The sequence below is a fragment of the Eubalaena glacialis genome, chromosome 11, assembly GCF_028564815.1.
Source record: "Eubalaena glacialis isolate mEubGla1 chromosome 11, mEubGla1.1.hap2.+ XY, whole genome shotgun sequence".
NCBI lineage: Eukaryota > Metazoa > Chordata > Mammalia > Artiodactyla > Balaenidae > Eubalaena > Eubalaena glacialis.
The window spans coordinates 66,970,341-67,035,448 of NC_083726.1; the positions used below are offsets into that span (position 1 = coordinate 66,970,341).

The 65,108-nt window shown below is 51.6% G+C and overlaps 1 protein-coding gene across 1 annotated transcript; it reads left to right on the top strand.

Annotated features, from left to right (window-relative positions):
* Window positions 1-14,616: 14,616 nt before the first annotated feature.
* VDR (vitamin D receptor) lies at window positions 14,617-46,074 on the top strand. The gene is made up of 8 exons (XM_061206442.1): window positions 14,617-14,764; window positions 25,223-25,353; window positions 32,444-32,628; window positions 32,831-32,951; window positions 35,415-35,586; window positions 41,157-41,308; window positions 41,490-41,606; window positions 42,869-46,074. Exons 1-8 carry the CDS (start codon window positions 14,619-14,621, stop codon window positions 43,126-43,128), a joined length of 1,284 nt encoding a protein of 427 aa, XP_061062425.1. The 5' UTR covers window positions 14,617-14,618; the 3' UTR covers window positions 43,129-46,074.
* The last annotated feature ends 19,034 nt before the right edge of the window (window positions 46,075-65,108 follow it).

A 65,108-nucleotide genomic window follows, 5' to 3' on the forward strand; every position in this document is an offset into this window, starting at 1 on the left:
GGCCGGGCTGGGAGGGAGCAAGGCTGTGACTGTCCAGTTGTCCATTTCCCCCACTGTGCTCTGAGCCCTTGAGAACAGGTCTGAACCCCATCTCTGAGGTGTCACCACTCCACACAATACCTAACTCATCATAGATATACTCAGTAGATGTTTATTGGGGTGTTTTTTAGGTAGACCGGGTCCCCCAAGCTAGAAAGGAGCGTTGGAGGGCAATCGCTTCGTGTGACTAAAACATCCTTAAAAATCTGGCCTGCAGCTCAGATGAATTGAACCAACTGTGCATAATAACAAGTGCTAACACTGAGCAGGTGCCACGCGCCAGGCCCTGTGCTGAGCACTTTACATACGTTATCTCAGTTAATCCTCACAGATGAAGGAGGTGGGTATTGTTATTTTTCTCATTTGACAGGCCAGGGAACGGAAGCGTAGAGAGCTCAGGTCATTGGCTCTGGTCACACCACTGGCAGGGAGGGAAGGCAGGGTTGGCACCCTGGCAGACTGCCTCCAGAGCCTCTTCTCTCAAGTGTCTCCCTCATCACAGAGCTCGGCTGAAGCTGGGGGCTGGTTCCGGGAACTAGGGCCAGGTAGGGAACAGTGAGTGCAAACCCTGGTGGGATGGCACAAGCCTGGTCTAGAGGGACAGCCCCGCCTCAGGCCAGCAGGGTGGCCACTGGAACTGCAGCACAGTGTGGCCAGATTATACAATATTTTTAATAGGAAGCGGGACGTCCAGGTTTTTTCCAAAAGTCAAATCTCTCTATTTTTTGGAAACATTGACAGCCAATTAAAAAAGGTATAATCACTGGTGGTGATGGGTAGGGGGGTGACAAACAGAACTCATTCATGGTCAGGTTTAGCCTGCAGGCCTCCTGTGTGTCCTCTGGTAGTTTCTTTCCTTTAAGAGATGACTGTTACCTGGAGGGGGACCAGGAAAGCCCTAGTGTATATAGAATTCCTTACTGAAGGCATGAATGATTCCTCTCCATGGGTACCCCTCCCATCGTGTGATAATACTTTACAGTGCAGAGTGTTTCTTCCTGGAGAGTTATAATGAAATCTTTCAGTCTGATGATAAAAAATAAATCCTCCCCTTTCCTCCTTATCTTTCTCTCTCCCTCCCTCCTTCCTTCCTCCTTCCTTCCTTCCTTCCCCCTTCCTCCTCTACTGTGTCTTCCCAGTCAGATATTTCCCTATAGATATTAGAAGGAAGGTTCGATGTAGAAAAATCAAAAGGAAACTAACAGTCAAAGAAAGGGTCTCTAGCCCCCGCCCCCCCAAAAAAGTGGCATTTTTGGATTGGGCTCGGTAGGCAATGAATGACGCTTATCAGGCCGGGTCTGAAACCCTCACTGCACTGTGGGCTCTCCCGGGCTGCGAGGACCTCATGCTGTCAGAGAGGGGATCACGCTGCATGTTATACTTCAGAATGTTTTCTCACAGCTTTCCCCTTTATGCCTGAGTATAGGCCTCCTCCCCCTCTTAAATACCTGGGAAAATAATTGTAAACTAATAACTAACATTGGTATGCAGTATAACAATTTTATAACACACTTCTTTTTAATCTCAGCTGATACAACATTCCTGTGAGATAGGCAAATGGGTATAGAATCCCCTTTCGGAGGCTTGGTAAAGTAGCAGTGTTGAATTCTTTTCCTTCCATTCCATAAGAGAGCCGTAGCCAGGGAGGATTGAAACCTGGTGTGCGGGGAGTCCCTGGCTCCCCCAGGCCTTCCCATACCTGCCGCCCTCACTCCTCACCAGGTGGGGGGCGGGGGGGAACAGCTGGTAGTCCGGAGCCCCTGACTGAGGTCTCTACCTCCCTGAAACTCCCGCTCCAGGGTGAGTGCGGTGTGGGGCACGGGGAAGGCCCTAAACCAAAGGGTGGCCCGTGGCCAGCCTCCTCTCCACGCCCACCCCGACTGCCTGTCACCCTGAGCTATAATTCCCCAAGCTGGGCAGAAAATAGCTCACTCAAGAGAATTATTTTTGTCTCTGTTAAACTTCAATCCTGGACTACTGAAAAGCCTGGCTGCAGAAGTGTGTTTCAGGACAGGGGGAGTACTGGGAAAAGTGATGAGTCGGGGAGCAAAGGGGAAGCGGTGGGTGGAGGGGTACCACCTCTTCCCCCAGGGGCTGCGATGGCCACAAGCACTGGCCTTCTTCCCCAGAATGCTGTTCATCAGGCTGCCTGACCAGCGGCCACTCCAGCTGACCGCGTGCAGCCTGCCCAGCCAGCTGGAGTGCAGTTCACTCACAGCTCCTTCGATTGAGTGCAGGCCCTGAGCTGGTCCATCAGATTCCTTCTCCGGGGATGTTTGCCTCTGCCCGAAGGAGTGTTGAGTGAAGGGAGTGGGAATTCTGGTACCTGGTGTGGTGGTCCAGGTGGGCAGCTGGGGGGCTGCAGACAGCCAAGGAGGGAAAGAAGTTGTTGCTCTGGAGTACAGGCCTCCTCCCCCTCTTAAACACCTGGGAAAATAATTGTAAACTAGTAACTAACATTGGTATGGAGTATAGCAATTTTATAACATGCTTTTTTTTTTAATCTCAGCGGATACGGCAATCCCATGAGAGGATTGTTGGAGACCTGGGCTCAGCTTCTCCTGTACCCTGAGGCAGCATTGAACGCCACTCTGTGTAGCGAATCTGTTCCATCTTTGCCCCTGGGTACCAAAGAAAAACAAGGAAGAGGAAGATAGCCAATGGGTAGGGTTGGGGGAGGGGGTTTTAGTTTGGAGAGGGTTCATGGGTTAGGACAAAGGCCACTATTTCCTACCACTTTGTGGCCCCAGGGAAGAATCCTCCAGCGGTTTGGCCTGAAACATTGAAACAAGAGGGTTATCTTCAATGATAGCTCTAAGGGGAAGGCTGTACTTCTGTCATGTCATCGGTCAACAGTGAACGTGGACATCTGGACCCAGGGTAGGGGCTGGTGTGTGCCCACACATGCAGGGGACTTCCCACACATGTCAATGGCGCAAGTTGTTTGTGACCATCGTGTGTGTGTGGCTGGTGCCCTTAGAGGGATTCCTGGCAACAGGGAAGTGACCTTGTTGACTGAGAGAGAGGAGTGAGCCACGCGCGCTGGTGGACGCAAATGTGGGGACCGGTGGGTTCTGTGGTAAGGCAGCTCTCTCTGTGCCCGGCAACCGCATCTGGCCACCCTGGACAGATTGATGCGTCAAATAAGGATTGACTGGTGATGTGCCACTGAATTGTTCACAACTTCCATCTGCCCTTGTTGAACCTTTTGTTCTTTCTTTGGGTTTTCTCTCACAAAAAGTATGTTTTCCTGTTTAGCTGGCCAGGATTTTCCAGAATTCTTTCCTCTACTTCTCCATTCCAGCTCAGTTACTGATGGAATAATCCCAGGGTAAAGCATCCCCCCTCAAAGGAGAACAAGGGGTGTGCACCAGGGTGGTAGAAGAGGCCCACTGCCTTTCTGACCTGGGGGGCCCTTTCTCCTTGAGCAGTCGGGAAGGAGGCCCATTTTTACTTCCTTCACAAAGCTCAAGGTCAATTCCGGTTGGAATGGGAAGCTGAATGGAGTCTGAAAGTCTTTGGTTGCAAAATATCATTGCAGTAATTTAAAATTCCTGGTATTCAAGACTCAGTGTGTTTACGAGAAGTACACTCGGTAGAGGAAAGAATGGAATTTACTTCCGACTGAAATGAGTGTGGTCAGTTGGTTTATTTCTTTCTTATGTCCCCTCTCTCTCTCCAGCCATATGGAGCTAGTTTCTCCGCCTCTAAAATGCTCTTTCCCTTTTGCCTTTGCTCCTCTTTCCATAGCCTTTGCTCACATGGTATCACCTGCCCAGACCCCTCTTTACCCTTCTCACCACTGCCATGTTAAACTATGGTCCTTTCTGTCTCAGTTGAGAGGCAGAGAAGTGACGTCCTCTAAAGAGCCTCTCTCCCTCTCCAAGACCAGGCCAGGTGCTCTCCCACATGCTCCCGTCACACCTGTGCCTACCTGTATTGCAGTGCGGATCTGAGTTGGAGATTCCTGTTTGTCTCCCTCAGTAGACTGTAAGCTTCATGAGGGCCGGGTCTCTGGGCAGCTCACCATGGTGTCTCTGAGTCCTAGTATACAGCATGCCACATAGTCAGTGCTTAAAACCAGGCAGGGGCCACCATCATAGATAAGGCATCAGAGGCCAGAACCAATACCCAGCACAGTGTGAGGCCAAGAAGAAACACTGTGGCCTCCTTGGCCCTCCAGTATGGTCCCCAAGAAGAAATCTACGCAGCACAGCAGGATGGCTGGAATTCTGACCAAACAGAAGCTCTGGAAAAGCCCTATTGGGGAAATCATTCTACACAGGAACTGAGGAGCAGCTTGGGGGTGTCTGCTGCTGCCCTCTAAAGTAAATGGGAACCTCCCCACTTGGCCTCTTCCTGAGAAGCCTCATGAATACGTGAGAAGTGTTCACCTCTTCACTAATAATGCAGAAGAGAGACAGGATGCCTTTGGGTAAATCAGCCCCTTATGGGACTGGAGCTGTCTGGTAGAGAGTTACCCCAGCCCAACCCATCTCAGAGGACCCTGGGATCCCTCATGGATTCTGACACAGGCCTCAGAATCTATCCTTGGTTAAGCGAATGGCTTTCCAGGGCTGCCAAGAGCTGGCGGCAGCCCACTGAGCCAGAGCCAGCCCAGTGCTTAGGTTAGGGGCCACGACAGGGCCACCCTGCTGCCAGGGTGGCTGCAGCCCTTACTGCCCCGCCCCCGGCTCCGACCCCCTGGTCTCTGCCAGCCTTTCCCATCACTCTGCCTTCCGCTGCCTGCTGTGGTGGCCGTGAGTGGGGCGAGGAAGTGCCGCTGCCCTGATAACCAACAGGGGGCGCCCCCGGGCTGCTGAGCAGGGACCCACTAAGGGGAGAACAGATGCCCGATAAGCCCTGGATGCCGGAGGAGGTAGGAAAGAGACTCACGGGGTGAGAGAGGGAAAGGACGCGCTATGAGCAGAAGCAGTGAGCAATCGGTGGCACCTTGGGGGCCACGGCCTCATCTTCCTTGTGGAGGAAAAGTCCAGATGTGTAGCTCAGCTTCTCTGCTTGTCAGGGAGAGATTAGAACAATCCATTCTCCCCACCCCGAGCAGCCAGATTTTTAGGAGTCACAGCCAATGGGTGGGGTAGTCCGTTTTTTCCCAGTTCAGCAGATATGTGGCTCTCTGGGCAATGTTTGTTTGGGGTGGAGCCTCTGGGATGGAGAACAGGCTTCCTGGCCTCCACGGCACCTCTCTGGGCCCTGAACTCTCCGCAATTGTACTAACAACAGTAACCGCGCTAATAACGAGAGCAAACATATAAAGCTCCAGTGTGCCGGGCCCTGTGCTGAGTGCTGCGCAGAGATCTTGGTCCCCGTGACCGCCTGTGACCTAGGCACTATCATGTCCCTATTTGTAGATGAGGACACAGGGACGGGTTCTGGGGGAAGCTGGACAGTAGTCAGGTAGCCAAGGGTGTCAGGCTGGCCAAGGTGACTGTGGAGGTGAGCAAGGGATCTGATGCCAAAGATCCCGAGTATCTCGCTTGGAGCTGGCAGGACCTGGGACTTGGGTACTACCTTTCCCACAGTCCAGGAAGAGTCTGAGGGATTCAGAGATTGCATTGATCCCAGAAGGAAAATGAGGAAGAGAAGGCTGGCCAGGGTGGTGGGCTGGAGGGGGTGGACCCCAAAACTGTTTGCCCCGGCGGGGGTGAACTTGGGCCTACATGAACTTGGGCTGGGGACCAGCAGTCAGAAAGATGCTTAAGCTGGGTAGAGGGTCATGAGGCACTAAAAACTGGCCTTGGAAATCGCTTGGGAATAAGAAGCAGCTCTCTCCTGTTGCCCTGGGGCCTTTTTTTTTTTTTTAGAAAATCAAGGAAAATCCCATTTAGCCATCAGTTGCACCAGCAATCCCAGGGGTTCAGGTGTCCCCAGAGGAGGGCTAGATCTGCTCTCCCTGTATTCTTGGTGCTCTCCCTTTGGGCTGCCTCAGTTTCAACTCCTTGGTCTCCAAGTCACTGGACAAAGAGCCTCCTTGTCCCATCAACTTCCACCTGTGGCAGATGCCCCAGGGAAGTACTCCCACCCTAGTATCCCAGGAAAGCCACCCAGAGGAGCGAGATACAGCCAGGCCAGGTGTATCCTGCCTCCCTCTAAAATAGTCCCTGACTGTCTTGAGTCCTCATCCATTTCTTCAGGCCAGAGAAGCCGGATGTGGGAGCTGAGTTGGTCAGGCAGGTGCGAGCGGGTACCCCTCACCCGCCACTTAGTCTTTCTGTATTGCTTGTAAGGACGGAGTCAGTGGTGGGTGGTCTCACTGCAGTCTGCCTCAGGGCCTCCTCGTGGCCGCTCCACAACTCCCCTCCTCTGAAGAATGAAATTCATGCCCCTTCCGTGGCCTGTTTCTCTCCCCCGTCACTCTGTTCCCCTGGGAAGCTGCTCAGGCTGGTGATGAGGGGTCTTGGGACCTGGCCAGGGTGGGGCTGGAGAAGCATCCTCCCTCCTTGTGTGGCCTTTGACAACTCGCTTGCCCTCTGGTGGCCTCAGTTTCTTCTGCTGTAAAACGAGAGAGATCGGGCTGCAGCTATGAATGGGCTGGTTCCCTATGCTTCACCGGCCACTGTCGCTGCCCACGCTTTCCGGCAGGGACAGGGCATGGCCTGCCTGTTACCTGGAGAACAGTAATCAACCCAGAAATCTTGTTGACAAAGCTGAGGGCTGCGTTTCCACTGGAAAAAGGCAGCTTGCAGGAATAATTGTTGTTGATAAGAAGTGGAAATATATCTAAGTAAGCTACGTATCTCCTGTCCCACTGCCTAGAGCTCCGTGGGTTCCTGCCTCTGGGTTCTGCTCAGCTCCAAGAAGCTACCAGTGCTCCCAAGAGTGACAGGACCATCTGCTAAGAAAGAGCCTTGATGAATGGCCAGTAGAGTGGGAGTCTGTAGCATGGCTTCTCTGGAGTGACCTGCTAACCCGTGACACCGTGTGGGGTGTCAGTTCATGACCTTTACCAGGTTCTCAAAGGCGAGGTATATTCCCCAAACAGTTAATTAAGAAGCGCCTTCAGGGGTAAAGTTATTCCTGAAACTGCTGGATCATCAGCCACTTAATTTCCCATCCTTCAATCAGTCGTTAAACAGTTTGGTCCACCTCAGGCGTGTTCTTAGAGCTGAAGTGCTGGGGGCCAGCCTCCCCTGGAAACGACTGAGCCTAAGACAGAGGCGGCAGGCTGGCTTGGCAGAACTTATGCAGCTACTCACATTCTTCCACAGCGCCCTTTTCTTGGGCTGGAAACTTCTCTCCAGGTGAAGCCAAGGAGGCAGATGCTGTCTGCACTCACCACCTTATTCACTGCCCTTGTGGGAATCATGATCGTACCTGGGATGTTTATGAGGTCTAAATCAAAATTAAATGTAGCCAGGCTAGCTTCCTGTGCTTCTCCCCTGAAACCTCACTCGCATCACAAACTTTGTAGATTTTTTCTATCTTTTCATGACAATTTCCCAGCAGATGAGGAATGTGTGTGGTAGTACCACATGGTGGCCCTACCAATCCCTCCTCTAGAGACACTGTGGGAATGGCCTAGTAGATTCATCTTAGATGGCTGTGGAGAGCTGGTCTAGGACCAGTGGTTGAAAACTGTAGGGGCTATTTCATCTGTGCATAATGAAGAACTTTCTAAGCATAGAGCCATCCGAAGAGTATGGATTACCGTGGGAGATAGTTCTCCAACAGGAAAGATATTTAAGTCCAGGCTAGAAAACTGGCTAGAATATTATAGAAGCGATTTAAGATGGTTGGAGTAGGTGGTGTTGAGTTTCCTTCCAATCTTGAGATATTCTGAGATGACTGGTATCCACTGGGTTTTACTTTGGAAATTGTAGTCTTTGGAAAATAATTTCTGAATGTTCTCAGCCACGTTTAAAATATGTGTGTGTGTGTGTGTGTGTGTGTGTGTGTGTCGAGGAACTGGGGAGACAGTGGGGGAAGAAAGAATTGGGCCAAGTTCTAACTCTACAGTACACTTTCCTCTTTCCTTGCCCTCATTTCCACTCTATCCCCCCTCAGCTTCTTCTGGGAAGTAATGCTGAGACTTTTCTGGAGAAAGAATGTGGGCTTATGTTGGGTATGGTGGAGAAGGAAGAAAAGGCATCACCTCAACTGGCCATGATATTGCTGTACCTAAGTTATACTAGAATAAAGAGACAGCAAGTAAGAAGTTGGGTAGGTCATACAGCGTTCAGCACTCTATGGGCAGAGTTGCAAGGATGATGAAGTGAAAACAACAAGAAAAGGGCGTGCACGCATAAGCACATGTGCACTTGTGGCTGGCGTGCGCACAGGCCCATCCGCTCCAGAGAGAGCCCAGCGTGTGGTTGATTCCATGGGCGCCAATTTTAGGAAGAAGAGGAATTTTCTCCCCCTCTGCTGGGAAATCACTTAGCTTTGCATTTCTTTCTAGAAGGAGAGGGAGCTTTGAGCTAATGTCAACAATTAGAAAGCCCATTTTGATCAGTCCAGTCCCAACCCTGCTGAGGGAAGCCCCTCTCCTGGGCTCCCAGTCCCCACAGGACCCAAAGGGGCCACATCGCTCCCGCCCTTCCTGCCCCTTAGCATCTGAGGGTGAGTGGGCCTCACCTGTTACTGGGAGGGTTGGGGAGAGCGCTCAGTGAAGGAATTTCACTTCCTGAATGGTCTTAAGGCCTCATCATGATGGGAATTCAGCCTTGGAGTTGCATACTTTCAGAGCTAGAAAAGACCTTAGAAGTCAGACCTCTGTCTGCCACTTGGTCCTCCTGGAGTCACAGCTTTACTGCCCTCAGGACTCCGAAGAGGGTCTAGTGAATGCAGCAGAGTTAAACCGAGCCCTGTAGCACACTTCGATCCTTGTCTTGCCAGGGGTCTCCCCAGGACACCCTGCAGTCCCCACCCTACAAGACTGTCCTAGGTGAGACTCTGCCCGGGGATGCCCATTCAGCAGAAGCCACTGGAAGATGGGGTGTCTGTTGTGTGAGCTGACGGGCAGATGTGTGGGAGAGGCAGTGGTTGTGGCTTTGATGACTGGAAGGAAACACATTATCTCCTCATTTCTTGCTAAAGCAAGGTCAGGCCTGGGGTCAGGCTCAGGGAGGGGTTTTGATGTGGGATGCTGACCCTGGAGGAATGGAAGCCAGGGGCTTTCTGCAGAGCTGAGTTACTACCCCTCTGCTTCTCCAAGGTGCAATACTAAGGGTTTGGGTATTTCTAAAGCAGGGCAGGAGGGGGTGGCTCTGGGGACAGCCCCAGCAAAGGCAGTGGGATGCTCTTATACTCAGAACATGAATTGGGGGTGGGGGGTGTATGACGTGGCAAAGGGGGTGGTATTAAGCCGGGGCTTTTTCCACTTGTTTTTATTTTTGCCCTGTGTCTTTGCCCCACTTTCCATGCACTTGGACCTACAGGCTAAATCTAGGACAATCTTTCCTAAAAGGACCACCCAGTAGTGCAAAGTTGCATGGGGAGGAGAGGCCCATCTTTTGAATGGGGTTTTCCCAGGTAAGAGGGGTTGGCTGGCAGAAGAGAGATCCTGGCTGATTTGGGAGCCTTGGAAGGAAAAGTGCCACGACGTTCTTCTGTCATGACCTGGGGATTGCCCTGTCTGCTCCTCCCTGACTTAGTGGAAGTGAAGGGTGTCCAGGGCACAGGGTGAGGAAATGACTGAGTTATCTCCCTTAGGAAAAATAGAGCAGAGACTCGGGGCTCAGCTGCCTCGGTTCAGATCTGGACTCCAAAGGCAATCATCTCTGTGCCTCAATTTCCCCATGCCTAAAATAGTGGTAATAACAGTACCCGCCTGCGAGGTTGTTGTGAGGATTAAATGAGTGAGGGTACAGGAGGAAATTGAAGCAGGTCCCGGCGTGAGTATTAGCGCCTGTGCTGGTGATTATCTCTGGGATGGGTTGAGCTGGCAGGAGGCAAGGGCAGCCCTTGGCCATTGCAGGCAGCCAGCCTGCCCTCGTTTGGTCCCTGGCACCACCACTGGCCTGGCCGTGGGACCCTGGGCAAGTCTCTCAAAGTGCCCTACCTGGAGTTTGGTTTTGCCATCTGTAAAATGAGATTGCTTCTCATCTCACAGGACTGTTCGGAGGTTACATGAGATCCCGGGTGGCACATAGTAGATACTCAAACACTTTCTCTTTAAGCTCAGAGATGGTAGGCTACCTGGATCTCAGGTCTGACCTCTAAATATCTTAGGGGCTGAGAGCAGGAAAGCAGTGGTCCTTTCTGTACCCACTTGGTCCTTACCTCAGCCTTCCTGAGGAGCAAGCAGGGAGTCTGGGAAATTGCTAAGGCCATGGGGTAGAATCCAGAAGAGCCCGGTTGGCTGGGGGGCCTTGGGCAATACAAGCAGAGGGAGAAGGGGAGAGCCTGGCTTGGAGGAAGTGGCCACATGTCTGTACCCTGCAGGTACCCCTCCTCCAGCCACGGTCCTTGGGAGTGGGCCAGCCATGTTCACGTTATCTCAGTAGGGTCCACTGACACTTTCCTCACTTGTTCCTTGGGGGTGGGCAGTGCCTGAGGGGTTGGTAGATGGGTCAGTGGGCTGGCAGTCTTAGGACTGGGCCCAGGTCTTGGATGCCCCTTCGGCTCTCCCCTTCTCTGCCTAGTCGGGCCACTAGGAGGCAGTGAAACAAAAGCTGGGGGTCTGAACCTTCCCCACATGGGGTTTGCCTGAAAGGCCTTTGCCAGGGTTCGGGGTCAGGCACCTGCATATCTATTATCTCCCCAGCCACTTCCTATTGGCGTCAGCGAAGGGAGGAAGTGTGTGTGTGTTTGTCTGTCTGGGTGGGCAAGTAGCACTGAGTGTGGGTGGAAGTGGGAAGGGTGAAATTCCACCAGCCCCACCTTGGTGACCCATCATGCCACTAAGACCCAGAGTCTGGACACTAGAGTCAGCCCACCTTCAGCCTTCGCCGAGGCCGCAGGTGTTGAGCATGTCTGGGGAAGAGCTAAAAGTGGCAGAAAACATCCTGTTTGAAAGCAATGCGTTGCTGTATTTAACCCCTGCAGCACCTGCTCCGCCTACACCCAGTCTCCACAGACAGCGGATCCCACACACCTGTCTTTGAAGCTATCCCAAGAGGTCAGGGCTAACCTGCACCATTCCCAGCTCCCGGGTGGCCTCTGCCATCGCCTGGGCACCGGTCTCCTTCCCGCCCTCAGCAGCCTGCCAGGCCCCCCTCTGGCTCTGCTTCTCCGAGCATCCCTAAAACCTGGGGGTGGGGCCGTGGGAGCAGTCGAGCTCCCTTGGAAGAAGCCCTTCCTCCCTCCCAACACTCTCTGCAGCTCCTTCCATTTGCCCATGTGCTGGAGGCCACCTCCCACCCCTTCCCACTGCTCTTGCTGCCCCCGGCCTCCAGGGAGGGCTGTTCTTGGCTGCCGGCTGGGCTCCTGCCCCTTTAGTCCTGCCAGTGATGACGCCGCATGTCTGCCCCCAACAGATCACTTCCGTCAAGTTTTCAGTCCCTGATCTGGGGACTAAAGCCCCTGGAAAGAGCCTCTCATCCGGCTTGATGAGCTCTCTAGCGGTGAGGTCAGCGCTGAGCTGTAAAGTGCTTCCCCCTTTTCATTTCAGAGTCCTTTCGGTTGGAAGCGTCTGCGAGCCCTCACAGAAGGGCACCTCTGCGCTCGACTTCCCTTCCCTCCTGCTCCTTCAGGTGGGTGTTTCCTCCTCAGCCACAACCTCCTGGCTTTCTGTTATCCGGGGGTGAGGGGAGGCGGGCATGGGAAGGCGGTGGGCAGGGGGAAGAGGAGATACGCCCTTGCCCTTGGCAAACGTGGGTTGGTCCAGTCCTGTGTCAGCAGAGTCCTCAGCGGCCCGTGGCCGAGACCTGGAGCCAGGCTGATCGAGGTGAGGCCTCAGAGGGAGGGGCTTGCAGATGCCCAGGCCAGGACCCCAGGGGGCCATCCAGCATGGTGAGGTTCCCTATCCAGCTCCCAACTTCTTTCTCTTTTGTGCCCTCCACAGTCTCTGCCTGTCACTCCTGGCACTGCCAGCTCTCAGGCCATATGTGCCTGGGACTCTTCTCCACCTCTGGACTCTGGTCCTGGGCCCTGGCTTCTTGGTAGCAGCGCATAACCCCAAGCAGGGCTGAGTTGTCTCTCAGCTCACCTGAAATTGTCCTGTTCACTCTGGGCCTCTGGCTGCCAGGTCCAGCCTTCTGTCAGGCCTAACCCAGTGCCTGGGGTCCCACCCCCGGGCCAGGAGCCTTCCTGCCATCACTCTGTTGCAGGAAGGCACAGTTGCCCGGCTGTGGTGTCGTGTTTTTTCAATTCCCTTGCATCATCACATCTCCAGTGGGCCCAGATGATGCTGAATACTTGTTGGACTAATCTGACTGATGTCCCTCCACCCTCACATTTAATTTCTCTTTTTTCTACCAAATCCACCGGATGTTTGGTCGCTGGATGACACAGACTCTGTAGCAACCTCACGATGACTGGGAATTGCATCATCTCAGCTGACCTGGGGTCAAGCCACAAGCATCCTAGACAGTTTCTCTTCTTGCCCCACAATGGTATTGGGCCTCTGGGATCCCTGCCCACTTCTGGGATGTGGGTGACACTCCAGGAGCCTGGAGTCAGCCTGGACTTAATATGGGCTATAAGGACAGTGTTGACAACCCCAAAGGCACTCTCTTTTATTTTTAGTTGTTTTACAGTTATGAAGTGTTTTATGTATACAGATGAGCATATAAAACAGAAAATAGTGTTTTAGTAGTAGTAATAAGAATAATAAGACACTGTATACCTACCACTCAGAGAAATGGAATATGGCTGCTGCATAATGCCTCTGCATGCCCTTCCCAATCTTACTCCCTCAAAAGTTTCTGTTAATCATTCCTTTGTTCCTTTTTTTTTTAAAGTGTTTCTCTCTCTGTCTCTGCATGTGTATATATATAAACATTATTGTTTAACAAGTATCAACCTAGCTGTGATAGGGATGGGCAACAGGGTCACTATTATTACTTTAAAGTTCCCAGGAAAAGAAGAGCTGAAAGAGAAAGTTAGGGAATCCAATACATCTGCCTGTGATCAGGGCCCCTCTGCCCCTGCAGGACTGACAATACCTGTCCTTATCTGTCCAGCTTCCTTCGTTTGGCTTGAAGCTCTTGGTGAGATTTTTCTTTTTGTAAAATTAAGTATTTGTTTTGTGCACTTCGTAATTATAGTTGCTAGAAAACCTCAATGTTTGGGCTTCTCTGGGCCTCATTTGTATAACAAGTGATAATAATAGTACTTGCCTCATTGCGGTGAGATGAACATGGACTGAAATAAGACCCTACCAGGCATTGATGTGTCAAACCTCAGCTCAGATTGAGAGCCTAGTCATTGGAAAGAAAGAAGCTTGGAGCTTCCCAAGGGCCCCCGGAAGCTACCTCTCTCACCTCGGTGGGAGGACGTGGCACCAGGGTAAGAGGGGGTAGGGTGCTTGTCTCCTCACCACTGGCTTTCTCTCTTGTTCTTCTTCTGTCCTGAGGGACCCTCCTGCCCTGGAGCCAAGGCACTTAAGCCTGTAGCAACCCACGTGAGGACTCAGATAAAACTGGGAGGCAGCAGGGTCTGAGACCATTTCAGGGAGGCAGGAGGGACCCCAGAAGCAGCTCTGAGCTGACAGCAGTGGGGACCAGAGGCAGCAGGTGAAGCCACGGCCCCAGTTTGCCCAAGGGAAGACCTGTCAGCAGCTTCCCGAGAAGGATCTCCCAAAGCTATATATTTTGTTCCCTCTATTTCTTTCCCCCCTTTCTTCAAGTGTGAACTCTATCTCTAGATAATGCCTATTTATAAAAGCCATCTCTGAAAACAAAATTAGTTCACTGTATATGACTTACATTACTCAGAAGGACGTTCAGAACGATGTGTTGAATTTATATTGAAAAAAAAGAGAGAGAAAAAAACTGATGAATTTGGTACCAGGACCGCAGGGGCACAAGTCTTGTCCATCCTGAGCTGCAGGGCGGCAAGGAGCTGGCACGACAGGGCCTGATTTGGGCATGTAATCTATCCTCTTCCCCTCGCCCTGAAGGAAAGAGGGGCTGAGGGTTTCCCTCTGCGTTGGAGGCTGTTGGAGGACCCTCGTCCCTCCTGGAGGGGACACTAGGCAAGAGAGGCCTCTGACCTGCGGCAGGTCCGCTGCTGAGGTGGAGCTGAGGCCAGGGGTGTGCGTATGTTCATTCGCATAATCCTTCCTCACACCCGGTGAAGAAAAACACATTCTTCAGATGAGGACAGTGGGGTGCAGAGAGGCTGAACATCTCACGCAAAGTAGCCCAGCCCGTAGGCAGCAGGCGCAGCCTCTGCTCCCTGGCACCTCGGTTCCAGGCCACGCCGTGAGCATCACTGCAGCGCCCCCCCACACACACACAGATTTGCTCCGAACTGGGATAGGAGCCCGCCTTCTGCTCGTGGCCAGCAGAGTGTCAGGAGGGTGAGCTGGGGACCGAGAGCCACGAAGGGAGGGCACCAAAGAATCCTGCTCCGGCCTGGGCCCCGGGGAGCTGCCCAGCTTTGCTGAGCTCCTGGCGGAAGGGCCGCCAGCCGGCCCTGGCACTGTCTCACCCCTGCCTGCTGTCCTTGCAGGGATGGAGGCGATGGCAGCCGGCGCTTCCTTACCTGACCCCGGCGACTTGGACCGGCCCGTGCCCCGGATCTGCGGTGTGTGTGGAGACCGAGCCACCGGCTTCCATTTCAACGCTATGACCTGCGAAGGCTGCAAAGGCTTCTTCAGGTAAATCCTCTCCAAGGCGAGGGGGAGGAGAGGAACGGGGTTTCCCAGGAAGAGACCCTGCGTTTTCCGCGTCTCCTTCCCTACCAGGCCCAGGCACACGCCAGCTCTCACAGCCCCCGAGGGGCGATAGGGTCTCGAGGCTATCTTCTTCCCCCTCTGCCCTCAGCTCCAGCTCGTTCTCTGACCCCCTCAGAAACTGCTTTCCTGAGGTGGCATGTAGGTCCCCATCCTTCCATTACCCCTTGACCTGCAGCCCCCTGCACCGACCCACGTGTCTGTCCTCCCGGAGCAAACCTCCTACCAGTTGATGATCACAGCTTCCTAATCCAAGAGACCGGCATGGCCTCGGGGAGGCCCAAGAACTTGGCCTCAGAACTTGCCCTCTCCCCCCCGCCCCATCCAAATCAAACCATTCCCTGGAACAAGGGAAACTGCATCCCTGGTTGGACCTCCATAGTTGATCTGTGCCCAGATCTGCATCCACGGCTTGCTTGTCCCAGGTTGGAAAGCCAACCTCAGAATGCCCAGGAAGCGCAGGCATTCCTGTTTGGTCAGGGCCAGTTCCTCTATGAGCAGCTTCCTCTCTTCTCGTGCGAGCCCAGCACTACCAGTGCAAACAGTATGGTAAAGTACTAGAAAGGCTAGACAAAGGCTGTTCCCATCCAGAACCAGGGAGGGAGCATAGGGAAGTGATGAATTGCAGGATGGGATTGTGAACCATGAGAAATTAGCATTTGGCATATTTTGGAGAGAGAGAGAGAGAGAGAGGGAGAGAGAAGCCTGCAAGAAGGTGACCAAAAAAGAGCTTCTGTATAATAGTCTTGTTGGAGGTGAGTAAAACTAAGGGCAAGGCTTTAGCCATCAAAGAGAGGAAAGAGTCAATCAAGTCCAGAACAAGGACTCCGATTTCCCTGAACGGGCATCGAGGGCAGAGTGAATCAGAGGCCTCAGGAGGTCTGGGGTGCTCCCCTCCAGCTCGGGGACCCCTGGGCTCTATATATACAGGCTCCCGACTCACCTGCCCTCTGTCTCGGGAGCTGGCAGGCCTGGAGTTTCACTGCCTTGAGCAACCGCTGGGCCGCGGGCAGGGTTCCTGTGGGTGCTAACTGCCTGTGTGGCCTGGCACTGGTTGCCTACTCAGCTTCCCGGCAGGCTGCTCCCCAGCTCGGGAACCAGACCGGCAGCGTCGCTGGTTCCAGGACCTGTTGCCACGTCTCTTGTTCCTCTGGCCCTGAAGCCCGTGCTTTCTGCAGGGTGGGCCTTCCCGAGCCCAGGCCTTGGGTCCCAGGTGCCACCTGGACCCTTTGCTGCCAGGGCCTGGGGATGGGGGAGCTGCCTTCAGAGTGGAAATGGAGAAGGAGTCTGGGTGCTCGCATCAGGGCCTGCTTCGCATCTTAAACGAGGTAGAAATGTGTGGGCTATAGTGCTACCGTGCCGTTAATTAATTGTCTGTCTTTGCTCGAATCTCTTGACTTCTCTACGTTTCAGTTACCCCAACTAACCACATGGGTGTATAAATACCCGACCCCTCTAGTATATAGAATAAACTGAGGATTAATGAAATAACGTATACAAAGGTGTTTTGAGAAACAAAGCACAATAGAAATATATACATATTTGAGCCTGATGGGTCAATACTGATGTCCTTCATGGAACCCTGCCCTAGTAAACAAAAGTCTCTCCAGCCATCCACCCTCCTTTCTTTTTCACTTTCACACACTGCCTCCCTGATTTTAATGAGCATCTGTGATCCGAGCGTTGGACTAGGAGCTGGGAACATGGAGACCCAGACAAAGGTCATATCTCGTCCATCTGTGACCCAAACGTCTCCAACTGCTCTCAGGGCTGTTTGGTGGATTCATGGACCCCACCCCAAATCCCCTCTCTTTCCAGGTCACCACCCACTGGGGTTCTGCTCTGAGAGATGGGACTCTTAGGTGGCTGCTTATTGGATTATGACATGTGGGAGTTCCTCACTAGAGTAGCTCTGACCCCTGTGCACCTGGGCTTGCTGCCCTCAGACACACCACTAGGCGGTGAATCCTTGGGACAGACCCATTAGGCATCCGGGTGGAGGGAGGACAGGAGATGCCAAATGGACAGGGAGGGCAGGTTTGCACATCCAGGGCACCACGGACCAACAGTGTGGCTTGCTGCACGGGGGCACGTTATGCTACCGTAACCCAGCCTTAGCCCCTCTCTCTGAGACGCCCCAGAGTTGTGTTGCTGGCTGATGGCCACAACGCCCGCCTGCGAGGCCTGGCATTACCGGCAGCAGGCTGCTTTTATCTTGTTACCCTGTCCTCGGTCTACCTTATATCTTTCCTATCTCTGCCTTGATGACTGAGCCAGGCTTCACTTTCTGAAGAGCCAACATCTCTGTTGTTTGGCTTGAATTTTGTTTTATAAATACACACCCAAACGCACACACGCATGCACGCACCGTTGATCTTCATTGTTTGTGGAGTCCGTATCTGCACATTTGACTACCTGCTAAAATTTACTTGTAATCCCCAAATCAATACTTGCAGCACTTTTGTGCTCATTTGTGGACACGTGCAGAGTGGAGAAAAATTCGAGTCTCCCGATGCACACGTTCCCAGCTGAGGCCACGCAAGACATCCTGCCTCTGCTTCAGCTCTCACGCTGTAAACAAGTGTCTTTTTCTTGGTCTGTTTAGTGCCACCCTTTTTGCAATTTGGAACCTGATGGTGATTTCACTGTTTAAGATGGCACCCAAGCCTGGTGCTGAAATCCTGTCAAGTGTTCCTAAGCACAGGAAAGCTACAAGTTGCCTTACAGAGAAAAGACGTGTTACACAAGCTTTGTGCGGACGTGGGCTATAGTGCTGTTGGCTGTGAGTTCAATGTTAATGAATCAACAATATGTATTAAATGAGGTGCCTTTAAACAGACAACACACATGAAACAAAGTTATGTACTGATGGATTGATGAAAACGTTGTGACCAGAGGCTCTCAGGAACCTAACCCGTATTCTCTTAGGAGCGATGGTTCAATATTTGCTGATGGTTCAATATTTGCTTGCTAGAACATAACTACCTCAAAAAACAAGAATAGACTGTCTATATATAATTTCTTCTCTTCTTTCCCCCCCTTCCCCTACTTCTCCTCCTTTGCTTCATCCAAATTCTGTTTGATATTCTTCCACTTTAGTCTATTTCAAATAGTTGTTCGAGAACTCCATTGTCACTTATATCTGTTTGTGAAATCCTGATCCTGGGAAGGAAGGCCTCTGTCAGTGGGAGGTACTTCTCTGTGTCGGGTACCACATCCTTGAGAACACAAAGATAACACAAGTCCTTGCTCTCAAGGAGCTCACTCAACCCTACAGTAGCAGTTCTCAAGGCAAGAGCATTACTTTGGTGTAGAGTCACTGGCTATTTTCTAAGCCCTGGGGTATAAGCCCATTTGGCCATTTAGTGTTTGATTGACTTCTAAGTCAAGCTAAACTGCTCTAGAAGCTAGAGCTCTGGTCATACCAGCATATCCAAGACTCATAATCAAACCTAAGTGTGATTATGGGGGTTGGTCAGTTCTATTGATCCATGGTCAGGAATTAGAGACTATTGCTGGCCAATTCCTCCTGCAAGCAATTTCATGTTGTTTCTGCTTCTTGCTCCTCTGGAATACATGTACTTCCTCAGAGAAAGATTTCCAGTGTGAATAAAAGGTTGGCATGGGCAGGTTTCTAGATGGTTATATGTCTTGGTAATAGGTTAACAACCAGAGCATAAGCAAGAGCCATAGGAGGAAAATATGTAAGCCCACTACAAAGCATGTATATATATACACACACACATATATATAGTGATGATCTGTGGATGTGGATGAATCTCTGGTCATGAATGGCTTTGTCCAGATTTTGATATAAGGGAAAGGTGTAAAGGACAGAGAAGAAAAATCAGAAAGACCCTTTTGATGAACAGAATGAAGAATACTGGCGACGTTTAAGAGGTGGACTTGGAAGGCAAGGTTGAGAAACAGATCACTGCTTGCATCTGTATGTCGTCTCCCTCCTCCTCATCAGGACACCGTGAAGCTGACATGTGCAGCAAGCACCAAGCCAACAAAGACGGTGTGGAGAAATGCCTTCTTATTTGTGAGCCCCAAGGTTCTCAGGGACCTTATTAATGACGGGCCTTGGGGAGCACAGGCTGGTGAGGATCCAGGAACATGAGGAGGGTTCTGGCTTTCAGGAAGTTCATCCCGACAATATTTGCAGGAGCTGTGCTGTGAAGGGAGCAGAGCAATGGGGCAGGTGTCCAGCGACTCAAAGTGCTTAAAGGCAGTAGAGTAAATAGAAAGGGGAGGAGTGGCCGCTTGGGGCATTCTGTGGGCGCAAGTGAATGAGTCACCAAGAGGTTGGTGTTGCTGGAGAGAACTTTGTCCAGGCCAGCTTGGCATCTGGCCTCTCTCCATAGCTGCTCAAAGATGTGAACGGAAGAGAATGAGGGGGTCAGCTACGGATCAGCCAAGAGTGATGTTTGGAAGCTTGGGGGGAGGAGGCCAGAATAGTTGGAGAGGGAACGCCACTGGACGTGTCAAGCAAGGCAGCTACGTGGACATGAGGAAGAGGGTACATTTCTTTCTGGTCAGTGTTTCATTTCCTTAGGAAGCCAACACTCTCCTCAGGGCTCACTGGTGTGAATTCCCTCTCAACACACGCTGGGAATCCTCTCCGTGCGATGGCAGTAGAGGTGCCAGTGGAGAGGATGGCCATATGTTATCCCCTACTTCCAACCCGCCCATCTCAGATCCTGCCTCTATCCCAGTGGCTTCTCTGTCCTACAGAAGTCCTTCAAACAGCCCCTGCTTCCTGCTCATGGACTTTGGGGGGCATACTTTTGACGGCTGCTCTGGCTTGGATTGAGATATGGTGGATTCATGATAGGGACCATATTATGTAAGAATACCAGAGGCTTTGGAATCAAACAGATCTTGATTCTAATCTCAGCTTTTACGCTTTTTAGCTGTGTGACATTAAGCAAATTATTTAACTTTCCATTGCCTTTTTGTACCACCTGTAAAATAGGGATAATACCTATCCTAATAGGTTGTTGAGAGCGTTGGAGAGAATATGTAAAGTACTGGCAGAGAAGGCTCTCAGTAAGTGGTACCTATTATCATTGTCCCTTTGTAGTGTCTGAGTTTCTGAGAACAGAGTCCTTTCCTCTCCTCTATCATGGAACCCGGAACATGAGTGACTTTATGTGCCAGCAAGGGTCTCTGATTAAAGGTCCCCGAACAGGAGTTAAATATCAGGTGTGAGAAAGAAAGGGCTGGTCCGGGGGCTCTAGAGACCTTCACGTCAGTCAAGGACTCTGTGAGACCTGGTTGGTGCTCAGAGAAACTGGACATTGGTCGCTGTAACTCACACAAGGGCTGTGGGTCTAGACATCAGGAGCAACAAAACATGAAGCAACGGTACGTTTCGAGTTTCTCTGCCTGCAGAGCCCCACACCAGGCACTCCAGGCGTTGGTGTGAGATGTGCTCTCTGCTTCCAGGGTCTCGGAGTCTCACTGCTTTCTTCAGCCACCCTTCAGCACTCCCTCCCACTGCCCCTCCCTGCCAGCTTCTCTCCCTTCCCTTTATTTAGTGCTTACTTTGTACCAGGTCCTGCTTCCTTTATTTAATCTTTACAGCAACCCCCTCTGTAGGGTTGTTTCCATTCTACAGATGTGGAAACTGAGGCATGGGGAGATTAAGTAACTTAACCCAAGGTTGTGCATTAGAGTTTAAACCCAAACAGATCCATCTAACCAAAGTCTGTGTTTCATTTAAATTTTTAAAATAGCTATAAAGGGTGGGGTTTTTTGTTTTTGTTTTTTGTCTGGTTAAGTAATGCCTGTGAATGATTTTTTTAAAAAGATGTAGACAGTTCAAAAGGGAACATAAGTGAAAAATAAGTCTCCTTCTCAACCCAATTCTCAGGTCCCTACCCACAGGATGAATTCCTGGAAGTGGCTTTACTGTGTGAAAGGCTCTGTGCACTTTATATATTGGTAGATACAGGCATACCTCATTTTATCGTGCTTTGTTTTATTGCACTTTGCAGACACTGTGTTTTTTACAAATTGAAGGTTTGTGGCAACCCTGCATTGTCAGATGATAATTAACAGTTTTTAATGATAAAGTATATTTTAATTAAAGTGTATTCATTGTTTTTGTAGATGTAATGCCACTACACACTTAATAGATCACAATATAGTGTAAACATAACTTTTATATGCACTGGGAAACCAAAAATTTGCGTGACACGCTTTATTGAGATATTGGCTTTATTGCGGTGGTCTGGAACCAAACCTGCGATGTCGCAATGTATGCCTGTATTGCCAAATGGCCCTCCAAAAAAGAGGCCTGTGCTCTTTACCAGTGCTAACCTACCTTCCCTTAAAGTTGGTTTTTCTTTTTTAACCCACCTGCTGAGAACCCCTTGATGTCACCACACACAAATGTGCCCAGTGGGTCTCATTATCAGACCACACAGGCAGGCCTTTCATATCAGGAGCTCTGTAAGACATCTGCATCCAGACTGGGCTCTGGGATTTCTGTGACACTAGAGCTGCAGTGGAGACAAAGCTCAGAGCTAGTATTTGGCCCCAGTTTGGGGTTTTACAAGGTGTGTCTCTGCTGTCGGGGTTACCTACTGAAAAAGGACCCTCCTGTCCCAGGCCCGAGACCCTGGCCCCAGGCGCTTGATGCTTTTGTGAGCTGCTTGTCTCATGTTTTGATGAATTGGTCTCTGGTGCAAGAATCCGTCAATGTCCTTTCTCACCCTGGCTTTCTAGAAACTGCGTCTATATTTAGCCTGGTTGCACCACCCCTACCCCCCTTCCTGAGCTGGGGTATAATTTCCAACCATCCAGAGAATGACAGGGTCCAGGCTGAGAGCGCTGCTGAGGAAATGGGCTCCCTTGGAAACCCAAGGCTCTTGTTTCTCAAAACCAAACCAGCTCCCAGGCAATTAGTGTTAGGAGGAAGGCAGGGCAGGGCGTGGATCTTCAGGACAAAGCACAGAGCCAGGCCAGTCTGGCTGCCCTAAGTGCTCGTGGGCAGAGGCTAGCTGACAACCACATGTGTGCAAGTGCCCTTAGAAGGTGGGAGAACAGGGAAGAACTGGGCCTCAGAGACCAGGGAGACTGTGTCCTGCCAAACAGCCATGCTGGGCCAGGCAAGCCAGAAAGGCTGGCTCCAGAACCCAGGCTCCGGGAAGGGCCTGGGCCTGCCTGCTGGAGTTGGTGAGAGAGCTTTCCCCTCCCCAAAGGCCGACCCCACAGCCCAGAGCGTGACGACGTTGTGCGTGATGTGCAGCCTCCGTCTCCCCAGCCACTAGCCAGCGCCTTGCCTCTGATTCTGTCTGTCGAGGAGCCACGGAAGAGCTGGTTACTGTATGCTTTCATAATAATAACTTCAGAGCTCCATATGTTTATAGGCTGCTTTCTGCTTTGCTCAAATAATGTGCAGACACAGTACAAGGTTGGTGGGCTTCAGGACAAGGTGTAGCAACGGGTGAAAAACACAGGCTGCATTCTTACCCCCCCCCCACCCCCGTCTGAGACCTGCTGTGAGCCTGGCCAGTAGAATTTTTAACATCTTTCTTCCTCCCTCCCTCCCTCCCTCCCTTTCTCCTTTCCTTCCTTCCTTCCTTCCCTCTCTGTCTCTCTCCCCCTCCCTCTCCCTCCCTCCCTCCTTCCCTCCCCTTTCCACCACCTCCTTTCTCTCCCTCCCTCCCTCCTTCCCTCCCTCCTTCCCTCCCCCTTCCACCACCTCCTTTCTCTCCGTCCCTCCCTCCTTGTCATGGTCTTGGTCCTCTTCCTCCTCCTCTTTCAATCTCAATCCTGTTGGGCTTCGTACTCCTAATATAAAGTTGAAAGCAAGGACACTGGTCCCCCTCCCCCAGTATTTTCTTTTAACCCAGCTCTGCATCCTCTGGACTCCTACCCCGGCCTCTCTGGAGTCCATTGCTGCTGTCAGGCCAAGTTGGGCTGAGCAGCTATTTTCCACTCTCCTGTGTGTGGAAGCCTGGGTTAGGCTTCAGATTTACAACATGAGAAAGATAAAAGAAAGAGAGTGAAGTTTCAAAATCTTTTTCCAAGCAAATGTGCAGTTGGGGGAAGTGCCCACTGGTGAGGGGCAGGGGCAGGCCCCGTAGAGCCTGAGGAAGGAGAGATGGGCCTCGAAAGGACGCTGGGGCCCCCTCCCTCCTGGGGCCTCGGGAAGCTCTCAGCCCCCAGTGTAGGGATGTGAGAGGCTTTGGCTCATGCGTCTAGAGGTGCTGTGATGTGTGTTCTTCCTGGTGCCCGCGGCCCTAGAGAATGAACAGGGTGACCTCTGAGCCAGACAAGACAGTGGGTAGGAGGACAGAGAAGCCCCTCAGCTCAGCCCCCAGGCAAAATGCCTGGTTGTTTGTTTTTTTTTTTTTTTTTTATGCCTGGTTGTTAAAAAAAAAAAGAGGAAATGAGAGTTTGCTCTAATTAGAAACTTCTGGTCCTTGAGTAGGTTTAGAGAATTATGGGCCTTCTGGGGCCTGAGCATTTGTGGTAACAGGTGGCGCTTCAAGAACCACCAAGTGGGAAGGAGAGAAAGGAGTAAAAGGGGAGCCAATCTCATGTCCTGGAACATAGCGATGTGCCCTGTGGTGATGACAGTATCTCATTTCAGGTTAACCAAGGTGCTTCCATGTTCTTCTGTCCCTCTGGGAAGCTGCGGTAAACGTATGGAAGCACAAGGAGAAAGGCTTTCTGTTTCCATAGGCAAGAGCCTGGGATACAGTCTCTCCCTGGGGAGTCACTGCAGGGGCAGGACATGGCCTTCAGTGGGCTGGACTGGGGGCTAAACCACCCGAATAGCCAGCACTCCTCCACCTCCCCGTATTGCCCAGTCTGCTGGTGACCCCTTGGGTATGAGGGTTGTGATGGGAGGGTACCAGGGCCGAGGTCCAAAGCCAGCAGCACCTCTTCCCAGACTACTGGGTGTCCTTTGCCTTGAGCTGTGCTCAAGGGCCAGCTGACTGAAGCCATTCGCCTGTGGGCTCAGCTTCATCGAGCTCCTTGAGTTTCTGGGTATGAAACAGTATGTCCAATCCAGGAAGCTAAAAGCTGAGCCTCACATTCCTAAGGTCCCAACTTGGGAGCCTCAACTCTTTGCTAAATCGCCTCAAGTAAGTCTCTTCACCTCAGGGGTCCTATCCATAAAATGAGGGGTGCCCTAAGGGTCTTAGAGTCTGACTACCTATGACTTCCTGTTCCTCTAGTCTCTTCTCCCTTCTCCCATGGGTCAAGTTGGTTTGGTCCCCATATGTCCATGTCGACTGATGAACGTGTTTGTCCTAAATCCGTATGTGTTCTAGTGAATGTGAACAATAAGTCATTTTTCACCAAAAACATAACTAGTATATGACATCTGGAGAAGACGATATCGGTAGCTCATCTCCAGGAGAGGGAAAGGGTTGAGCCTGGACCTTGGCTTCTAAGACTTGGGCATCTCCACAGCTCCTTGGAAGATGCTGCTGCCCACAGAGAAAGTGATTCTGCCACCATCTTTCCCCAGCTAAATCCTGGCACCTGTCCTGGGGCAGAAAAATTGGGGCCTCCCCTTGCTGGGGCTGGGGAGAGTAAGAGGAACCTCTAGGATACAGATGCTGAGAAGCCTCTGGGGAGCTGTCCTTTATGCAGCCTCATAAACATCCCATGTGCTGTGGCTGGGAGCAGGGGAGAAAGCCGGAATTAGGAAAATGAGCCTTTGGGCTTGCACACGTGCCTGTGCGCACACACACACACACACATGCACACGTGCGCACACACACATACAAATTTACATAGGCTGCCGGGTGGAGTGGGGTGTGCCAGCTAAGAGCTCTTCGGTAGTTTTCTGTTCTTACAGAACTCTTAACTTCCTCTACCTTTCGGAAAGCCAAGGCCAAACCTCAAGGCACCCACCTGCTCATCTGGCTGCTTCTCTTTCTGGGCAGGTTGTCTGGATGTCTGAAGCTATGGTTTCGGCCCTTTCTCCCTTCTCTGTGCACCTGTGCACATGTCTGTCCCTGAACCGGGGATGCTCTAGTCACAGACCTCTGACTCTAGAAGACTTAAAGCTGAGACCAGCTTCATCACCTCTCATGTGGCACTAAAGGCAGTGAGGGCAACTCTGCAGATTTCAGTATTAAATTTTTTTTTGCTAGCTAATTCACTCATATTTCCTGTGTAATAAAAAGGGAGGAGGAGAGTACTGTAAAGGTAAGTAAAACCAATGATGGGGGCAGAATAGGAAATGACTGGGCTGGGCCGTCATCCTCCTTGGGAGACATAGAGCCCCGGGGCAGGGTGAAGGGGGGTGGATTGGCAGGTCTCCTGATCACAGCCCTCTCAGGCCACTCTCCCACAGGCAGGGCCGAGGGAAGTAGGTGACCCAGACGAGGGTCTGTGCTGTCTCCGCAGGCGGAGCATGAAGCGGAAGGCACTGTTCACCTGTCCCTTCAATGGAGACTGCCGCATCACCAAGGACAACCGCCGCCACTGCCAGGCCTGCCGGCTCAAGCGCTGTGTGGACATCGGCATGATGAAGGAGTGTGAGTTCCAGGGGCGGGGCCGGGGCGGGGCCTGGACAGGGTCAGGGGGAAGGTGGCTGCGGTTTACGCAGGTTTGGCCAGCAATGTCCTCTTGCCCTTCTTCTGTAGCTGCCGGCATTTGGGGCCTGAGTCGGGAGTCCGGGCATGAGTGGGACCAGCAGCATCAGGCAGGGCGGCTGGAACTCCAAGGTCAAAGGCCCAAGGAGTCCTGCCAGCCTTTTTAGGATCCGTGTGTGTGTGTCCCGAGGCCCAGGAAGGGCCCCTCCTGTGCGAGGCCTGTGAGGAGGGACAGGCAGGGCACTGCCTTCAGGAGCCGCCCCAGGTTTTTCTTCCTCTAAGACGTCATCGCCATTCTTACAGCAGCCTCTTTCCAGGACCTTCGGGGAAAGGATGAGGCTCAAGGACCCCAGGGTTCTTTGGACTTTGGGAGAGAGGACTGCTGTGAGTGGGGAGGGGCAGGAGTGATGGGGAGGAGAAATATTCAGAGCCTGGCTGTCATGGGGGTTCTGCCCCGCCCTAGCCTTCCAGCCACTCTGGCCCAGTGAGCAGATCCGAGGGCTGGTGTCCAGGACTAGGTGGAAAGATTCTGTAAGGGGAAGCCCTAGACTCTAGGAGGACCCTCTAGCTCCAGATTGAAAAAGAGGAGCGATCCTCTAGGACTTCCTTTCCAGCACTGGCATTGCAGAAGAGGACCAATGTGGCAGGTTAACATGTTCTGACCCACTGTTAAAAACAACCCTTGGGGACTTCTCTGGTGGTCCAGTGGTTAAGACTCCGTGCTTCCAATGCAGGGGGCGCGGGTTGGATCCTTGGTCGGGAACTAAGATCCCACATGCTGTGTGGCGTGGCCAAAACAAAACAAAACAAAACTAAGCTAAACTAAAAATAACCCCTGGACTTTGCATCTGAGCTCTAGTGCCAGTTACTTGGTAACCAGAGTAACCATTGAATTCAGTAGACCCTGGGAAGGGCTGGCCAGGCCCTCCCTGGGCTGGAAGCAAGGGCACTGGGCTGGCCTGGTCATGGGTGCCCTCTGCACACTATTCCCTGCTCTGTGCCTTTTGCTCATCCCCGTCTGTAAACTGTACCCTGATCCCTTCCAGGGCCTAGGATGGGGGCCGTGCCCTGCTAAGCTATGGGCCTGAGGAGGCTCAGGAGAGACATTCAGATACAGCCACCCCTGGAGGCCCTCCCGGCCATGGGGCCAATTCTGGGGGGCGGGGGGTGGGCGTTGGAGAGGTTGGGTACAGGGGAGATGTGTCTGGAACAAGGAAAAGGCCACAGGACAGGGCTGAGGGGATGGGAAATTTCTTCCTTGATGGGAAAAAATGCTGTGTTTTTGGGAAACAGAGGCCAAGTGGCGGCCCCAGTGAGGCCTCCTCGGGCCTTGACAGGCTCCCTTCTGGTGGACCACGGCCCCTCACTCCTGATACCAGCTCCCCAGCCAACACCAGCAGCCCTGGAAGAAGCTTCCAGGCCATCGTTCCTCCTCGCCCCCATGGGAGCATGCAGGCCTGGGCACGCTGATCACTCCTAGCCCAGGTCCCCTACCCCACCCAACTCCTGTTTATCCTGGAGTCATGGAGGCTCAAGGCCTGGGTGCCTCGTGGAGCTTCTCACACGTTGGCTTAGTGCAGCCTGCTCTGTTCAAGGTGCTAGACTGGACGTAAACAGGAAGCAGCGTGCACCGCCCCTGCCCCTGCCCCTGCCCCTGCCCCTGCCCCTTCCCCCTCTGAGCACACAGCCTCCACAGGGCAGGGGGCCATGGTTCTAAGGCTCCAGCCAACCAAGAATGGCCCAGAGTTACACCTGAAATTCAGTAAGGCTCTGCCACAGGAGTTCTGGTCAGGGCCAGCCTCACTGATGTCCCAGAAGTGCCTCTCCTATGGCTCAGGAGAAAAGAGATGTTCCATCCGCTTAGAACAGGAAGCACACTTAGAAATCATCTGAGACCCAGAAAGACAAAAATATTAATACCAGGATTGGAGTCAAAAAGCGTGTTGGGAATAGAATCCAACTCTTAGTCCCCTCCTAGATCACTGCTGGTCCCCGTGGAGAGCACTGCGTCCACCGTGATGAACAGGCCTTGAGTGTTTCAGGGTGCTCCCACCCCAGGAACACCACGTGGTGGGGGGCCAGCAATCCAGAAGCAGATGCCCACCCCCAGCCCCTGGTCAGCTTTGTGCCTCAGCCACCCCAATCTCAGCCTCAGTCCCTCGGACGGAGCCCCGTGCCCCCCTCCTGCTCTATGCCCAGGGCAGCCCTGTGCCCACCACTCTCACCATGCTAGTGCAGGGAGCTGTGCTGAGTTAGGGATGGGCTGGTAGAGCTGCGCTTTTGGGGTCTGGGCCCCAGAGCTCCATTTGTAATAGAAATGTTGGGCCAACATGAGGCTTATTCTTTCCACTGCCCCAAAGGGAAGGTCCTCCAGGAAGAGCTCTATTTCCTGCCTCAGGTTAGCCAAGCTTTGGGGGGCCTGGAACTCCCCAGCTCAGGTCCCTAGGAGAGCTGCGTATTTATCACCCAGGCTGGCTGTCATCCCCAAGGCCTAGCCTCCTAGAGACAACTGAGTGTCAACATTAGTAAAACCACAGGACACCCCAGGGCTTCCTTTGAAGGGAGCTGCAAACCCAGGCTCCTTTCTGGTGGGGACAAGGAGGTGGCTGTTTCCTAGAGGAGGCATAAGAAGGGGAGGAGATGCCTGTGGGAACCAATGTTTATTGACCACTTACTGTACCAGTGTCAGGCACTAGTACTTTCTTGTTAAAGTCCGACAACAATCCCTAAATATGTAAATATTTCTGTTTTTATTTTTTATTTTTTGTGATAGGTGAGCAAATTCAGAGAAATTAAAATATCATGCCTCCAAAGCTAATAATCTAGGCCTGTGTGTTTCCAAAGCCCCCCCGCCTTTTCCCCCCACTCCCCTCAGTGAGCCAGAGCTCCTCCACTGTGCATTTCCAGGCACTGCCTAGGGCCCTAAGATATGGGCGGAAGAGAGTTTGCTCCCGCTAAAGACTCTCTCTCTCTTCGAGTCCAGGTTGACTTGATGTCCTTGGAGCCCAAGATATTTCACAGTTGAGTTCTGGCCTCTTGTAGACCTGGCCTGCACATGTGAACTTGTTTAATGTTTTTATACATGTACATCTTTTCTGCCCAGCATGAGCACAGCCCCTGGCACATAGTAGGTACTCAGTAAATATGTGTTGAATGATTGAATATTACCTCCCCATTATGTTTCTTTGTATCTCTGCGTCTCCCACTGATTTATATATCAGGAAGATCTCCCAAATCTGATATTGTCAATGTCATTCATTTGGGAAAATTTTATGTCTGTTTCCCTAATGTTGTCCTTAGGCCACCTGTGGCAAACTGAAATGTTTTTAAGTTGTTCGTGCTTTCAGATCTTGACCCCCTAACTCTATTCTAGACTTTATGGAACAGGGAATATCTTGCATGGGATTAACTTGAGCAAAGCCATTTGCACACTCAGCAAGGACCTGGGAAGCTACTAAGCAGCCATATGGATTTCACAAAACCCATGTACACAGCTCATGTCCTTTATTCACCGGAGAGCCCATCAATGGGCTTTTAACTTGAGTGGCTTTTAACTTCAAAATGTGCCTCCTAGTGAGAAATAAATTTCTATTGTTTAGCCAAAAAAACACAAAAAATAAAACAAACAAACAAAAAAAGTGTCCTCCTACATGACAATAATGGTATTTTTAGTCACAATTCATTGAGAAAATGATTCTTTAAATCCTATGAAATTAACAGCCCCTTTAAACAAATGACTTATTTCGTAAGTCACAACAACATCTGCATATGTGAGAGACTTATGACTTATTAGTCCCCAGAAAATGTTGCCTGGAGGGAGGCCCATGGATTGGCAGCCTTCATTTGAAACCAGTGGATCTTAGCATTTCTTCCTCTAGTACCGCACATGGGATGGTGGTCACTATTTGCTAGAAGTGATGGAGAAGATCAGTGTCATAAGGTTAACTTCAAATCTCTTAACTTTTTCCTTTTAAGGTAAATCACTTACAAGCTTTGCGACTTTATTTACTTTTTCACACTCTTCAGATGGATTGGAACACCTTGTGTGTCAGGACTCCATGGCTGAGGACCAGGGTCCTGCTGAGCATTCATAGCCAATTATAGTCACAGGCAGTATGGGGTAGTGGTTAGAACCTTGGATTGTAGAGCCAGACTGCCCAGGCCCAAATACCAGCTCCACCACTTGTTTGCTATATGACTCTGAACAAGCTTTATAGCCTCTCTGGGCCTCAGTTCCCTCATCTGCAAAGTGAGGATAATAGTACCTGCCTTAGGGGTTATTACAAGGACTAAGTAATGTGAGTTAGTATATAGAAGCACTTATAATAGTGCCCGGTACATTCAAATAAACCTCTATTTTTATTAACAGTATTTTTTATTACGTACAGCTTGATCACCAGGATTTCCAGCTCCCAGCAGATTAGAAGTAACTCTTAAGGGGGATAAAGGCATACTTCTAGAGACACACAAATAAGAAGAGACAACACATAGCTTAAGAGAGTGGGCTAGACTGGTATGAAAAGTAGTACAAGAACTCAAAATCACAGCTGGCTGAGTCATATATAGTGCAGGAAAACAGCTCCATACAATTCTGAGGTCATAACCTTGTCCCTGCAAAGTCCAAGAATTATTCAGAATGATGCCTCTGAATCATCAAGCAAAGGTTACATGATGTTACACTGTTCTGTTACAAGGTATTCTGTCTTGAAAATACTTCAGTCACAATTATTTAAATTAAAAATGTAAGCTTTGCTTAGTGATCCGGTGGACTGACACGTGGCGTGTGCCGTTCTGACATGGTAGGGAACGTGCAGCATTGCTATACTTCTCACCATTCTTTCCTGAGCCAGGATGACGACCAGCACATAGTAGGTACAGCCAATGTTGATGTGTTGGGTGTCCAGTGCATCAGACTATCGAGGAAGCCCCACTGGGCTAGCCTTGATGGGGAAGACACAGGCATTGTAGGATGTGGCCCCCAACCTTAGGTAGCCTGCAGTTCCAGTGAAGGAGACCTTGAACTTCTTAGGCTCTCTTTATAAAGGCATTTACTGGGACCTGTACTAACCGTAAATGTAACAGAGTGAAAAACGATCGGGTGCCAGTGTGTGTGGGAAAAACGGCTCACTGCAGATCAAGGCAATAAGAAAGCCTCTCGTCGTACGAGAGGGCTGTGAACTGGGTGCTGGAGAACCAACAGAGCTTGCATGGCTGCTGGGGAGAGAAGACCCAGCTGGACAGGCATCCAGCACAAGGAGAAATGCAGTGGCAAGAGTGAGCAGGTCATGTTCACAGGTCAGCAATCCCAACGTGACTAGAGCAGAAGCTGTGTCCAGTGGCCCCGGGAAATGAGGTTGGAAAGCTAGGAAGAAGGGAAATCACGGAGAATCTTGACTTTGGTTGGGGCATGGTAAACAGGAAAGATCCAGAAAAAGTTTCTGAGCAGGAGAGTGACATCCTAGAATCACAGGGGGTTATCAGAGCCCTGTCAGGGCTGAGAAGCATGCCTGTGGGCACACAGAGCCAGCCCCCCGGCTCCAGACTCATCACCTCCTCCGCCTGCCCCTCAGGTGAGCAGGAAAGACCCGACGCCTAATCTTGGCTTCCCCAGGCGAGGGCCTTGCACCCTGCCTTGAATAGGATGCTCCCTCTCCCACCCTGCTCGATCTCTTGGGGTCTGAGCAGACACCCTCTGTGGGAGGAGGGCTGGCAGCTCTTTGGGCAGGTGAGTCAGTAACCTGGGCGTGGCGTCCACCCCAGTCTTCCTCTAGGTATAGTTTGTTCCAGCTCTGGAAGAAACAGGCCATCTTTCGCAGTAGGCTTCCGTTTCCTGCTGTGCCCACTCCCACCCCCGACAGGCTCTCCCTCCCCACCCCCGCCAACTTCTCTCATCCTTCCCCCACCCAAGGGGCCTAGGCCAATAGGCCTTTCTCGAAGCCGGACACCCACCCACTCTAGGGTTCTGGTTCCTTTCCCTGCTCTTGTGAAACTCTCAGTTCTGTGGACAGATGCCCTGGCAAGACCAGCACAGAGCAAGCAGCTGCAGGCCGAGGGCTCCAGCGCCCACTCCTGCCATCAGTGCTCTGCAAGCCCCAGCCGGGAGGTCTGTGTGCCCAGCTGCTGTGCTAAGCATCCTTGCTCCCAGCCCCGCCCTCCCGGCAGCTACCCCAGCACGGGGAGGCCCGGAGCCCCTGCGCAGCCTGCAGGGGGCCGGGGATCCCTGAGGTTGGATACACTGGCCAGCCGCTGGAGAGAGCTTCCCAGATTAGAGCTGTGAGCTGCTATGCTTGGGGACTTCCAGAGGACTCGAAAACTTCCTTGGGCAGTCATTTCAAGACTGGACTGGCTGAGGCAGGGGTTGTTTTGGCCCAACCAAAGAGGCAAAGTCTTTCTACGTCGGTCATAGTAGATCACAAGCCTGGAAACTTGGATGTGGGGAAGGCCATGTGAGGTCTTCTCAGCACCTCCTAGCCTCTGTCGCCGTGACTGTGCACCCTCCCTCCCCCCAGTGTCTCCCTCAGGATCAGGGAATACAAGGAGGGGGTAGAAGCGACAAGAACAAACGTTTAGTGAGCATCTGCTCTGTGCTAGGCCTGCATTCAGGTCTCAAGGCAGTCGGTCCTTTGAGGTAGGATCCCCACATACGCATGCTTTATGGAGGAAGGAACAAAACAGGGACTTAGAAGAGATCATATGATCCAAACTTCTCATTTTAGAAACAAGCAAACAAAAGCCTGGAGAGCTCAGTCTGTGCAGAGTCAGACACCTTGTTATTGAGATCCCAGGCTCCCTAACAATGCCCAAGCATCCCACCTCCCAAATCCTCTATCTCCTCTCTCATGCGCCTGCCTTTTCAACATAGAACACGCAATCTTCCATTCGTATTGTGGGCTTGGGGTCCCCGTGGCCGGACGGCCCGGTGAGCTCCAAGTGTGAGGCACAGCCCCTTCCATCTCGTGCCTTTACACCTGGAGGAAGGTTCCTTGGAGGCGCTGCAGGGGAGCCCTCCTGACACCCCCTTCCCACCCCACAGTCATCCTGACTGATGAAGAGGTGCAGCGGAAGCGGGAGATGATCCTCAAGAGGAAGGAAGAGGAGGCCTTGAAGGACAGCCTGCGGCCGAAGCTGTCCGAGGAGCAGCAACACATCATCGCCATCCTGCTGGACGCCCACCACAAGACCTATGACCCCACCTACGCCGACTTCAGCCAGTTCCGGGTACAGCCTGAGCCACCAGCAGAGCCCGGGCTCCGAGGGGGACGGAGGGCAAAGGGGGATCTGGGCGCAGAACCTGGGAAGGGACGGAGGCTGCTCTGGCCTTCTGACACTGGGGAGGACTCCCCCTCCTGTCGGAGATCAGGGCTGGGGTAAGAAGGTGACCCCCAAGTGTGGGCCTCTGACCCTCCACCTTTCCCTCCAGCCTCCGGTTCGAGAGGGTGGGAATGAAGGGAAGCATCCCTCAGGGCCTTGGTTGATACACACGCCCAGCTTCTCTGGAAACTCATCGTCCTCCTGCTCAGATCGCTATACCTCCTCTCCAGGTAAGTGGCATTGCATGCCCCCCCCTCCCCAGAGAGCCCAGAGCTTCCCCAGCCCACCTGTCCTTGGCTGCAGCTGGAAGGACAGCACTTACCTACTGTGTGCCACACAACGTCCTCAGAAAAAAACCTTTCTTAGAGAAGAGGCGGGGCTTTCCTGAGGGCCCACGTGCAGGACGCTGAGGAAGAGGCCAAACAGGGGTCCGGTGGGCAGGGTCTGCCTGCAGAGCCTCTGTTCTTTCCTCTAAGCCAGGCTTATGCCCCTGGCTCCCTCCCTGGGAGTGACCGGATTCCTTTAAAGGGTACTTTACGCCCGGGCCCTTGGGGTTTTTTTGTTTGTTTGTTTCATTTTGGGTTTTGTTTTCTCCGGTTTTATTGAGATATAATTGACATATAGCATTGTATTCGTTTAAGGTATATAACATAATGATTTGATATATGTATATATTGCAAAATGATTGCCACAGTAAGTTTAGTTAACCTCACATAGTTACAAAGATGTTTAGCCCCCTGTGATAACTTTTAAGACGTACTCTCTTAGCAACTTTCAAATATAACAAACAGTGCTGTTAACTACAGTCACCAGAGCCTGAGTCTTTGGAAGGTGGAATTCAGCATGGAAGGAGAAAATGTGGGTCCCACTACAGCCCGCCTTCCCCTCAAGCCCTGGGGGGCCCCTAAGGCCCTGGAGGACCTGTCCCTTCCAGCTCATCCTTGCTTTCCTCTTATAGTCCTTTCCTACCTTCCTCTTCATCTTCCTGTCTCGTCTTCCCCCTGCCCTTGCCTTCATCCTTCTACCTCTCACCCAACCCAGCTGCCCTCTGGTTGGGGCCTGTAGAAAGGCAGGGATGGAAAAGCCCCCTCCCCTCTGGGGAACTAGTATCCTCAGATGTGGTACTTCCAGACCCATTGATGGATCTGTGCCCAGATCCAGAGTAGGTGGGAGGGCTCCCTGTGTCAACTAGACAGAGATAACAGTGGAGTTGGCCGTGTGTCTACTCACCTGCATTGACCACTGCACAGATAACTGATCCTCTGAGCCCCTCACCTTGTAGTTAACCTTGCAGTAACCCCTCCCCTGTGGTAATTTTCTCTACCCACTTTCCTGCTCTTTTTACTTTATGGTATATTCATTTTTATCAATGAGGGTCAATCTGGGGACTTCCCTGGTGGTCCAGTGGTTAGGACTCTGCACTTTCACTGCCGAGGGCGCGGGTTCAATCCCTGGTCGGAAAACAAAGATCCCACAAGCCTGGCGGCACAGCCGGGGGGAAAAAAGAAAGAGGGCCAATCTGCATGCTATACATTGGTCTGTACTTCAACTTTTCATAATAATTTTATATTATTTAGAAGTTTTGATTTCTTCTCATAGGTTAATTAATTTGAGGTGTTTACCACCCCCCCATGGTATGTTCAGTATAGCATATATTTATTGAAAAATTCAAACTAGTTAACATTTTTAACTTTTAAAAAATTATTATATAAAAGTAATATGTGTTCATTGTAGACATTCAGAAAATATAAACTAAATTATGTATATTATATATATTATATATAATCTTTAATCCTACCACCCAAAGATAATCACGGTTAACACTGTGATGTATCTTTTCCCAATTTTTTTTTAACACATGTATATGTTCAGAAATGGAATTGTGCTATACGCAGTCTTGTAGCTTGCTTTTTTGTCTTGATAGTATATTATGTCATATCTTCATACCATTCAGTACACACCTAGAATATAATTTTTAAAGGCTGCATAGTATTCTGGGGTATAATGTACAATAACATATCTAAACCCCTATCACTGGATATCTAGATTTTTTTTCCCAGCTCTTCATTAAGATAACAGTATGCTTGTGGCTAAATATTTGCACTTATTCTGAATTTTTCCTTACGTTGAATTCATGGAAGTAAGATTACTGGTCATAGAGTGTACATAATTGTAGGCTTTTGACCCTCACGGTCAAATAGCTTTCTAGATTAGCTGCACAAATGTATGCCTCCTTTACACCCCAGCGCTGCACAAGGATTGCCTAATTCCCTGCATCTTTACAAACACTGGTGTCAACATATAAATGTACTTGCTTCTAGTTTAGAGGTGAAAAGTAGATGTTCTTCTTGGCCATTCTTTGATCACTAGTGAGGTTGAACATTGTTTTCCACAAGTTTATTGGTTCCAAGTGTATCTTTGATTTGAGATCATTAGGAACAACATGTAAAATCACATTTTAAAGAAGTCTCTTATCTCAGAGTGTCTCTGATATTTGATTTTCCTGCCCCACTCTGCTGAAGGAAGACACAGGGAACCCTCGGGGGAAGCCTGGGCTGAAGTGACCTTGGAGAGAGGTGGTGACTGTGGGATTCCCAGCTGGCCCTGCTGCCAGGGTGTAGGAGGGCCTCGCGGGGCCTCACAGAAGGAAGCCTGGCTCAAGTAGTTCCTTCTCTTCCCTCATCCTTCCCCAGATACGATGGAGCCAACTGGCTTCTCCAACCTGGATCTGAGTGAAGAAGACTCTGATGACCCTTCTGTGACCTTGGACCTGTCCCAGCTCTCCATGCTGCCCCACCTGGCTGACCTGGTCAGTTACAGTATCCAAAAGGTCATCGGCTTTGCCAAGATGATCCCAGGGTTCAGGTAAGGAGCTTCTGGGACATCCAGGGAACAGAGTGAGAATCCTAGACTGAGCCCGAAGAAGGCTCGGAAATTACCAATCTACTGCTTCCCAAAATACAGCCTCAGGCCCTACCCCAGACCTCCTAAGTCAGAATCTCTGGGCAAGGCCCAGGAATCTGTATTTAAGAAGTGCAGCCCATCCAGCATTACTCGGCAGGCCAGCACTGGAGAGCCATCCATCCCTTACACTTTCTATGTGATGGAACAGGAGCCCAGTGAGGTTCAATGGCCAACACCAGGATTTCTAGTGTTGGAGCCCGCGTGTCAGAGCCGGGTTAAGAACTCTTAGTTCACTGCTGTGTCCACTCCAGCTGCCTTGGATCTATTCCTCATATTATCCTTTTAAATTAAACCTACATTAATCCTGCACACCCAATTCTGAAACCAGGATGAAGTGATAGAGAGGAAAAAGGGTTGGGCTTGTGATGTAATTTAGGAATCCTAGAGGGAGACGCACTTGTACATATAACCTGGGCATCTTTCACCCAATTTACCCTTCACCCAAGGCTGTTTCCTAATCATACTGAGGTCTTTTTTGCCAAAGTAGGTAAGTATGAGGAGTTCTACTGGAGTAAAGACCCTCCCTTATGGATTCATTCATACAAATTTCATTCATTCATTCAAATGTTCCATTGTTTTGGTAATAATGTTATCTATAATACTTATATTTAAATGGTCATGCAGTGTTAAATATTCTTAAAAGTACATAAAAGTTGATGCTTTTAGTAGATATGTTGGGAGGCAGTTACATCTATATTTATGTATATCAATAGCTTCATTCTTTCTAAAAGTTCATTTGGAACATTGTCATCAAATAGATATACATTGTGGTCAAGAAATAAATGAATAAACTTCCCTGGCGGTCCAGTGGTTAAAGATCCACCTTCCACTGCAGGGGGAATCCCTGGTGGGGGAACTAAGATCCCGAACGCCACGTGGCGTGGCCAAAAAACAAGAAAGAAATTAATTAATATCAAGCAATACTCTCATCATTTCAAGTAGTAGCAATAGTTAGAGCTGTAGCAGAAGGGGTAGAATGCTTCCTCAATACTGATGCTTGGATTCAGTGCTAGAATACTGGGAGCTGGAAAATGACTGGACGTTGGCCAGCTCTGGATGGAAGCTAACACGAGGTGCCATTTATTGTTTGGTGAATCTCTGGTGCGTAGGGAAGCCATCAGCTACTGTCTAAATTGCTGCATTGATTGCCAGCTAAATGATGGTAATTCACAGAGCTAAACCCAGCGCATCCCAGTTTGTTTCTGTCCTGAGACAACCTGCTCTGTGTTATTTTATGCCTCGCACCAATTCAAATACCAGGGATTCACCAATATTCTTTCCTGGAATTAATGTGAAAATTATAAAGGAGAGAAACCATCAAATGGTGTTGAGACACTCTTGCTGTATCGCACATTTTGGTTGCATCAAAAAGAGTAAAGGCCACTCTGCAGGCAGAACGGGTGTCACCTGTGGGGTCAGCATCGCACTGGGCCTGGGATTTACCCTCCAGAGTCTTTCCTTGGAACTGATGACAACATTCCGCTTAGTACAAGTTCCAGCTCCCTCCCCCACTCTTCTCGTTACTGTTTGCAAACTGCACCATGTTCCCAAAGTCTTGTTTTGTGTAAACAGCTAGAGAAAAAACACTTCAAGGTGTTGATGGATACACTGTAGCAGGTGGCTCTCATCCTACTTCCAGGAGGAGCAGCTCTCATCTACCCAGTCCCCAAACCTTGCCTAGTGGGGAGCTGGACCAGAGGGCACCTGAAGCCCTGTCCAGATGCTAAGGTTTGGTAGCTGGGATTGCCCACATGGGAAAACTGTCCTAAAAAGAAAATGACCCATTTAACCAGATTACCCCAATGCAGCCCCCTCCACTAAGTAACCTGAGCCCCAGTTTTTCTCTTGGCCCCCATCCCTTTCCTTCGCCACATATACCCTCCCACAAAATAGCACCACCTGCCCCTCAATTCCTCTCCCCAAGGATGAGCTGAAGTCTACCCCCTTCCTTCCCTTTCAAGCCTCATCCTCCAGAGTTCCCTGGTCTAGCCCTGCAGTCCTGGCCGAAGTGAGGTATATATGAGCAGGTATTGGAGCCACCCAGCTATGGAGGCAAAATCAATTAAATCGATCCTAAACACGCTTGGGTTAACTTTTCTGGCTTCAGCATGTCTTGAGAAGTCCCAAAGTGGAATGTTTTCCAACAAAAATGGAGAGGCTTCAGCAAGAGCTCTGTGGGAACATTTACGCGGATGCTCTCTGGGAATGGGTGGAGCTGATGCTGCACCAGGACGGGGGCCAGAGCCCAGGCTTCCGCAGGACCCAGGCGGGGGCAGCCCAACAGTTCTCTGGTTCTGCCGGTTCCTGCACTTAGAGGTTCCGTTTTTCCAAGAAGTGAAAGAACAGTGTCTGCGTCCCTGGTGGCTTTGATCTTGCTGCCTGGAGGCGCGGGTGGAGGGTGTGGGGAGGGCAGGATGAGACTTCTGTGTGGGTGAGTGGAGGGGAGAGTACAGGACAAGATTCCAGCGTGGGCGGGACTGCATGGGCTGTGCTGGGTGTGGACTGCCCTGTGGTGTGGCCTTGTCCCTGCCCCTGGCTCCCACCTCTTCTCCCTCAGCCTCTCGGTCTGCACCCCACAAATCCCCCTCCTTCAGCCCTGCAAAAGAAATGCATGGAGGAAGTGGTGTCAGGAGCAGCGACTCCATGGCCAGGAGCCGTCTTGGATCCGAGAGCCAAGGACCACAGGTTTCACTGCCCAGAGGGGTGCATGAGGGACCAGGCCCAAACAGCCCCAGAGGGCTAAACGCCTTCAACCTCACTGCCATTTCCATCCCCAGGGGCTCCTTCCTGGGTCAGAGGCCTGGGGTCCTAGTGCTTCCCTCCTCCTATGCCCTTTCCTCTATATTCACTTATTCATCTGTCCAACAATCAGCTTGCTTATGACATAAACTGTGAGGGATAAAAGATGACTAGGACACAGTCCCTGGCCTGCAGAGGTTCAGCGTCTGATGGAAGAGATAGACATATGAATAGCCGCGGTGAAGAGATAAGGGCGCCAAGAGGTACCGAGGGAAGGCAGATGGGGAGAGGCTGGACCCTGCCTAGGGGGGTGGGGAAGACGAGACATCCCCAGAGCACCTCACAGGTGCCCAGAAGTGGCCACAGGTGTGGAAACTGATCAGGTTGTAAATATTACTCAGGTCCAGGGAGGAGGCCCAGAGCCGGAGCTGGTGCCCATCACAGCAGGAACGAGGTCTCTTACTGAGTTCCCCTTTATCTCCACTGCTACCGCCACCCACTACCATTTCCACTTCTAGCTGTGAGCTGCACTTAGAAAGTCCCTGTATTTCCAGGCTGTGGGTGGTAATTTGAGGTCATTCTAGGTTTGCTTTCATAGAAGTAATATGTCTGGATCACAGCAGGCAGTGATCCCGCTGAAATCTCTCTAGCCAGGCACCCATGGGATGTTTGTTCACTGCTGGCCATCCATTTTGAGTGGGCCATTGAACAAAAGGTTATGTGCAGAGATGTTCCTCGCGGAATTCCTTATAACAGCAAAACTTAGAAGCAACCAAAATGCCCAAAAATAGGTGGGTGGGAGACTGTATTTTCCAAAGATTTGACAATGAACATGTTTTACTCGTATAATGAATTAAAACCCAAATGAGGGTGGTGTTAGTTTTTGTTTTTTCAATGTGGATTGAGCACCCAGAAAAAGGTGACAAGGATGGTGAGACATCTAGATGCCATGGCATCAGGGCTATTTATTCCAGAGAAAAGGCAAGGAGGGACATGGTGGCTTTCCTTAAATGGTTAAAGGGATGTCCCGCGGCTAATGGAGAGGTCTGGTTCTGTGTTCCTTGAGAGGACAGAACTACAAGCAATGGATAAGTGTGTGATCACGTGGCTTAGAGCTCAAGAGAAGAGGCTATTAACCCAAAGGCCAAGCACCCCATGGCTGTATCCAGAGGCCAGGAGCTCCCTAGCACTGGGGGAGTCCTTTAGAGGCTGTGTGAGAGCCGTCTGTCAGGAATGCTGAGGAAGGAATTGGACCACATAGCCTCTAAGTGGGGCCTTCCAACCCTAGCACTTTGTGATTTTCCTTCAGTGCAGGCCCTTTGGTGGTCATCTAATCATGCAAGCCCTTTCACGCCTCCTCATCCATCACCTGTTGGTACGGGACTCTCATCAGTTAATATCCGTTTCCCACCTTTTTACTTTCCAAAGTGCAGCCACAGGGGACGACAGCCCATCGACAGGATATCCAGGAGGAAATACACAGAAAGAGAAAGGGAGGAAAAAGAGGAAGCAATTTGATCTGTGGGTCCTGACTTTTCCTTGTCATTGTTCAGACAAGCCCAGCTCGTGACTCAGAATAGTGGAACTAGTCAAGAGCCTTTTGACTCACCAACACATAGCTATTGACCCTCTCTTCATGCTCAGGGCTCAATGAACAGTGTGAGAGCAACACTAATGTAATTAAGAGGTGGTGCTGGCCCTCAAGTAGCTTACGATGAAGAGCCAGAGACAAGTATCTAAGGACAGAGGCAAAGAAGGGGAAAGGGCAAAATAGGATTACAGGCAATGTGCAGCAGGTCGTAAAGGAATGGCTCTAATTCTATGAAGAGAATCGAAGGGTGGAGGGATCCAAGGGAGACCTCACTGGATTCAGGACTGGAAAGGTGGGGTGGAGCAGAAGATGGGTGCTCTAAGCTGGAGCTGCCCCACGTTCAAAGGCATGGTGGCATGAGAATGCCTAGCATCTGAATGTGGAGTAGTCCGATGCTGTTAGAATGGAGCGTTGGTAGAGTCTGTGATGGGAACGGGGGCTGGAAAGACAGTTTGGAGCCCAGTTATGGCGTATGGGCTTGATCCTGGGGCATTTGATAGTCAGTGGGGATTTCTGAGCGCAGGAGTGACACGTCCCTGTAGCAGTAGTAAGAAAGGTGAACGAGAGGCTTGACTCCAGGAGTCCAGTAAGAGGCAACTGAAAAAGATGATGGAGCTCTGAATCAGAGCAGCCCAGTGGGAGTGGGAGTCCAGAGATGTCCTGGAGACAGAGTTGACTTCACTACTGGAAGGACCGAAGGGCGGGGAGAGGGAGAGGGAAAGAAAGCATGGGAGCCATTGGGGATGGCTCTGGCCATGCTTTTGCAGACGACCATATTCATGCTATAGCCCTGGGAGCTTCTTCAGGCTCTATCTTCCTGACCCTAGAAGAGCCATGGCTGCTCCCACCTTGGAGACCCTGGAAAGTCACTGGGTCTTCCCTGTCTTAGTAGCTAAGCTACATCGGTTGACATTTGGTCACAGCTTTGAGTTGTTCTCAAGTCATTCTCCCTCAAGAAACAGTCTCGTTCTTTCCAACCAGGCTGCAAGCTCCTCGATGGAGGACCCAGGGCACATGCTGGTCACCTGGCAGGTGTATACCTGTCAAAGCACTGCACTGATTTGCATGACTTGATGGTCTTGACCAGTAACCTGACCTTCCTCCCCCCCCCCCGCCCCCGCCCCCTCCCCCTCCCTGGCAGAGACCTCACCCCTGAGGACCAGATCGTGCTGCTGAAGTCGAGTGCCATTGAGGTCATCATGCTGCGCTCCAACCAGTCCTTCACCATGGACGACATGTCCTGGACCTGCGGCAGCCCGGACTTCAAGTACCAAGTCAGTGATGTGACCAAAGGTGCGGCTAGGCTCTGCCTCCTCCTGCCCCAGCTCCACCCCTCCTGGGGTCATGGGCCCCACCAGGCACATCAGAGGGAGTGAGGCAGCACCAGGGAGAGAAGGGTGAGGGTCAGGCCGGAGGTAGGGTGGGGTGGGTGGTCCTGGGGGTGCCCACAGCGGCTGGCCGTTCTCTCTCATAGCCGGACACAGCCTGGAACTGATTGAGCCCCTCATCAAGTTCCAGGTGGGGCTGAAGAAGCTGAACTTGCATGAGGAGGAGCACGTGCTGCTCATGGCCATCTGCATTGTCTCCCCAGGTACCTAGCAGTGTGGGGAGCGGGAAGGGGGGAGGCCCGCTGAGGGCCAGCAGGGAGGTTTGGAGGGAGGAGTGAGCACAAGGAGAGACCAACAAGGAAACACCCACTTTGCTGGGTTTGCCCTGCCCGTGTGCTGTGTGTATGTTGACGGTTCCCTCACTGCCCTTGGCCTCGCCCTAGCAAGACCATTGGTGACTCATGGGTGGGATTCTGAGGAACCAAAGAGATGGGGTTTCTCAGGCCACAGACAGTACTCAAGCTCTGCTCTTGTGTGAACTGGACTGACCTCTGCTGACACTTGAGGCCCCCTGGGGATAGGGCACAAAAGCCTGGGGCCTGATAGGAGGTTCTGCTGGCCTGACAGACAGTTTAGCTGACTGATTTTGGAGGCAGGGTGCTGTGATCCTTGAGCTCTTCTGCCTGTTTGGGGTGGGAAGAGGGAGAGAAGCCGAGGAGGGAGGTCTTGTGGTTCTGGGGATGCTGCATTGCTGATGAGGCCTCCACTGGGACTGTGTTCAGGGAACAAGCCAGTGGCCTTTCTCCAGGGACGCTTTCCTGAGCTGGGGGCCCAAGGAAAGGACATGGGCACCCCTCTTCCTGGCCAGTGAGCATTCACTCATTCATTCGTTCATTCACTCAGCAATGATTTACTGGGCTTCTGTCAGGAACCAGGCACGATGCTGGGCATAGGGACTCAGCAGCAACCAGGACACAGACTTCTTTCCCAGGAAGTGTAGAAAGAGCCATTAAACAAATACTTCATTTTAAAAATAAAGAAGTACATGATGCTACAGAGGGTATAGCAGAAAGTGGGAACCTGATGTCGTCTGGGGCATGGAGGTACGGGGTCATCAGGAATCGCCTTCTTGAGGAAGGTCCTTTAAGCTGTTACCTGAAGGGTCAGCAAGAGTCAGGCAAAGGTAAAAAAGCTGAGTGCTGGGCAGAAGGAACACAAATGTGAAGCCTGGAGTGCAGAGAGCATGGCTCATCGGGGTCCTCATGAAAGATGGAGCACAGAGACAGAAGGAGAGAGAATAGGTGGGGACAGGCCCAGATGGCCCGCAAACGGACCTGAGACTTGATCCTAAATGCAATGGGAAGTGGTCGAGGGGTTGGGGAGGACTGTGGTGTCACAGGTCAGCAGGCATCCAGGAGTGACCTGGGAGGATGCTGAGGCTGGGTGTCTGTCTGTGAGGGCCGGGGGTTGGGCTGAACGGTAAGGGAGCTGGCTCAGAGCTCCTCGCCCGCCTCTCTGCCCACAGACCGTCCCGGGGTGCAGGACGCTGCGCTGGTCGAGGCCATCCAGGACCGCCTGTCCAACACGCTGCAGACCTACATCCGCTGCCGCCACCCACCCCCAGGCAGCCACCTGCTCTACGCCAAGATGATCCAGAAGCTAGCGGACCTGCGTAGCCTGAACGAGGAGCACTCCAAGCAGTACCGCTCCCTCTCCTTCCAGCCCGAGTGCAGCATGAAGCTCACGCCCCTCGTGCTCGAGGTGTTTGGCAACGAGATCTCCTGAGTAGGGCAGCCTGCCCTGGCGCCTGGGCGGGGTTGCCTCTCTGGGGCCGGAGGCTGCCCAGCAGCTCTTCCCACCCCTTCTGGAGTTCAGCCCCTCCTCTACCCACTTCCCCTCCCCGCCCAGCCCATCCTCTCTCCTGCCCAATCTAACACCAGGTCCCCCTTACCTGCAGGCCAAGGGCTGCCCCCAGTCCCTCGAGACCTCAGTCATGAGGAATTGCTCTTTATTTGACAAAGAATCTCAAGTGGGGGGCAGAGGGCAGAGGCTGAAGGTGGGCCCGTGCCCGGGGATGCCCCCTCCCACACTCCAGAAGTGGCTGCTGGCTGGTGCCGAGGGAACAGGCAGGTGGGAGAGATGCAGCCATTCCTCAGGGACAGAGATACCCTCACCTCTACCCAGCTCCAGGCCCACACGTCCAGAGCCTGGTGGGATCACCCTTCCTTTGCCCCACCCACGATAAACACTGACCCATGACCCCCACCTCATCCTGCTGCCGGTCTGTCCTGTTCTGCCCCAGGGCAGTGTGCCACGATGGGGCCTTCTCCCTCTGCCTTCCTACCCTGGCCTGCCTAGGACACTCACTACCAAGGAAGACCAAAACCAAGGTGACTAAGGTCACAGCTTCCCCTCATCCTCTGCTAGCCAAAGGGCATTTGCCTAACCCCACGGTGCCCACCTTCATCCCATCGCCATGGTAACATTCTCCCTGGAAGTAGCTGTGGTAAGATGGGCTTTCTCCCCATGGCGGGGGCCACTGGCCCAGAACCCATGTGCTGAGAGGCCAAGGAGGGAAGAGAGCAGGGCCCAGGCAGTGAGGGGACAGGCAAACCCAGCCTGAACATAAGAGTAGTAGATGGAGGCCACACCCGTCCTGCCGCCAAGCCCATGGCTCCTCAGCCTGGAGCTAAGGGGTTGGCCGAGGAGGGGCTCTCCCTCCAACAATCCACATGGCAGGACTGAATGGCCCCCAGGCTTCAGAGAGTCATGGGCACCATCCTCACCCTCACCCTGCCAGTGCCTTACCTCCCACCCCAGAGAGAGAACCGGCCGCAGGCTCCAGAGCCCCTGCGCAGCGGCCGAGGTCGCCGAAGGGGCCTGACCCTGGGATGGCCAAGGGTGGTGACCCAGAGGTCAGCCCACTGTCTGAGCCCCGCCAACAGTCTGGAGAAGCAGGTGCTGCTCTGCTTACCAGCGGGGCCTCATCTTTCCCACCTGGCAGGGTGGGATGGGGGAGAGGAATTTCCAGACCCCCAAAGCCCAAGCCCTCCCTGCCCGCCTAGTTCCGCTTCTAACACTGCTGTCCCCCGGAGAAGCAGAAGGCAGTGCTCCAGCACCCCGGGTCGGGGGACAGCGGGTTGGCCTCGTGGCTGGTCAGTGAGAGCACTTCGCGGGGGAGTCAGGCGGGGTAGTTCCTTATTCCCACCCCACACCCTGACGTCAAAAGGGACCTGTGAGGCAGGGCGGGGTAGGGGCACCGAACCTCAAACTCCCCATGTGCAGAGCAGCTCAGGAGGTGGGCACTCACGGCCCGTGTACGCGGCTGGGCTTCTCTGGGGCGTGGGTGGCAAGCATGCGGGAGCAGAGCAGAGAGGGCTCCTCCAGGAGCGACAGAGGGCCCTTCAGATCATACTCAAGTTTGGGGGGTGCAGCCGCACTTGCTGTCTCAGCCTGGAGGAGGTGGTGTCAGCAGGATGCCCCTCTGCCTGCGTCCGCTGTTCCCTGAAGACCCCGGGAGCAAACCAGCTTACCTCCACGGCAGCCGCCAGTGTCTGCTGGCCAGTGTTTCTTCATCTGACAGCCACTGTCCCTATTGCAGAACCGTCCTTAGACTCAGTCTGCTGTCTGTTAGATGGGAGTTGTCTTCAGGCTCCACTTGGTACCACATTCTAATATAACGGGTAGTAGGCACCACTGATGAAGCGATATTTATGGGTGATGAGGACGTACGTTGTGAAAATTCTACATGTTAATTACTGTTGTTGTTATTTTACAAATTAGGGAGAGACCCTTGGGATTTGATTGTAGCTGCAGAACACATTGGTCCAGTTGTCAAGTCAGTGGTAGAAAGGGCTTGAAAATCTCTGACCCAGTTCAATCCCCTTGTTAAAGAAAACTGACGCTGAGGAGAAGGTGTGACTCACCCAAGCTCATGTAACTAGTTCAAAGCAGCCCCAGGACTGGACCCGGGCTTTGGACTTAGGGTCCAGTGCTGTTTTCAATACATCATGCTTGAGCTCAGACGCCATGTCCCATTCCCCTCGTGGCTGACCTCATCCCTGGAGGAAGCCCTGGGTTTTAGACAGAGCATGTCCAGATCCCAGATCCCTGCCTTGCTCCCCTGGGTTGTCACCCCACTGACCCATCAGGAGGAGGAGAAGGGACACCTCAGCCTGTGTCTCAATGCGAATCACACCCCCGCCCCAGTGTGGCCTTGGCCGGATGGGGTCTCTGCCGCAGCTGGGCGTAATGCTGTTGCCTTATCAATAAAGTGCATCTGTCTTTGTACTATCTTCACCCTCCCAGCGCTCCCCTGGACCTGCCTTCCCCAGGGAACATGACAGGACCCACTGAGAACGCCAGTTCCTCAGCCCTGGGGCCCGTGACAGCTCAGTCCAGTCCCAAAGGGAAGTCCAGCAGCTGGGAGGATGAGAAAAAGTGAGGTTCCCTGGGGCTGAATTGGGAGACAATGTTATCATCTTTTCTGTTTTAGAATGAGAGAATGTGAAGGTAGACATTCATAAATCTCAACCTTTTTAAACTATGTTATTGGAAAGCTAGGAAGGTCTGTACCAAAAATGCCAAATAAACAAGATTCTGGGAGATAGGAAAACCCTTCTCTGGCCGACTGGAAGAAATAGGAGAATCTGAATGAGGCCAACAGGGAAGCTTGGAACATACGATAGATCTGGTTAAATCTGGGAATAAAGCAGCAAAGAAAGCTTTGAAGAGTGCCTCCTGAGTGATTTCCAAAGAGAAAAAAAGTTTGCCAGAAATTTGTCAAATAAACCAATGAAGAAAGCTCTGCTTATGGTAATAAAGATGGCACATACTTACGTAGCACTTACTTTGTGGCAAGTACTGCCGTAAATAAATGCTTTATGCAAACCAGCTTGCTTTATCCTTATAAGGACCCTAGGGGAGATGGACGACTATTACCTTCATTTCACAGAGGGGATAATTTGCCCGAAGCCACAGTGGTGGTAAGTGAGAGATAGGGTTTGAACCCTTGGCAGCTGGCTCCAGAAGCCATTAATTACCTGCTACACTATACTGCTTCCTATTGAGCTGAGTGGGCTGACAAATGACAGCTAGTCATGCCAGCTCTCTATTAAAGTGGATGTAAGGGAGATTCCCATTCCTAAAGTAGGCCTTGGGATAGAGAAATTGGAGGTGCTGGATCCAACAGGGCTCTACTCTCAGGAAACATTCAGTGACATGTGTTGGGTCCATTTCTGTGTGGCCCTTACCTTAGACCCTCAAGAATAGGAAGCCAGGCAGCTGTTGACAAAAATGTGTCTTGTATTTGAAATGCTGTGCCAGTGACTTGGCAAACTTCGAGTGACTCCTATGAATATACAGGACTCCCAAAGGGCCCTGAGGAGCCAAGGTACCCCCTCCATTTCCAAAGAAAGGGGGGTTTATGATAAAGGGCGGCTTTCGTTAAACACACAAGCAAAAATAACTAACCAAAGACACACATGGTCATCTGCAGGGAAAATCATGCAAGGAAAACATAACCAATGTATTTATTTACGATAAGTTGGCCTAGGAACCTGTGGATGTGATTTAATTTTTCAGAAGCATCTGAAAAGATTTCAAACCAAATGTGTCAGTGGGGGATGGGAAGGGAATAGAAGAATTGGGGGAGGGGCTTGAGGGCCGTTTTGTCAAGAAAAGTGAATGGGCTTAGAGAAAGGAAACCAGCAGCTGCCTAAACAGACACAGGCTCTGGCAGGAGAAGTGTGAAGACATGTCCTTAGAAACTGTTAGGAGACTCTTATTTAGCATTTTTATAGATGATCCAGAGGAACACAAAATCTCCAAGGCCGTGTGTTACAATCAACTTTTCCAGGTAAACAGAGAAGAATGCACCCACTTAGGAGAAAGTGATTTTAAGTTTTCACATTCCAAGTCTTGGATCTACATCTGTGCTGTTCAGTAAGGTAGCTGCATGTGACTATTTACATTAAAATTCATTACAATTAAATAAAAGTAAACATTAAGCTCTTCAACTGCACTCGCCGCATTTTCAGCACTCAATAGCCCCAGGGCTATGGGAATGGACGGTGCGGATACTGAACATTTCCCTCATTGCAGAAAGTTCTATTGGACGGCGTTGGTCTACACAGTGCATTCTTATCTGATCCTATGTTTGGATGGTATGTTGCTGCTGATCTGTTGGGAGATGGCCACCAAGTGTTCGACACCATATAGAGGGTATTCAGGGAACATCCTCCCTTTACATCAAGCAATGCTGCAGCGGGACTCCTGTGAACACGTCTGCTCCTCAAAAGAGACATAAAGAGGAAACATCTCACAGATCATGAGGTTGATAGGCTCAGAGCTTCAGGTGGCATAAATACGTCGGCGCTGTTCCAGGAAATACTGATTCCTTCAGTCCTGGGGACAAGCAGACAGGGCCTGCCTGGAGCGACCAGATCCCTCAAGTCAGGGTCTCTAGCTTCTACCGGGGCTCCCTGGAAGCTGTCTATGCACCTTGGGTCTGTCTGCCTGCCCCGTGGCCCTGCAGGTGATGAGACTTTTCTCTCCAGCCGGGCTTGTAGAGACAAGGGTGATGAGTGACATCTGGCACTCCTAGTACAGCCAAAGGGCTGCCTCTTCATGCCAACTAGCATCACTGTGGGCAAGAAGCCTGTGAGGCTCCTGAAGGGGTCTGTGCTCCAACTGACCAAGAAGCACAGCAGGATGTGGAGCAGAGGCTGGGAGTGGTGATGGGGGGTTGTCACTGCTCCAGACAGCTGCTTGGAATCTCTGCACTCAGACATGCCGTATATGATATATGAGATAGTGTTGCAGGTCGGGTTCTGGGGAAGCCAACTCTGAAATGTAGATGGGAGTGCAGGAGGTTTACTGGGGAGAGGTCTCAAGCTTGGGCGGCAGGGAAGAAAGTGGGATTGGGTAAAGGGAGAAGGGCTGCCAAGCAATCTCAGCAGAGATCTCAACCAACCCTATGGGGAGCTCTGAAACTGGGATGGCCCTTTGGATTGCCCCAAGTTGAGGTGAGGGAGCCGGCTTTTACAATCTTACATCACCCGGTCCTTGGATGCAGGCTGTCCCCAGGAAAAGAGTTACCTCTTTTCAGCCAAGGGCAGGTAGGACTGGGGGTTGTTTCTTCACATTTTGTACAACCTGACGCCTTGGGGAGGGGCCAGAATGCTGCCAGGCCCTTCTTTTTGGCTCTAGGGAGGGGGTAGCAATAGTTCCTGGAGCTCCCTCCAGAGGGGGGCGTTCCCAGCCTCTCCCCAGCTCTGGACTGTCTAGTGGTTTTTTTTCCTCCCGAAGTCATGTTGAGCTTCACCACTAGGTGGTGCTACTGCCCTATAGGGACAGGTTTGGGCTGCTCGCCGGGCCGCTCTCCCCCACTCCCTCCTCCCTCTACATCCTGCTCCTGCTTTTATCTCTGTGAAGGTGCCTGGCCTGCTGTGCTTGGGGCCTCTGAGGACCTTCCCGGCTGGTCCCACGTTCCCTCTGAGGTCCAGCTTGGTTGTGCAGTCCTTTCAGTGTCTCCAAGTGTCACACTGAGCGCAGTGCTGGGGATACAGCGATGAATAGGACAGTCGCTGCCCCCCAAAAAGGTACAGTCCAGGGAGAGAAGACAGACCTGCAAACAGGCCAACACCAAGCAGCACAAGTAGAAGCCGAACACTTAATGGCATAAACTGCTGGGTCCCTGTCCTGGCTCTCCCACTTGCTACCTTGTGTCACCTTGGGCAAGTGACTTAATATTTTTGAGCCTCAGAATCTTCATCTATACAATGGCAACAATAATAGTACCTACTCCTAGGTTCGTTGTTGTGATATAATCTGTGTAAATCACTTTTCACGGTACCTGTGCTGCCAGCATCATTATTAGGTTGCAGAGGGAAAGGGTGGTCAAATAAGTTTTCATTGCAAGTTGGCATTGCTCCAGTCCTCTGACCACTGATCCTTGCTAGGCTCTCTGGACTGGCTCCAGGGGGATCTCTTTGACACCCCCCCACCTCCCATGCAGATCTCAGCCGCTGGAGCTATGAGACCCTGCTCCGTGAATATCTGCAGGGGCTGGGGGAAGGCGTCATTGCTCCATGTGGCCACCAGGAGGCAGGTGTGCAACTTCATAAGCCAAATAGGCCCGAATTGAAACAGCCCGGCTGGAGAGAAAAGTGTGGGAAAGAGATGGGAAGGTAGGCACAGAAACACGGGGAACTCTAGTTAATACTCTTCCCGGCTTCTTTCAATTATGGTCTTTCTTTGCCAGCTTCACTCCCTCAGTGACCACCACCACCGACTTCACTGCACACACATTACCGTCCCATAACTAATGTCAGTATTCTCTGGACGGAAGCGGTTCCTGTCCAGAGAGGGGGAAATCAAGATGAGCCTCAAGAATCAAGTTTGCTCCATGTATTTTTTGTGTCACAGTTTCTATTCGTTTACCCTGGCGTTCACTGGACCCATGTTCCCTTGGCGAGGTGCACAGCCAACATGATGCCGCCTGTCTGCCGCTCCAGGAAAACGTGTCATTGTCCAGACTGTGGGACTCGAGCCACGGCCACGTCCAACCACTTGCAGCTCTGACCGTGCACTCGGCAGGCTGCTTCCACACCAGCCCTTCTCAAACGTTTTGTTCTTTGGACCCCTATATGGACTATTAAAAATAAAGAGCCCCCCAACCAAAGAGCTTTTGTTTATGTGGGTTATATCCATCAATATTAACCAGATTAGGAACTTAAATTGAGAAGAATTTTAAATACTCATTAAATTAAAAAAAAAAAAACAATAATGAATCTAAGTTAACATAAATAATACAATCTTTATTAAAGGTGACAAAACAAATTTAGTGACAAGAAGGTACTGTTTGACAGTTTTGCAAATCTCTTTGATGTCTGGCTTCATAGAAGGCAGCTAGATTCTCATAACTGGTTCTGCGTTCCATCTGTTAGGGTATCACACAAGATGGAAACCTTGGGAGACTCCTCTGTACGCAAGTGAGAGAATGGGAGTTAAAAAGGCAAATGATGTCTTAGTATTATTATGAAAGTAGCTTTGACCTTGCAAAGCCCCTGAATGGGGCTCAGGGATCCACAGGGGTCCCCAGCCTACACTCTGAGACCCCCACTGCACACTTTTCTAGGCCTTGTTTCCTTGGCCAGACATGCCCCACCCTGTTCTCCATCCCCCAGTTTTCTCAACTCAGCAAACTCCTCCTGCTCCTTCAATTTCCAGCTCAGGCTTCATCTCTTGGCCAAATTCTTCCCTGAACTTCACAATGCTGTACCCTCCCTTGCCCCATCTGGGTAGAATGGTGCGCCCACTCTATGGTAGAATGAAGTGTACATTGTTGTGTGTTTTAAATTTCTGGTTTGCCTTCGGGGCTCCCTACCAGACTGGAACAAAGGAGGGATTCCATAAATGTAGCTGAATAAATACATGAATGAACGAATGAGTATGAGGCAATGTGCCGCCCACTTCTGTCAGCATCTAAAAGATCTGATCTTCACAATAGACGTCAAATTAAAAAAAAAAAAAATCTGCTTGGGTCCCTGCTGGAAGATGAAATGCAAACAGACTTATGCAAATTTCAGCACCTTCCCCTAACTTTGGAAACTGAGAAGTTAAGTCCCTGTGGCTTCAGAACCCACATGCTAACTACCTCTCCCTACAGCACCTGCCATATCTCCCTCATTCTGCATGTGGATGGTTGGGTTTTTGGTCCAAAATGCAGAATTTAGCCTTGATCCCTATTCATATCTATCTGATTTGATTTCTCCCACATTTTAGCCTGCTCAAATCTTTTGAATCTTCATTTTGTCATCCAACATTCTGACCATCCCTCCTGGCCTTGCATCTTCCAAAACTTTGCTCCGCAGACCACGTACAGAGCTGGCTAAGACAGAGCCAAGACAATGCCCTCTTGCAGGTTGACACTAGCGCACTGACCAGACTTGGGACAGGGTCCCTACCAGAGGGATTTGACTTTGGTTCAGTTGTTCAAGACCTCACTGGGAGAAAGGGAAGGGGTGGGTAATGAGATTGAGTCTTGGGGAGGTGAGTGGATGCCTTGCAAAAACCCAGGCATCCACAGGAATTTGGGAAACTTGGCAATGCTCCCACAACCCCTCCCTCTCCAGGGCCCAACAGTCTTACCCCAAGTCTGAACAGATTCTTATAGAATTAGACCAGATCTGAGCCAAGGCTCAGGGATCCAGGGATACCTGATATAGGGGATGCAGGAAGGGGTGGATCAAGTATCAAATTCCAAGCTGGATTGTTCTGCAAATACTGTCTGAGCTGGACTCAGGGAAGAAAGGCATAGTCTCCTTCATAGATTTTGGTTGCTGAGAGGGGAAGGTAGTGGGCAGTGGGCAGAACTCTCCTGCGGCATCCATACCTCAGTGAGACATGGAGACGTCACATGCAGCCCAGCCTGGCAGCCCTTATTTAGCTCAGCGGGGTCTCCCCATTGTCCTCTTCACTTGCACTCAGACTCCTACAGGGCACCTGGAAAGGCCCTTGCCACCCTGACCCAACCCCATCTAATTACAAATCCTGTGAACATCTGTGGCAGCCAGCATGGGGCAAGGGCAAGGTGAGGTGAAGTGAGTGCAGGGGCCCCAACTGTGTCTGCACCTGGCTCCTGTTTCTCTATTTGTCTCCCAGGAAGGCCAGGTAGAGCAAACAACCCATCAGAAAAGGCTCATCCCAGGCCAACCCAGCCTGGGTGCGGAGGACCATAAGCAACCGGGTTCAGAGTGTCAGGGAAACCCCTTCCCGCTGTCCCCTTTGTTTCCCCCAGCCCCACAGATTTAAATTTCTTCCCCTCTCCCACCCTGGAGCCCTAGGAGAGCAGCCGGGAGGAGATGGTGAAACAGCCCTGGGTGATAAAGTGGGGATGGGGAGAAGTGATAAAGGGGATGGGAAAGAAGCCAGCCCCACTTCCTCTCTGATAGGGACCCCGCCCCGAGGGGCTCCTGCCTTCTGCTGTGTTCACAGGAAGGCCTTGAGGTGGCGGAGGAGTGGATGGGAGGGGAGCCGAGGGAGCACTGTCGGTGGGCAGGATGTCAGTAGACTTGGGAGAGGACCGTTCAGTTGGTTGTTGGTTCTTTCGGATGCTCGCCACCGCTGTCTCCACCGCGGGCCTGCAGGGGCTGGGCTGTGGGCACGGAGGCAGAGGGAGCCCAGGTGCTCCCTCACACCGCCCCCTGCCCACTCCACACCACTCCCAGTCTTGAGGGAAGCAGCCACGGTGGTGAAGGATGACTCCTGATACCACCTGTCACTAGCTGTGTAACTTGGGGGCAATGACTTGAGCCCTCTGGGTCTCGGTTTCCCCACCTATGAACAGGGTCTTTGCGAAGCGAATGGGAGGAAGCTTGCAGGGCCTCCTCTAGGGGAGCAGGTGAGAATAGCAGAAGCTGCAACGAGGGGGAGCAGGATTTGAACTACCTGCCGGACTGCTGGCAGCTGGACTTGTTCTGTCTCTCTTCTACAGAGCAAAGATACTAGTTGTACTCACTCGGGAGGTGTTGTGAAAAGTAAGTAAGTGAACACACAGCATTTAGACTTGGGTCTGGTGCGCAGTGCTTGGTGACTATTCGTCTTGGTTATTAAAACTTTCACCACTCTCTCAGGGATCCTCTCCTCTCCTCAGTCATCCTCCTCCCAACATACACACATCCCGAGTCAGGACTAGAGGAGGTGGAAGTTGGGACTCACAGGTGGACTCCTCTTGTGAAAGACCCAGCCCTGCTCAAGCCACCCAAGGAGGGGGAGGGCCGGGCCCACGGCACCCTGTTCCAGGCCCGGGCTCTGCTCCCTCCCATTATCTCCTCCTGCAAAGCCTCCTCCACCCATCAACCCCCAACAGAGATTACAGACCCTCAACTGTCTCCAACTGCCCTGATTCAAGATGAGCCTGGACCCTTGCCACGCCACACACACCCCATCCCCCCCGGCCACCCCACCTCTGTCCCGAGGTGGAGGGGAGGCCGCCTGCTTCTCGGGGAGCTGGGGGAGCAAGGGGGGGGATGGCCAGGAGGACACGGCCCCCACCCCTGGGCTGCCTCCAGAGCTCAGGAGGAAAGGGGGAGAGATCTCAAAGGCCCCCAGGCTTCCTCTGTCTGTCTTATTTCGGCCTCTCTGCGTCTCCAGGCCGCGTCTGCAGTTTCTGCCTCCCTCTCTCTCTCTCTTTCTCTCTCTCAGGCTGCTCTTCCCCCCACGCCCAGAGCACACCTGGCTCCTCACATCAGATAACCCAACCACAGCAGCCCGGCCCACTTCCAGCAGCCCCTCCTCGCCCCCTGCCCTCTTCCTCCCCCGCCTCCTCCACCTTGTATCTCCCTGACTCACCTAGATTTCCCTGGGGAGGGCTGGGGAGGGGGTCCCCAAAGCCGTAAAGCCTTACTGTTTAATGAGGGTGTGAGAAGACTACTCTTCCTTTTCCTGCCTCCCAACACACGCACACACACGCGCACGCACACACACGCGCACGCACGCACACACATGTACGCCCGCACGTGCACGCACACGTGCACACATGCGCACGCACACACACGCACATGCACGCATGCACACGCACGCACGTACACTCACACGTGCACACACGCAGCGCACGCACACGTGCACACGCGCGCACACGCGCACACGCACGCACACGCACACACACACGCACATGCACGCACACTGGAAACGCTATACCCCCGTGCCCTGTTGGAAACAGAATGAAGGGGAGGGAGGGACCTAGGGGCCAACCTTGAGGTATGAGGAAAATCCAGCCTGAGGAAGTAGGGGGCGGGGGTCGCAGAAAGGGGTTCCATAGCTCCCCGCTTCTAGGCCAAGAGAAGCTTCTTCCCTTTTCCTGCTTGTGTGAGCTCATCCGGAGTCTCGGCGGGGCCTGCCTCAGGCCAGGGTCCGAGCTGGGGAAGTGGGTGGACACAGTCTGGGCCGTTCACAGTCTCAGCCCCTGCCTCCTACTCCCCAGAAAAGGCCGGGTAGGGACTAGCTAGGGGTGGGGACCCCGTGGAGGAAGAGGTGCTGAGAGTGTGGGGTGCCGGGCTTGGGGGAGAGCTGGTCAAGATATTGTGGGAGAGGGCGGAGTGGGACACAGGAGGAGTGGGACAGGGACTGGCGGGTGCCTGGGCGCTGAGGCTGGACGTTTTCATGCCTCTTGACAACAGGTGAATCATAGGCAAATTATGTGGAAATAATGGCATAAATAAAAATGTGTTATTTCAAGGCCCCAGTGTGTGTTGCTGGAAGAGAGCTGAGGGGGGCGGGACAGGAGGCTGCCCAGGCCGGATGGCGCCTGTAGTTGGGGGCCCAGGTAGAGTTCCCGTGGGAGGCAGTGGAGGTGATAGCCCACTCACGTCTCTTGTCACCTTCAGGGTGATATGAAACAGCAGGTGGCCAACCACAGCCTGCCAAACCCTCCCCCAGGGCAGAGTGGCCCTCACATACCCTAAGCTCCCTGGTGATACCCCCAACCTTCCCCTAACCTCCCTGGGGCCACTGCTACCCACACACATTGTTCCCTGCCCCAGTGCCTGCTCTTGGTTCCTGTCCTCTTGGGACTGTCCCTCCAGGCCCAGCACAGGGTCTTGCCCCGAGCAGGGACACAGGAGCCAACCAAGCTCCAGGGGCCTTCAGTGAACAGAGCACTCCCGGAACTCAGACAGGGAATCTGGGCCTTTTCCATCTGGAGGGTGCTGAGCTAATACCCGTAGTGACCTAACAGCTGGCACATGAACAGAGCCCAGTAAATATACCTGCTAGAGGAATGAATTCAAGACCTCCATCAGGTCATCAGGGCACTCCCTGTAGCCTAATCTAGGCTTCTGGTCAACCCTCATCCCCGTTCTCCATAGCTCTTCACAATGTTGACAGTTATTAAACTACTCGAAAACCGTGTGCCTTCACACCACCCAACACAGTCACTACCTGTTACTCGTATTTCCTCTCAATCTTTTCCTCTGTGCTTATGTCAGGTTTCTTTAAACACAGTTGCCATCACCAGTCATGTAGAAATCTGTATTCTCTTGCCATGCTATGTCACATTCAAAACATCTTTTCAAATGTTTCATAATTTTCTATTGAGTGGAAATATAATTTGCTTCACAATTTTCCAGTTGTAGGTGTTAAAATTGTTTCTCATTTTCCATATGGTAAAGAATGTGGTGATGAGCATTATTATGCACAGATTCCACTCGCCCCGCCCTGAATTTTGGTTATAGAAATCTAGTTTAGGGTACTTTGGGTGGGGTTATTGAGCCAAAGGGTAAAAACATCTTCTAGCTCTTACTATATATTGCCAAATTGATATCAAAAGAAGTTACACCACCAATAACAACATGTACATTTCACCACATTCTCACTAATGTTTGAAAACGGTGCCTGCCTTCATCTTGTTTTAATCGGCATTACTTAGATGGCGATCGGGTTGAATGTTCCCCTACCTTTGCTTACTGGCTGTGTTTCCTCTTTCCCTGAAGAGTCGTTTCTGTGCTTTGAGCTTGAGTCCACCCCTGTTTCAGTGTTTATTACCAATTTGTGTGAGGTGAGCTCTCTCTATAAGGATTTTAAAGCATCGTCCATTGCAGTCGAGTGCAGATCTCTCCTTCGTGATGTTCTCCCCACTTTGGATTCTGACATGGCGCTTCCTCTTGCTTCATTTAAATCTCTGACTGCTCCCTCTCTGCTCTCACCGATAATCCCTGGTATTTATTTGTCCTTCCCTCCTCTTCTGAGCTCTGGAGAGCAACTGTCCACTCAACTTCCCCCTGACCATCCCACCAGCACCTCAGTCTGTGTGTCCACAGCTTGACTGTTTTTTTCCTCCAAGTTTGCTTCTCCCCCCATATTCCCTAACTCTGCTGCCCGAGGACCTTTGGGTGGTGTTCAGAAGGAGAAAGAGGAGCGCAGAGGCTAGCCTACCTGAAGAGGAAATGAGATTCTATCAACCTTCAGCTTAAGAGGACCAGGGCTGGGAAGAGGAGGAGGCGGCCAGTTGTCTAGGGAGATGTCACTCTGTGACTCAGTCTCCTTGCTTGCCTGTATACTGGGACTGGTTCCAGGTCTAGAGACAGATGCTTGAAAACCAAAGTGGGCGGCCTTCCTCCTAGAGCAAATTAACCCTTGGCATTGACCTCACTGGCCTCGTCCTCCACTTCTCGAGCCTCTTCCCCAGCAAGGGACTAGAAGGGCTGAGGAGGAGGTTAAGCTACTGTTGTCTAAACCTCTGCTGTTCGATACAGTAGCCACTAGGCACAGGTGCTATCAAGCACCTGAAACATGGCTACAACGTACTACAAGTGTAAAATACACACTGGATTTCCAAGAGGTAGTATGAAAAAAGAATGTAAAATGTCTCATTAACATTTTTTTGTTTTGATTGCAGGCTGGAATGATGTTTTTACATATATTAGGTTAAATAAATATCCTATTAGAATGAACTTCACTGATGTATTTTTACTTTTATTTTTTAAGAAAATTTAAAGTTACACACATGGTTCCCATTCTGTTTCTATTGGGCGGTGCACGTCTAGCCCCTCCTAGCAGGCAAAATGCGGGGCTCCAGGCTGAGTGGCTCCAATGAGGGCTCATGACAGATACAGATACAGATACAGACCCACTGGAGATGTGGGCCAGCCGAAGGTGGAATCAGATGTAACCAACCAGGCAGTGGCCAGTCTCCCCCAGGCTGGACCTCATGAGGCCCCCTTAGCTGGCTCTCGGCTCTACAGAGCTTGTTCCTGTGGACAAGTTAGTCCAGGAAAAATAGTCCCCCAGAGCTTTGGATCTCCCCACCTCAATAGTTCATGGGGAAGTTCTCCATCATTCCACTGGGGCCAGGCCCTGGGCCCCTCTCCAGAAGGCTGGAAGCATCCTTCCTTTTGTCTAGAGCCCTCTCTCCCACCCATTCGGGCTTAGGCTCAGCCCACCTGTGGGCTGGGAGGGGATGAGAGAGGATGGTGGGCCTCTAGATACACCGGTTGGGCCACAGACATATTTTATGCTCCATTTCTAATGTCTGTCCTTCCTGTTGTCCCACTGATAGAAAAACAGAAAGGGAACAGGAGGTGGCTGGGTTGGCAGGCACAACTCACTGGGCTGCCCTGGTCTGTCCCATCCTCCCTTGCCCGGGCCCCAGCTGAGCCATAGGAGGGCACCAGGGGCTGGGGCCACAGTCTGCATGGGTCTGCCCCTCCTCTCCCCCCCAGGCCTAGAAGACTCCACCTCTCCCAGGTCCTGGCTGGGATCCGAAGGCCCCAGGCAAGTGGGGGAAGGGGAGCCACTCCTACTTTCCCAGCAGCTGCTGCTGCCTCTTCCTGTTTTGCTAAAACTTTGGCTCTGGACCCGAGGGGTTGGGGGAAGTCGCCAGCCGCTCCCGCCCCCCCAAAGGTCAACCTCATCCCCCTGGTCCTCTTAGCTAGTTATTTATAGCCCCCCAGGCCCTGACTGAGGAGCTAGATCTCTCCTCCGTCAAATGTCAGCAGCTGTGGCCATTGCCCCAGGGATGCAGCCAGATGTGCAGATCACTCCAGATGTGCAGTGCCAGGATTTGGGAGAGCAGGCGAGGCCCCTTCTTCAGTTGGTGTGGGCATTCCCTGCAGCCTGGTTCAGGCCTGGTTCAGGGTCCCCTCCTCAACTCTGAGTCAACGACACCTGAGTATGGGGACGGGGTTGGGGGCGGGGGGTTGGTCGGGGAAGGTCCCACATATTTTCTCCACTCCCACAGCCCGGCTCCCAGAGGGGACAGCTAGGGCTATAGACCTGTTTGGATTTCTTTGCGTAAATGAGGTCAGTACTCATTTTGAGACTGAATTTGTAGGGAAAAACTGTGGTTTAGAGGGACAGAAGGGACAGGACGCTATCTTCTATTACTAACGTCAGCATCGGGCTCCGTCCCTGACAGCCCAGTGGACAGCAGGCTCCACACTGGGCACTTCACGTCCTGGTCAGTCCTCACAACAACCCTAATATGGCAGGCACTTCATATCCCAGTTTGCAGATGAGGAAACCGAGACATTCCAGCCCAAACAGCCTGACTCCAGAGTCTCAATTTTAACCACAGTACAACACAGCCTCCCTCAGCCAGTCCTCTGTGGGTTTTAAATGGTTCCTTGAAAGCTCTGTGCAGAGAAGACTGGAGCCCAGCTTCAGGGTCTGCCCAAGGGGAGAGCGGCTGTCTCTCTGCCTCCTGTCCCCTCCTACCTCTGCCGCTCAGGCCGAGCTAGAATGAGGGATGCGAGGATGGGGCAGAGACTAGTACAATCACCGCCGTTCCAGGCACAGAGCGGGGCAGGTCAGAGCAGGACCACTGCCCTCGCCCACAAGGACCCGATGGCCCGTCAGGTCCCTTCCAATGTGGTGCGTCCATGACTCTGTGAACCCAACAACTCTTGCAGGATCAGTGGTGGAGTCCCTCCTCTGACAGTTTTCTCCATTCCAGACTCTTGTCTTTGGCTGTATCCTGCTCTCCAGGAGATGATGAATTCCCCGGGGATAGGGACTGCGGTTCCCTTTGCCTCTGTGCCCAAGAACCTGGCTTGGGCAGAGGAGATGCTCAATAAATAAGACATTATACTCAATGAAAATGAGTATAGTGGTGGTTGTATGTGGGTGGGTACTTCAAGGTTGCAGCAAGGATGCTCCCACTCATGCCCCTGCATAGCTATCCTCACCCTATTTTACCCTCCCCTCAGCTCATAGCTCCTTTCCTACACACAGGGGCTACTAGTCCAAATCCACCCTAAAAGACACTCCTGAGGAAGAGAGGTGAGTGTTCTTAGGCCAGGACCTCCTCAAGGTCCTTCCTGGAGATTCCGGGGCCAGAGGTAAGTGTCTCCAAAGAGGAACCATTAAGGTTGGTAACAAGGTAAGATCCTGCCCTCCAGCCAATACAGCCACAGGGGCTACAGAGGGCCCTGCTGGGGGCATGTAGCAAGGCTGAACTCCCGAGCCCACCGGTGGGTGGACTGCAGCATCCCTACAGGGGCCACTGGAGCGAGCAATTGTGAGCTGGCTGCAGAAAGGCATTTTGCAACTCAGACGAATTTCTTCTCGTTCACGATTAGGGTATGGCCCAGTGGCTGCCTCCCTGACCATAATCTCTGCTGGCACAGGCATCTCGGGGCTGGGCAGTGCAGGCTGGGGAAGGAGCGCTGACCTAGAAGCTGGGAAGCCTGAGTTCTCTGCCTGCTCCCCGCCACGGATTAACCATCACATCTCCGGCGGGGGAGACTGGGGCCTTGGTTTCCTCATCTATAAAGGGGTGGTTTGATTAGATCAGAACGTCCCAAAGCTAACCACATCTTAGAATTCCCTGGGGATCTACACATTACTAGGTACCCTCCGCCACCCCGAAGAGTCTGATGCAGACTGTGAGAGAGCCCCAGAATCTGTTTTTCACAGGTTCTTCCACGTGACTTTGATATAATGTCAGGTCTGGGGGAGCCTACAGACTAGATAATCTTATAAATCACTTGCAGCTCTTAGAAGCAAAGATTCTAGTAAATGGAATGGCCATAACAAGAGGTTTTGGTGTTGCGGGGTTTTATCAGAGGGCAAGTGATGAGTGGTTTATTTCATCATCACCGTCAATTACTATTTTTTCCAACTTTATTGAGATATAATTGACATACAGCATTGTATAAGGTGTACAGCATGATGATTTGATTCACATCCATCATAAAATGATTATCACAAGTTTAGTGAACATGCATCATTTCATATAGACACAAAATTAAAGAAATAGGAAAAAAAGTTTTTTTCCTGTGATGAGAACTCAGGATTTACTCTCTGAATAATTTTCATAGATATAAAGCATATATAAAGCAGTATTAATTACATACATCATGTTGCACATTATCATTATATCCCTGGTACTTATTTATCTTATTACTGGAAGTCTGTAACTTTCAACTACCTTCCTCCAATTCCGCCTCCCTCCAACCCTCCACCCCTCACACCCACCCCCTGCCTCTGGTGACCACAAATCTGACCTCTTTTTCTAGGAGCTTGTTTGTGTGTTTGTTTTGAAGTATAATTTACCTACAACACTATGTTAGTTCCTGTTACCCAACGCGGTGTTTCGATATTTCAATTTTCAATATTCCGACCATCATCATCACTATTACTATTATTATTTTGCCGCTGGCATTATTGTTATGGAGGGACATGGCAGTGGCCCCATCTGCCTGTTTCTGTCACTAACATGGCTCTGGCTTGGCAGGGCCCTTGCTTACCTCCAGGCTGGAGTGGAGCTGGGAGAGAGGGGAAGGGAGGAATGGGCCGTCCCTGTAGGTGGGGCCTCTTGGCCAGGGGATCTTTCTGTCTCTCTCTCCTGGGTGGAGTTTGGCTGGATGGGCTTTGGCACCCACCTCTGGAGCTGGGAGAGGATCTTCCTATCCATGTTCCTCCCCCATTTTCAGTCTCAGTGGCCTCAGCCCTGAGGACTGCCCCCTTCTCCTCCTTCTGTCCCCATTTCCTCCCCAGGCTCCCTCAGTCCTCACCAACCTCATTCCTAAGCCTCACTAATCTGTTTGCCACCCTCTGCTTCCTTGCCTCGCCCTTGCACATGCCATTCTCTCTACCTGGAATGTCACCCCCTCTCCCCACACCGATTCACATTTCTGGGCTCTTTCAAAACCCAGCCAAAACTCACCAACTTCATTTAGGCTGTGATCTGCTCAGGTCTTTCCTCTTTGTCATGTACTCATTTGCACTCGAAATAACACTATCAGAAAACTGCTTTAGACTCAGAAAAATAAGTAGAGATGATCTAAACCAGCTCTCTCATTTGATAGATGAGAAACCAACCTGAGGCCCAGAGAGGTCTTAACTTGGCCAAGATCACACAGTAGTGAGATTTTTTGAAATAGTTGGCTTCACAAGAGGCTTTCAAATATTTTATGTGTTTTGTTTTATTTCCTCAATACAATGTGATCAATATGAGGGCAGAGGCTGTGTTTTTGTTTTCATTTTTGCTTTTGTTTTTTATCTCCACTATGGTGTGTGTGTGTGCATGGGGGGGGGCAATTGTAATAGTTCTAAAACTCAAAGTGGTACAAACTTTTGCATATATTATTCATATGATCTCAGAACAGCCCTGTGAGGTAGGTAACCAAGGCCTTGCTATTTTACAGAGCAGGAAACTGAGACTTAGAAACGTTTGACCCAGGAAGTTAATGGCAGAACTCAAGTTCCCTGCCTCCTAGTCCCAGCCCAGGGCCCTGACACCCACGATGCTCTCCTGAGGTTCCTGGCTGGGACCTGGAGTAGCCAAGGGGGTGGCCTCTGCCATCTTCCTCATTCATTGTGCACTCTTCACCTTGGGGTTGAGGAGACCATGCCTTTGGCTTCCTGCCCCTCCCCATCCTGTCCCACTGCTTTCTCCTTGTGTCCCCCCATGGCATGGTTGGCACATAGACACATACACGTATATACTCAGAACTGCAGGTGTCTAGGGCAACAGACCACAGGGGAAACCACATCACCTTTGTTGACACTGGAGGGAGGTAGGGGGACAGGGAAGGAACTTGCTTAGTTCTCTCCACCTGCCTCTGTCCCCACAGTCATCTCACCTCCCAGCTCAGGCTATCTGAACTTGTAGCCATGCCCCAGCCTCTTCTTGATTTATCTATCCAATTCTGGCCCAGGAGGATGTATGGCCTCTTCTGTCAGATCCTAAAATCCTGGATGGGAGTCTGCCTAGCTGCACCCCAAAGCCATACCCCTCAATCCTAGCCAGAATACTTACATAGCTCCTCTGATCCCTCCTGGGCAATGTAGCAGACAAAGGTGGGAACCAGGGATGAGAGGACAAGGCTGGGGTCAGTGAGGAAGGAAACTTGGCATCTAGAATGTCACTCCTAGATGAGCAGGACCTCTAGTGACCAGGCTGCACTGGAGCAGGAGACCTGATTGCAGCTTCTGCACTGTTTTGACCTGCTAGAAGAAACTGCACAGGCTCTGAATCAGGCATATTTGGGATTAAGTCACTTACTGGTTCTGTGGCCTTGGGCAAATCATTTCGTCTTTCTGAGCTTTAGTTTGCTAACTAAAACAAAGGGGATAATAATGAGATATAAGTGAAAGGGCCTTGAACAGCACATGATACAAAAAAGATGCTCAGTAAATCCTAATTACCCTCCCTCCCTCCCTTCCTTCCTTCCTTCCTTCCACTTGTTATATCTGACCCCATGAAACCCTTTATGGAGTTGGGGATGTACCGCCCCTATTTATATGGAAGTCCAAATCCTGCGCGTTGGCATCTGATTCTAGGGTCAGAAACTGGAATGCAATGCCCAACCCACCCAAGGAAGTGCTGTCCCTCTGAGATCTCACCCCAGCCAGGGATGAACATCTTCTGATTGGCCTTGTGGAGAGTGTGGAGGAAGTGCGGGTTAGGGGAGGGATTGTGGCTTCAGCTTCCACATATAGAAAGCTGGGTCAGGAGTGGTCTCAGAGGCCTGAGGTTTAGACCAGAAGACTTTGGATGGAGCTTTGAACCCTGGCACAAGGTGGGCACCCAATAACACTCGTTGAATAAATGAATGGCCTCATCACTTACTAGCTGTGTATCTTTGGTCAGGTTTCTCAACTGTTATGAGCCGTACTTTAATCACAAGCATAACAAGGATAACTGTGAAGAATAAATGATCTAATGTTTGCCAGGGGGATGGCATAGGGCTGCTACATGGAAAATAGTCAGTAAAAGGTAGCTAAGTAAGGGGCGGAGAGAAGAAGGAGAAAGAGAATGTCAAGTAGATCCAGAGCCCCAAAGAAAGCAGAAGGCGGGTGCCCTCAGGCTTTGTACTGGCCAGAGACTCAAGGAAGATGCCAGGGAGCCAAGGCAGGTCCTATGGGACTAATCTCTTCTGCTAGGTGCTTAGATGAGCAGTCTGTGAGAGGTCTGGACTCAAGAGCCTTTAAAAAAAAAACAAAAAACCTCCCCATGGTAACCAGGGTAGAGGAGAGAGAGGTAGCCTGCACTTTTCTGCCTCATGTCTCTTTCCTGGAGGCTCTCTAACACATCCCAGAAAGGGACGTGTGATTTAGAAACTGGCTTAAGACTTGTCCTCTGGGTGGGGATGGGGGGATGGTAAGTAAAGGGGCAAAAGAAGGAGGGGCACAGTCCAGCTTCCTGGTTGTAGGACTCACCTGCTGTCTTTCTCTCTGCCTAGACTTCGGGGGCAGGGAGTTCTGGTGTGTGTAGAAAGCCATGTGCTGGGTAATGTGGGGACAGGCAGAGGCAGGAGGAGATACCCTTTGTGCTCAAATCTCTTGGAACTCAGTGATTAGGTCAAAAAGAAAAAGAAAACTCACAAATACATGAATGATGCACATGATAGAAATGAGCAAACAAAGGCCTGATTTCAGTCCAGAAATAACTACGGGAGTCCTGGGGGGGTGTCAGGAGGGGGCATTGTGAGGCTAAAGGAGAGAAAAAGCAGGGGAGAGGCTGGGAGTCTGAAGCAACCAAGCCATTTTTCTGGAGGCTGTGGGCAAGGAGAGGGATTCAATTAGGAAGGGGGGGGGGCTGGGAAAAACACACCTGAGGTGGAAGAACATGTGTCTTTCAGAGTCAGTATGGGGAGTCATGGGGGAATAAAGGTATATTGGGGGTGTCCAGCTGGGGGATGGTCCTTGAAGGCCGTGAACATCTGTTCCAGTTCAACAAATAACTCAGAGGGAGCCTGAATTCTGTGCAAGGCACTCAGCAAGACACTACAAGGAATGCACCCATGACTAAGGCCATAGCTGGGCTCAGGGGATGACCACTCTTGAACATTCTTGGGAAGGATGAGAGAGTTGAGACAAGTATACAGTGGGTGACGGATCAGAGTACAGAGAAAGATTGACAAGGTGCTGGAGTGGGGTCCTTAGAGGGAAGGAAAGAATCTCTCTGGCTATGGGAATCAGGGAAAGGCTCCTGGAGAAGGTGATATAGACCTTGAGGATTGGACAGATTTCAACAGGAGGAGAAAGGGGCTGGGAGGGAACGTGCTGAGCCAAAGTAGGGGAATGGGAAAGCATGAGGACGCAATGGGGAGCAGCCAGTAGCCCAGTATGGCTGAAATAATAATAGTAATAATAGCAACTAACATCAGTGAGCACTAAGTACCAGGAGGTACTGAGCAGAACAGCAGAAGGGGCGGGAAGAGAGAGAGAGATGCGTGTAGTGTGGCGCCATGTTGGATGACCTTGGATGCCAGGAAAGGGGTCTGTGAGGATAAGTGAACAAGCGCAGAGGGGTTGGACCTGCCTGCTGAGTGAGCGCTGGGACCAGGGAAAGGCCTGAAGTAGGAAGCAGGAGCAACAGGTGGTGAGGCCGGAGCCGGTCTGGCGGGAGCAAGGAGTCTATGGTCATATTGGACCTTGGCACGGCCAAGCCCTCCTAGGCCACTGGGACTCTTGCTTCTAATCTGACATGGCTCCACCTCTGGCTCAGCCTCAATTTCTTCTTCTTCTTCTGTAGAATCCTGGGACTCTGGCTTCCCAGGACCGAGGGAGGCAGGATGGGGTCGGAGGGAAGCTGCGCTCTGCCTTCTAGCAGTGAGGCCCCCAGCGCTGGAGAGCCCAGCGTTTCCGTTGCAGACCTCTCCCCTTCCCGGGAGCCACTGTGTCTCCGACCCAGCAGATTGCCAAAGGCGACAGGGCTGATAGACCAGGCCGGGAAGCACAATGGCGAGGTCCTCAGCCCCTGACCCCTGACTCTGACCTTCTGGTCCCGCTAAAAGGGAGGGGGGGCAGGGAGGGCT

Excerpts from the sequence above, each read along its gene's own strand:
- VDR (XM_061206442.1), top strand. The coding sequence starts at position 14,619 with ATGGAGGCGATGGCAGCCGGCGCTTCCTTACCTGACCCCGGCGACTTG. Across the intron at positions 41,309-41,489 it reads AGTCAGTGATGTGACCAAAG|CCGGACACAGCCTGGAACTG; the intron begins GTGCGGCTAGGC and ends TCTCTCTCATAG. Across the intron at positions 41,607-42,868 it reads CATCTGCATTGTCTCCCCAG|ACCGTCCCGGGGTGCAGGAC; the intron begins GTACCTAGCAGT and ends CTCTGCCCACAG.